General features: G+C 42.5%; 2 protein-coding genes across 2 annotated transcripts in view; one reads left to right on the plus strand and one right to left on the minus strand.

Moving 5' to 3' along the window:
- The first annotated feature begins 36,240 nt into the window (after positions 1 to 36,240).
- Positions 36,241 to 45,493, plus strand: LOC139559407 (cyclin-dependent kinase 5 activator 1-like). Its single transcript, XM_071375413.1, has 2 exons — positions 36,241 to 36,895; positions 37,557 to 45,493. Exon 2 carries the CDS (start codon positions 37,785 to 37,787, stop codon positions 38,769 to 38,771), a length of 987 nt encoding a protein of 328 aa, XP_071231514.1. The 5' UTR covers positions 36,241 to 36,895; positions 37,557 to 37,784; the 3' UTR covers positions 38,772 to 45,493.
- A 26,018-nt stretch (positions 45,494 to 71,511) lies between these two features.
- The window catches only part of LOC139559408 (unconventional myosin-Ig-like), an 88,831-nt gene continuing 88,253 nt past the window's right edge, over positions 71,512 to 72,089 (minus strand). The window contains exon 22 of the mRNA XM_071375414.1: positions 71,512 to 72,089. This exon is cut by the window's right edge and continues 116 nt beyond it. Coding sequence (XP_071231515.1) covers positions 72,043 to 72,089 — 47 coding nt within the window. The 3' untranslated portion in view covers positions 71,512 to 72,042.

Below are 72,089 nucleotides of genomic sequence, written 5' to 3' on the forward strand. Positions count from 1 at the left end.
ACAGACAGATTCAATGGGAAAAGATGTGTTACATAGTTTACGTTTTTGTGAATACTTTGCATTCAATGGGAAAAGATGAGGGTCACAGCGGTTAGGGTTAGGGGTTAGGGTTAGATATACAGTCATACATACAATTCTATGGGCAAATTATTGAAATATTTAGACAGATGGACAGACGTATACACTCAGACAGACAGACATGGATAGTTTCAAGTCTAAAATAATCTAGAATAATGTGACCGATATCCTCTTCAGAATTAATTCTAACAAGATTTTTAGTTTCTACTGCTGCAAGATCATTAGGTAAAATGGAGGTCAAAAATGCTTTTAGGCCAATTGAATTCAAATTTCATATGCCCGATTGGCTGTTCGGGCACACACATTTCTTTCTCAAGGCTAGCCGAAGTCGGTAGCCGAAGTCTATGCCTCTTCGTTTGTGATTGGTCAACAGTAGGGATTCTTCAATAAAGTCTTTGTTGTCATTTAACAAGAGACAACTTGTTTTCATGCACATTGTTTTTAATTCAGAAATGCTGCACCAAATATCTTAGTTAGACGTAAGGTTGGGTGACTAACATCTCCTCGGCAAAAACGTCAAAATGAATAACAGATTTCTTGAGTTATCTTAGATTAATTCTGACTATTTTGAGGAAGTGTATACAGGCTATGGTGTCTCAAAATGAACAAACAGGACTATTGCCACTCATTTTTCAAGTGAAGGTCTTTTAATTAGGTATGTGAGGACTCGTTCGGCACACCTAGCTGTGTTTGGCCTGGCGCCAGCCGAACTGGAGAATGCTGACGCCTTAACCTTAACCCCTAATCCTAAAACCTGTCACACTCATCTTTTCCCATTGAATGCAATGTATTGACAAAAACATCAACCATGTGACACATCATTTCCCAGTGAATGCAATGTATTACAAAAACATCACATACTATGATGTTTTCCTTTCTGCAAAAACGTGACAGAATGATGTTTTGAGGCTGATACTGGGCTGTAAATACGTTTCACATTGCAATACGTGTTCATATAAAGGAATTGCTTTTCAAAATGCAATGCTCACATTATTTTTATATAATAGTCTTCTCATTTATTAAAAAACATTTTACTATTACACTGAACAAAACATGCAAAGTGTTGGTTCCATGTTTTATGAGCTGAAATAAAAGATCCCAGAAATGTTCCATATGCACAAAAAGCTTACTTCTCTAAAACCTTGTGCACAAATGTGTTTCCATCCCTGTTCGTGAGCATATCCCCTTTGCCAAGATAATTCATCCACCTGACAAGTGTGGCATATCAAGAAGCTGATTAAACAGCATGATCATTACACGTGTGCACCTTGTGCTGAGGACAATAAAAAGCCACTAAAATGTGATATTTTGTCACACAACACAATGCCACAGATGTCTCAAATTGAGGGAGTGTGAGATTGGCATTCTGACTGCAGGAATATCCACCAGAGCTGTTGCCAGATAATTGAATGTTAATTTCTCTACCATAAGCTGCCTCCAATGTCGTTTTAGAGACTTTGGCAGTGCATCCAACCGACCTCACAACCACAGACCATGTGTATGGCATCATGTGGGTGAGCGGTTTGCTGATCAACGACAAACGTTGTGAACAGAGTGCCCCAAGGTGGTAGTGGGGTTATGGTATGGGCAGGCATAAACTACAGTCAACACAATAGCATTTTATCTATGGCAATTTGAATGCACAGAAATACCGTGAAGAGATCCTGTGGCCCATTGTGAGGCCCATTTTTTTTAAGGTATCTGTGACCAACAGATACATATCTGTGTTTCTAGTCATATGAAATCCATAGATTAGGGCCTAATGAATTTATTTAAATTGACTGATTTCATTATATGAACTGTAATTCGGTAAAATCCTTGAAATTGTTGTTTAATTGTGTTTATATTTTTGTTCAGTATACTTCATCCTACTGCTCTTAATTGATCATACTGTTTGGTAAACCTATAGATTATAAACTTCCACAGATTTTGAGCTACATAATGAAAATATATGTTTGTAATGTATAAACATATGAAATATGATATATACTGTAATGTACTATTATGTTGATGACTTTACAGTAAATGTAAATGAAATCTGATATTGACAAGATCGGAGATTTACTGTACATAACAAATGCATTCCCTATAAAGTAAACATAACCATACCATAACCCCACCACCACTATGGGGCACTCTGTTCATACTCTGTTCAGCAAACTGCTCGTCTACACGACGCCATACACAAGGTCTGCAGTTGTGAGGCCAGTTGGACATACTGCCAAATTCTCTAAAACGATGTTCGATGCAGCTTATGGTAGATAAATTAACAATGATCTGGCAACAGCTCTGGTGGACATTCCTGCAGTCAGCATGCTAAGTGCACGCTCCTTCAAAACATGAGACATCTGTGGCATTGTGTTGACACATTTTTTTTAGTGGCCTTTTAATTGTCCCCAGCACATTTTATATTTTATTTCAGCTCATGAAAGATTTGACTAACACTTTGCATGCTGCTTTTATATTTTGGTTAAGTGTATAATAAAATGTTTTGGATATAAGACTTGCTGTGTTACAAGTGTTATCAGATTGGAGTTTTGTAATGTAGTTGATAACTTAGGTTTAATCAGTAAGGCCGGTCTGAATGGACAGCTCACTTTACATCATTCAGTGAGCACAATACAATTCACATGTGTTCCTCTTCTATGGGCACATCTGATGTTTAGAGTGTTCTCATCAACATCACACAGTCATATCACTCCTCTTCCTTTACTATCAATTAGCCACGTATTTGTATTTATTAATTAAGGATCCCCATTAGCTGTTGCCAAGGCAGGAGCTACTCTTCCTGGGGTTCAGCAAAATGAAGACAGTTACATACAACTAAAACAATTACATAAAACTTTTCACAACACATTATGTGTACACTCGGGCCACTACTCTACTACCTGTCACGAACTGGCTCGATGTCCGTAACAAAAAGGGAGACAACGTGGAGATAAGGAATAACAAAAATATATTTATTAACTGAAGTAATGTAAATACAATTAACACTGGTGTGTGTAGTCAGTAGTGTTAGTGAGGGGTTACGTGCATAAATGTGATAATGAGGGGTGTTGAAAGGTGCCAAAGCAAACAAACAAAACAGCCACAACCAAAATCTACCAGTGTGTCTGCATAGAGAGAGTCTCTTCAATGAATTGGGGAAGAGGTGTATTTATCCTTGGATACACCCGGGCCCAGGTGTGTCCCATGTCGCTGACGACCCTCCCAGCTCCGCCCACCGACAACCTATTAAGGAAAACAAGAGCAAAGAGAAAGAATACGGCAAACAGAGTGGGAGGGTTGTCACATACCACATACAGTGTATCTCAGATATAGCATAGACGCTTCTTTTAGATTCTTTGGGGGGACCATCTGTTGTTCCATGTAGTGAATATGTTATTCAATGCGTTTGTATGGGCTAATAAGAGGTAGGCCAAAAATAAGCCCTGATAATAATAATAACCATTTTGTACATGGGGCAAAAGCCAGCCCTTACATCAGTTAGATGTTTTATTGAACATTAACTTCTACATTTTACAGACACTAGCACCAGGGTTGACAGCAACACAACTTTCATATAATCATGTAAAGCAGTCTGTGGTTTGAGCATGTACTTCCACATTCTTCGGACATGAGATGCTGCAATATGTTAAAATGTTTGTATGGCCAAGAGGAAAGTAATAAGTCTTGCACGCCTAGACAAGTAAGCTTCACAGAATATGATGGAAGACAAATCTATGAAAATCATGATAGTATACACTCTCCGTGAAAGTGTGTAATTTATTGATGGTACCATAACCTCTCTAGGACTGGCGGAACCCCTCACCAACAGCCAATGAAATTGCAGGGCGCCAAATACAAATCAACAGAAATCTCATAAATCAAATTTCTCAAACATACAAGTATTAGGCACCATTTTAAAGATAAAATTCTCGTTAATCAAACCACAGTGTCTGATTTCAAAAATGCTTTACAAGGAATGCTCCACAAACGATTATATTAGGTCACCACCAAGTCACAGAAAAACCCAGCCATTTTTCCAGCCAAAGAGAGGAGTCACAAAAAGCACAAATAGAGATAGAATTAATCACAAACCTTTGATGATCTTCATCAGATGACACTCATAGGACTTCATGTTACACTATACATGTATGTTTTGTTCGATAAAGTGCATATTTATGTCCAAAAATCTAATTTTACATTGGCGTGTTATGTTCAGTAGTTCCAAAACATGCAGTGATTTTGCAGAGAGCCACATCAATTCACAGAAATACTCATTATAAATGTTGATGAAAATTCAAGGGTTATGCATGGAACTTTAGATAAACTTCTCCTGTGTCAGATTTCAAAAAAACTTTACGGAAAAAGCATACCATGCAATAATCTGAGCACGGAGCTCAGAGCCCAAACCAGCCAAAATAAATATCCGCCATGTTGGAGTCAACATAAGTCAGAAATAGCATTATAAATATTCACTTACCTTTAATGATCTTCGTCAGAATGCACTCCCAGGAATCCCCGTTCCACAATAAATGTTTGATTTGTTCCATAAAGTCCATCATTTATGTCCAAATTCCTCCTTTTGTTAGGGCATTTAGTAAACAAATCGAAACTCATGAGGCGCGGCAAGTCCAACGGAAATGTCTGACGAAAATTCCCAAAAGTTATATTACTGGTCGTAGAAACAAATCAAACGATGTATAGAATCAATCTTTAGGATGTTTTATCATAAATGTTCAATAATGTCCCAACCAGAGAATTCCATTGTCTGTAGAAAAGCAATGGAACGAGAGCTACCTCTCATGTGAATGCGCGTGACTGAGACCGAGGCTGCTGGCAGACCTCAGACCCCTCTCATTCAGCCCCCCTTCACAGTAGAAGCCTGAAACAACGTTCTAAAGACTGTTGACATCTAGTGGAAGCCTTAGGAAGTGCAACATTACCCATATCCCACTGTGTATTCAATGGTGCTGAGTTTAAAAACTACAAACCTCAGATTTCCCACTTCCTGTTTGGATTTTTTCTCAGGTTTTTGCCTGCTATATGAGTTCTGTTATACTCACAGACATCATTCAAGCAGTTTTAGAAACTTCTGAGTCGTCTACCCAATACTACTAATAATATGCATATATTAGCATCTGGGACTGAGTAGGAGGCAGTTTACTCTGGGCACGCTTTTCATCCAAACGTGAAAATGCTGCACCTAACTAGAATTGATATGCTAGTCTTATTAAAGAGAACTACAACCCAGGCTCTGGTTTCCCAAAAGCATCTTAAGACTAAGTTTGTTAGAACCTTCATATTGTAGGAGCATCGTTCAATCTCCAGTTTCCCAAAACCATTGATACTAAAGCTGCACTTGAAAATGCTCATTATTCACCGACTGTCGCCCCAGCTAACAACAAAATGTTCCAAGAACTTTAGAGAACATGCCTTTATGAGTCTCATTAGGTCATAAACTAAAGTTTTCATAGGAATCTTCCTGTGATGTGTAAGGAATGTTTCCACGAGACCATTCCCTTAATGTCAAATAGAACTTACCCTAAACGTGGTTTAATCATGTTCTCAGATTTTAAGATATTAATGTTTGACTTAATTTTATTCTGAACTCTTTTAGTCCTCATTTGGAATAATCTTCCAAGAGTCCTTAAACGTTCAAATACAATTCATTATACAATCACATTTTCACATATAACACACTGTTACAAACAGACATAATAAACTGAAATACTGACCAGATAAATACTCTTAACAGTCTGAAATTATAGATTGATTCCTTCATCTACGATAGTCCTGCACAACCTTCCAATTGATTATATTTAAATGGTTCTAAAGTATTGTTTGAATTTATATATTGAAAGGTTTCTGGTTTGCTAAGAAACATTTCATTTCTTTTTTGCTCTGAATCGAAATGTTATTTAGCATATTTCTCTTTTCAGTCTGAATAACACATAGATGGTGGACAATCTATTCCTAGTCTGTCTCTTACCAACTGAATACTGTTGTGAATGGAGTTTGGCTGTTTTTAAATGGTGTACATTGTGAAATAAAATCAGCATGTTTTTTTCAATAATCTTGTTGATTGATGACCAACCAAGAGCATTGTGCAAGACTGCAACAGAATAATCATATCTCCACCTTAAACAATCTTTGTTGCTTTGTTCTGTGCAATCTGCAGCCTCCTAATTGTACTTCCTGATGCATTTCCCCAGTCCACAGAACAGTACCTGACTCCCAATAATGCTTGGGTTGTTTGCTGAAGAATTTTTCCCGGTAAATATTTAGTCATGGTAAATATAAGGTCACTCTGGCAGAGCTCCAGAGTTCCTTTGTGGAGATGGGAGAACTTTACAGAGGACAACTATCTATGCAGCACTCCACCAATCAAGCCTTTATGGTAGAATGGACAGACGGAAGCCATTCCTCAGTAAAAGGCACATGACAGCCCTCTTGGAACTGGCCAAAAGGCACCAAAAGACGCTTAGACCATGAGAAACAAGATTCTCTGGCCTAATGAAACCAAAATTGAACTCTGGCCTGAAAGCCAAACATCACTGGAGGAAACCTGGCACCATTCTTACAGTGAAGCATTGTGGTGGCAGCATCATGCAGGGGGGATGTTTTTCAGCAGCAGGGACTGGAAGACTAGTCAGGATTGAGGGAAGATGAACAGAGCAAAGTAATGAGAGATCCTTGATGAAAACCTGCTCAGGACAACGACACTAAGCACACAGCCAAGACAACACAGGAGTGGCTTTGGGACAAGTCTCTGAATGTCCTTGAGTGGCCCAGCCAGAGCTCAGACTTGAACCCAATCTAACATCTCTGGAGAGTCCTGAAAATAGCTGTGCAGCGATGCTCCCCATCCAACCTGACAGAGCTTGAGAGGATGAAACTCCCCAAATACAGGTGTGCCAAGCTTGTAGTGTCATACCCAAGAAGACTCAAGGCTGTAATCACTGCCAAAGATGCTTCAACAAAGTACTGAGTAAAGGGTCTGAATACTTATGTAAATGTAACATTTCGGTGGTGAAAGTCGGCGATGAGGTCCAAGATGTCTTTAGCAGGAACCCAGCACCTCTCCTCTGGGCCATAACCCTCCCAGTTAATCAGGTACTGGAAACCCCTGCCTCGTGGTCGAACCCTCAGCTGGCGTCTTACCGTGTACGCTGGCTGGCCATCGATGACATAGGGGGAGGGATGGGCGTAGAAACTGAAGACAAGGGGCAGTCAGACATGGTTTTGACTCTAGACACAGAAAAGGTAGGAAAAATACTGGGCAACAGAGGACGAACAGCAGAGGGGCTAATGATCTTGGAGAGGGGGGAAAGGTCTCAGCTTCCGGGGGTGCAGCCGTGGCACTATAGCGGCGTGCCAGTGCCTCAGACTTGACCTTCTTGGATACCGGTCGGTGCTGCGGAAGTGAAGTGGCCCGGGCCTTGCTGAACCACTCTGAGGTCCTGGTATTCTATGGAGCTGGCGGAGAGGTCAGGGCAATTTCCAAGCACCCAGGAAGACGTCCCTGGGCAGGCAGAGCTGACTTCAGGCAATGAGTGTGGCAGGATGGACTCCAGCCCACGATGGCATCAGTAGCCCAGTCAATGGAGTTGATTGTTTTGCTGGAGCCAAGAGAATCCCAATAACACGGGAACCAGCGGCGACTCAACCAGCAGGAATTGGATTGTCTCGCTGTGGTTCCCCGACACTCGTAGGTTGACGGGGGTGGTCTGGTGGGTGACCCGGCCTATAGAGCGCCCTTCCAGCGCTCTAACACCCATGGGAATAGAGAGGGGTTGAGTGGGGATGCCCAGCTCGGACGCCAGGCAAAGGTCCATGAGACTCACATCGGCCCCCGAGTCGATGAGTTCCTGGAGAGACTTGGACTGGTCACCCCACAGCAGGGTGACATGGAGAGGGGACGAGTAAGGGGAGAAGAACAATTATTTTAAGACCCACCAGTGTACTCACTCCAACGAATCTCTTGAAGGGACAGGTAGACACAAAATGGCTAGCAGTACCTCAATACAGACAACTGGATACAGCCTAGCCCTGCCAAGCTGCATCGGCTCAGGACGAGATGAATCAGCAGTCTCCAGAGGCTCTTGGAGGGACTTGGGTAAGCTCGGATCCTCTCGGGGACGTAGACGCCGGGGACTTCTGGAGTTCATCAGCTGCAAGGTGGGATCCCTAAGTGAGCGATTGGGACCTCCATCGGACCTCTTCTCCCTCCTACGTTCCCGTAGCCGACCATCGATCCAGATGGTTAAAGCGATGAGTAAGTCGAGATCCGTCGGTAGTTCTCGGGCTGCCAGCTCATCTTTTACCTCCTCCAATAATCTGTGCAGGAATGTGTCGAACAGCACTAGCGTGCGGAACTCCACCGCAAAGTCTGCCACACTGAGGGTGTCCTGCCGAAGCTGGAGTAACTTCTGGGCAGCCTCTCTCCCGGACACCGGAGCCTCAAACTTTCTCACCTCCGCCAAGAATACCTCCAGACTGAGGCAGACGGAGGATTCTTGCTCCCACACCGCCATTGCCTGTGCATTTATACCTGTGTTTTCTGTTTGGTAGGCTTTAACAAACAAGATGAACAGGCCCAGACAGACATAACACACAGGTATAAATACCCAGAGGATAAGTGGGGAAGATGGGCGACACCTGGAAGGGGTGGACAGGTGAAACAGATCAGGGCGTGACAGCTGCACCCCTGCTGTGGTTGTTTTCATTCACCAAAGATACCATCTTCACACATACAGTGTATTAGAAAGTATTCAGAGCCTTTGACTTTTTCCACCTTTCGTTACGTCACAGCCTCATTCTAAAATGTATTAAATAGCTTTTTCCCTCATCAATCTGCACAAAATACCCCATAATGACAAAGAAAAAACATGTTTTTTTGCAAATGTTTTAAAAATAGATAACTGAAATATCACATTTACGTAAGTATTCAGAGCCTTGACTCAGTACTTTGTTAAAGCACCTTTGGCAGTGATTACAGCCTCGATTCTTCTTGGGTATGACGCTACAAGCTTGGCACACCTGTATTTGGGGAGTTTCACCCATTCCTCTCTGCATATCCTCTCAAGCTCTGTCAGGTTGGATGGGGAGCATCCCTGCACAGCTATTTGTAGGTTTCTCCAGAAATGTTCGATCGGGTTCAAGTCCGGGCTCTGGCTGGGCCACTCAAGGACATTCAGAGACTTGTCCCGAAGCCTCTCATGCATTGTCTTGACTGTGTGCTTAGGGTCGTTGTCCTGTTGGAAGGTGAACCTTCACCCCCAATTGAGGTCCTGAGCACTCTGGAGCAGGTTTTCATCAAGGATCTCTCTGTACTTTGCTCCATTCATTTTGCCTTTATCCTGACTAGTCTTTCAGTCCCTGCCGCTGAAAAACATCCCCACAGCATGATGCTGCCATCACCATTTTTCACCATAGAGATGGTGCCAGGTTTTCTCCAGAGCTGACGCTTGGCATTCAGGCCAAATAGTTAAATCTTGGTTTCATCAGACCAGAGAATGTTGTTTGTCATGGTCTAAGAGTCTTTAGGTGCCTTTTGGCAAACTCCAAGAGGTCTGTCATGTGCCTTTAACTGAGGAGTGGCTTCCGTCTGGCCACTCTACCATAAAAGCCTGATTGGTGGAGTGCTGCAGAGATGGTTGTCCTTCTGGAAGGTTCTCCCATCTCCACAGAGGGATTCTAGAGCTCTGTCAGAGTTACCATCAGGTTCTTGGTCACCTCCCTGACCAAGGTCCTTCTCCCTCTATAGCTCAGTTTGGCCGGGCGGCCAGCTCTAGGAAGAGTCTTGGTGGTTCCAAACTTCTTCCATTTAAGAATGATGGAAGCCACTGTGTTCTTGGGGACCTTCAATGCTGCAGATATTTTTTGGTACCCTTCCCCAGATCTGTGCCTCAACACAATCCTGTCTCGGAGCTCTCCGGATAAATCCTTCGACCTCATGGCTTGGTTTTTGCTCTGACATGCACTATCAACTGTGGGACCATATATAGACATGTGTATAACTTTCCAAATGACGTCCAATCAATTGAATTTACCACAGGTGAACTCCAATCAAGTTGTAGAAACATCTCAAGGATGATCAATTGAAACAGGATGCACCTGAGCTCAATTTCGAGTCTCATAGCAAAGGGTCTTAATAGTTATTTAAATAAGCTATTTCTGTTTTTTTTGCAAACATTTCTAAAAACCTGTTTACACTTTATCATTATGGGTTATTGTGTGTAGATGTATTTAATACATTTTACAATAAGGCTGTAACATAACAAAATGTGAAAAAAGTCAAGGGGTCTGAATATTTTCCTAATACACTGTATGTGTAAAGATGGCATCTTTGGTGAATGAAAACAACCACAGCAGGGGTGCTCTGAAGGCATTGTATACCACCCTTTATTGCAGTTTTAGAAGATCCTGCTTCAAACACTATCAGATGATTGCATTAGTCCAAAAACAATCAAACTAAGTTCCATTTGCATGTATAGGTGACAAAATGATTGTGTATTACCTCTTCAGTGATTGCCTTCTTCTCCACAGGGCTTGATTAGCTTGAAATGTTTTGTGCTCTGTGTTAATTATGTTCCTCTTCTTCTATGGTATATTGGCGATCGCACAAATTAATGTGCTTCCGCCACCTACTGTGGAAACAGGTTTCCCAAAAATGGAACAAAATACCCCCCCCCCCCCCCCCCAAGGAGGGTCTTCTGGCGCCAATACCCCTTGCAAGTCTTATATATATATATATAATCTTTGAGTTAATAAAGCCACATACAAAAATTGTCTCCTTTTTGCTTTCTTGAGAAAGGCAGGTCCAATATACAGGTGATTCTGCTTAGCTCAGTGCTTTCTGTGGTGGTGGGCAGCCAGCAGAAAATACGGAGCGTAGGTGTTGGTAATGTTCTCTAGTTGTGCCATGATTAGTTCAGTGTTCTGTCACTCGTCTGGACAGTACGTCACCGCCAAGTCTAAGGGTAGACCTCGAACATTCAAGCCCCTTGGGTGCTGCCGTAGAGTTACATTAGAAGTGCCCATCCAAGAAGGCTCAAGGTCATTGGCCAAAGATAAAATTATGTCAAATCACGTTGTAACTACAGTAGCTTTGATTGTCAACATCATACTTTCAAAATCTTAGCTAGCAGTCATCATGATTCAAGTCAACAATCTAGTGGCAAACCCTTTTTAATCCTTGTCATATGAAGAGAAATAATGAAGAGAAATTATAGATAAAACGTATCGGTGCACATCGGCCATTGGACAAACATTACACAACAAGTTGGAAATTACAAATTCGACAATGAGTGGTTTGGAAGGAATCAGTGACCGTGGCTAACTGCAAGCATTGTAAAGCAATCACTTGCCTGCTATTCAGTGGAGTGGCTGTGTGGTCCCAAATCTGGGATTAAGTGTCTCTTTTCCCCAAAAAATTATGATCAACATTCAGCATTGGCCATGCTGTCAATGAAGCATGATTTGTGCCGCACTCAAAGCAACTGTTAACTCGGAACTGCGAAAACTTCACTTCAGTGAGTTCAAGATTTCTGGAAAAATCGAGCTCCAACTGGGAAATACGTTTTGAATGGTCCTCTAACTCCTAATTTTAAGTCAGGAACTCGGGCCTCTTTCTAGAGCTACGACCTGAAGATCAATGAGTTCCCAGTGGTTTTGAAAGCACATTAAATCCAGAGAATGCCAGACTTTGATGACAGAATTTGCACACGAAGAACCGCCGTGCCACCTTCCTATTCTAGTGAGCACTGCACAACAATGCCCAAAAATGTATTGTATGCTGCTGCATAAATTCTGTAATATGCCAGGGAGATATGTATACTGTAGCTAAGAAAGTAATACAAAATGTGCACATGTAGCCTATAACCTGCTTTAGAGAAATGTAATCATTGAATTTTGTAAGTGCTTTCATTGTCTGCTTATATGCCCCCTTTATTTATCCTTCAGTTCTGACTTTGTACAGGGAGAACACTAAGAACGGCCCATGTTCTGAATTCTGTCGCTGTACATTTCAAAAGTGCTAAACAAATAGTTAAATTGAATACGTCCATTCTAGCTCGCTCATTAATGTCTTAAATCGAAATTACGGATTGCCTCTTATCCGCTTGTCGTCCCCTTATGCCATAGTTTGTACATCTCAATTATCATTAGAAACCACATTTGTTTAAGCAAGTCAGTCATATCAGCTATGTTTTTTTTAAAGGCAGTAAATGAGGCTGAATGAACTGTTTCGCTATCAGGCAAGGCTCCGCTGATAGCCAGGTGTAGCAGGGGTATGATGTTGGGACTGCTGTTGGGACAGCTTTATGTAGGCCCTAACAGTTTGTGGGCACTGTTTGTCACTGTTATAGTGCAATTAATATATATTTAGTGTTGTGTAGTGGCTTTGCTGGCATGCATCCCACATTTTCTTTGCCCCACCAAGATTTACATGCTAAAATCGCCACTGTCTAGCGCATACACCTTTCCCTGACATCACATTTATACATTGTAATTTTCAATTGACCTGATATCGTCGGATGGCTAGTATTCAATGTCTGCAGTTGCGTTACCTTCTGGCCAAGATATGAATTGCATTCATAAGTGACTGTAGTGCATATAAAGCACAGACAACAGTTACCGGTGGTTCCATGATGACTGAAAAGACAATAGTGGGACAAACGAGTGACGAATCTCCAGGTGAGGGCGGTCCATTTAAAATGTATTAATTATTCCCTTGCCCTGCAAGTGTCAACTCATCATACGTCATCAGAAGTGTCCACCTAATTTGAGGGCTGAGATGAGAGGCTGTGTCTCTTACGTGTTTGGAATGCAGCCCAAAAACAAATGTGCTGTATTGAGGCATCATTCAAATTGTTGCATAGCCAGCTAGCTAGCTAATAAGTACTGTATCACTTCGTTGTTCTTGATATAGAATCTCCCCTTACCCAAGGCTGTGTATACACAGGCAGCCCAATTCTTTAGTTTTTTTCTCTAATTGGTCTTTTGACAAATAAGATCAGCTCTGAAAAAGATCTGACATGAAAAGATCTGATGTGATTGGTTGTGGAAAAAATAACAGATATATGCTGCCTGTCAACGCAGCCATAGAGAATGAACAGCCCTTAGCCTTGGTATAGGCCTATACCAGCCATATACACACCCCCTCAGTCCTTATTGATTATTTAACCAACCTCTTTGGTCAGAGCAATCTGAATAAAGCAGATTAGATGCTAGGTAGAGAGTGAATTCAATCATAAATCAATCATAAAATAATCCTACATGGTTTAGTAATCTCTGGTTCATTGATTGATATTGGCCACTAGAGAGCAGTACAACTATTCTGTTGAAGTTAGAAAGCACTGTTCACCCTCTGTACATGAAATAACCTACTATGGACAGTCTTATAATAAGGTTATTGTGCTCATTGAATAAAATAAATGTGATAAGCCTGATGAATTTTAAGATATTCAAATAAAGACATATGGCCATTAGTAGACTTGTACACCTTTTGGCTGCAATGCTTTACTATCCACAGAACATATGATTACTAGAACCACCCTTTTAAACATCCACTACCACAAGCATCCCAGGCAAACTGGGGCACATTTTAAGTTGCCAAAAAATATAATTCTCGCAAAGTGAGTACAACCATTCTTATCTTTGTTGTGCTGTCCCTTGGCAAAACGGGGACTCATTTTACTGTAATGACTGTAGGTTGGCATAGACTGACTGACAGTAATAGTAAAAATCTTGTACATGGGGAAAAAGCCAGCCCTTATGTCAGTTAGATATTTTATTGAACATTAACTCTTACAGACAGCAGCACCAAGGTTGACAGCAATATGACTTTAATATAATCATGTAAAGTCTTTTTTGGGTTGAGCATCTACAGTATTTCAACACTCTTCAGCCATGTGATTCTGCATTATGTTGAAAGGTATGGCCAAGAGGAACTAGGGTGAAGTTTTCTGTTTGTGCGTGCCTTTGGAACACGCAATCTTTTAATAAATTAACTTTCAAATATCTCTTCTTTCAACATTCAAATGCATGGAGCGTATGTTGAGCCTATGGAGAAATACATTTTCGCATCTCAGGCATATAGATAGGCATCCCACTAGCTTGACACAAGCTGAAGTGCACCAGTCCCTCCTGCAACAGAGCACCCCCAGAACATGATTCTACCACCCCCGTGCTTCACGGTTGGGATGTTGTTCTTCGGCTTGCAAGCCTCCCCCTTTTTCCTCCAGACATAACAATGGTCATTATGGCCAAACAGTTCTATATTTGTTTCATCAGACCAGAGGACATTTATCCAAAAATAACAATATTTGTCCCCATGTGCAGTTTCAAACCGTAGTCTGACATTTTTATGGCGGTTTTGGAGCAGCGGCTTCTTCCTTGCTGAGCCGCCTTTCAGGTTATGTAGATATAGGACTTGCTTTACTGCGGATATAGATACTTTTGTACCTGTTTCCTCCAGCATATTCTCAAGGTCCTTTGCTGTTGTTCTGGGATTGATTTGCACTTTTCACACCAAAGTACGTTCATCTCTAGGGGACAGAATGTGTCTCCTTCCTGAACGGTATGACGGCTGCGTGGTCCCATGGTGTTTATACTTGCGTAATATTGTTTGTACAGATGAACGTGGTACCTTCAGGCGTTTGGAAATTGCTCCCAAGGATGTACCAGACTAAGGTCTTGGCTGATTTCTTTTGATTTTCCCATGATGTCAAGCAAAGAGGCACTGAGTTTGAAGGTAGGCCTTGAAATACATCCACAGGTACCTCCAATTGACTCAAATGATGTCAATTAGACTATCAGAAGCTTCTAAAGCCATGACATCATTTTCTGGTATTTTCCAAGCTTTTTAAAGGCACGGTCAACTTAGTGTATGTAAACGTCTGACCCACTGGAATTGTGATACAGTGAAATAATCTGTCTGTTAAAAACTTCTTATGGCTGCAATCCCGTTAACAGGATGATATGACAACAGCCAGTGAAAGTGCAGGGCGCCAAATGCAAACAACAGAAATCTCATAATTAAAATTCCTCAAACATACATGTATTTTATACCATTTTAAAGATAATCTTGTTGTTAATCCCACCAAAGTGTCCAATTTCAAATAGGCTTTACAGCGAACAACCACAAGCGATTATGTTAGGTCACCACCAACTCACAGAAAAACACAGTCATTTTTCCAGCCAAAGACAGGAGTCACAAAAAGCAGAAATAGAGATAAAATGAATCACTAACCTTTGATGATCTTCATCAGATGACACTCATAGGACTTCCTGTTACACAATACATATATGTTTTGTTCGATTAAGTTCATATTTATATCGAAAAACCTCAGTTTACATTGGCGCCATGTTCAGAAATGCCTCCAAAATATCCGGAGAAATTGCAGAGAGCCACGTCAAATAACATAAATACTCATCATAGACTTTGATGAAAGATACATGTTTAACATAGAATTAAAGATACACTTGTTCTTAATGCAACCGCTGTGTCAGATTTCAAAAAGCTTTACGGCAAAAGCACAATATTCAATAATCTGAGAACAGCGTTCAGCCACAAAAGTAAGCCATACATTTACCCGCCAAATTGTGCAGTCAACAAAACTCATAAAAAGCATTATAAATCTTCACTTACCTTTGCTGATCTTTGTCGGAATGCACTCCCAGGACTCCCACTTCCACAAGAAATGTATGTTTTGTTCGGTAATGTCATTCATTTATGTCGAAGTAGCTACTTTTGTTAGCGCGTTTAGTACACATATCCAATCGCTCGTGCAGGTCCAGGCGAACGTCGGACGAAAACTTCAAAAAGTTATATTACAGGTCGAATAAACTTGTCAAACTAAGTATAGAATCAATCTTTAGGATGTTGTTATCATAAATATTCAATAACGTTCCAACTGGAGAATTCCTTTGTGTCTATAGAAGTAATGGAACGCAAGTCGATATCATTTGGAATGCGCATGACCAGGACCTGGCTCTCTGCCAGACCACTGACTCAAACAGTTTCCATTCGGCTCAACATCACAGTAGAAGCTTCATTCAACGTTCTACAGACTGTTGACATCTAGTGGAAGCCGTAGGAAGTGCAAACAGATCCAAATACTACAGTGTTTTCAATAGGCGATGAGTTGAAAATCGACCAACCTTAGATTTCTCACTTCCTGGTTGGATTTCTTCTCAGGTTTTTGCCTGCCATATGAGTTCTGTTATACTCACAGACATAATTCAAACAGTTTTAGAAACTACAGAGTGTTTTCTATCCAATACTAATAATAATATGCATATATTAGCAACTATGACTGAGGAGCAGGCCATTTACTCTGGGAACCTCTGTGCACCTTTCATCCAAGCTACTCAATACTGCCCCTGCAGCCATAAGAAGTTAACAATAAGTGTAGCTTTAAAATGGTGTAAAATACTTGTAGGTTTGAGGAATTTTAATTATGGGATTTCTGTTGTTTTGAATTTGGCGCCCTGCAGTTTCACTGGCTGTTGACGAGGTGGGACGCTACCGTCCCACATACCCTAGTGAGGTTAAAGAAGTCATGTAGGTGTGTATGCCAAGGCGACTTTCATTCACAACAAACAAACAGGCTCATTCCACCCAGAGTAGGACACTGTGTCATCTTGTAACTTGTAACTGATCATAAACAGACCCTTTGACTTTTTCCATATTTTGGTTACGTTACAGCCTTGTTCTAAAATGGATTAAATGACAAAGCAAAATCAGGTTTTTAAAATTATAATAAATAAATATGACATTTACATAAGCGATCCGACCCTTTACTCAGTACTTTGTTCAAGCACCTTTGGCAGCGATTACACCCTTAAGTCTTCTTGGGTATGACGCTACCAGCTTGGCACACCTGTATTTGAAGAGTTTCTCCCGTTGTTCTCTGCAGATCCTCTCAAGCTCTGTCAGGTTGGATGGGGAGCGTTGCTGCACATCTATTTTCAGGTCTCTCCAGAGATGTTCGATCGGGTTCAAGTCCGGGCTCTGGCTAGGCCACTCAAGGACATTCAGAGACTTGTCCCGAAGCCACTTCTGCATTGTCTTGGCTGTGTGCTTAGGGTTGTCCTGTTGGAAGATGATCCTTCGCCCTAGTCTGAGAGCTGCCCAGTGACACGAGCCTACCAGACGAGCTAAATAACTTCTATGCTCGCTTCGAGGCAAGTAACACTGAAACATGCATGAGAGCATCAGCTGTTCCAGATCACGCTCTCCGCAGCCGATATAAGACCTTTACACAGGTCAACATTCACAAGGCCACAGGGCCAGACGGACTACCAGGACGTGTTCTCCGAGCATGCGCTGACCAATTGACAAGTGTCCTTACTGAAATGTTCAACCTCTCCCAGTCTGTAATACCAACATGTTTCAAGCAAACCACCACAGTCTCTGTGTCCAAGAACACTAAGGTAACCTGCCTAAATGACTACCGACCCGTAGCACTGTGCTTTGAAAGGCTGGTCATGCCTCACATCAACACCATTATCCCAGAAACCCAAGACCGACTTAATTTGCATACTGCCCCAACAGATCCACAGATGATGCAATTATATTGCACTCCACACTGCCCTTTCACACCTGGACAAAATGAATGTGAGAATGCTATTCATTGACTACAGCTCAGCGTTCAACACCATAGTGCCCTCAAAGCTCATCAATAAGCTAAGGACCCTTGGACTAAACACCTCCCTATGCAACTGGATCCTGGACTTCCTGACGGGCCACACCCAGGTGGTAAGGGTAGGTAACAACATATCTGCCACGCTGATCCTCAACACAGAGGCCCCTCAGGGGTACGTGCCCAGTCCCCTCCTGTACTCCCTGTCGCACTCATGACTGCACCTCCAGGCATGACTCCAACACCATCATTAACTTAGCAGATGACACAATAGTGGTAGGCCTGATATACGACAATGACGAGACAGCCTGTAGGGAGGAGGGCAGAGACCTGGCCGTGTGGTACAAGGACAACAACTTCTCCCTAAACGTGATCAAGACAAAGGAGTTTATTGTGACTACAGGAAAAGGAGGACCGAGCACGCCCCCATTCTCATCAATGGGGCTATAGTGGAGCAGGTTGTGAGCTTCAAGTTCCTTGGCGTTCACATCACCAACAAACTAACATGGTCCAAGCACACCAGGACAGTCGTGAAGAGGGTACGACAAAACCTATTCCCCCTCAGGAGACTGAAAAGATTTGGCATGGGTCCTCAGATCCTCAAAAGGTTCTTCAGCTGCACCATCAAGAGCCTCCTGACTGGTTGCTTCACTGCCTGGTATGGCAACTGCTCGGCCTCTGACCGCAAGGCACTACAGAGGGTAGTGCGTACGGCCCAGTACATCACTGGGGCAAAGCTTCCTGCCATCCAGGACCTCCATACCACACGGTGTCAGAGGAAGACCCTAAAAATTGTCAAAGACTCCAGCCGACCTAGTCATAGAGTGTTCTCTCTGCTACCCCATGGCAAGAGGTACCGGAGCTCCAAGTCTAGGTCCAAGAGGCTTCTAAACAGCTTCTACCCCGAAGCCATAATACTCCTGAACAGCTAATCAAATCGCTACCCAGACTATTTGCATTGCCTCCCCACTCTTCTACGCTGCTGCTACTTTCTGTTTATTATCTATGCATAGTCACTTTATTAACTCTACCTACATGTGCATTTTACCTGAATTACCTTGACTAACCGGTGCCCCCACACATTGACTCTGTACCGGTACCCCCTGTATATAGCCTCGCCATTGTTATTTTACAGCTGCTCTTGAATTATTTGTTACTTTATTTCTTACTTTTTGGGGTATTTCTTAAAACTGCATTGTTAGTCTACACCTGTTGTATTCGGCGCATGTGACAAATAACATTTGATTTGATTTTCTAAAAAGTGATACAAATGTAAAAAGAATGTCAAACATTCTTCCTCCCGTTGAAGTTTCTATATGAGAATTGCCAGAACAATCTGAGATATCGAAAATATTTTAAGTCCACACTCACATGGAATCGCCCTATCAAAAGTACCCTGGTCAAAAGTAGTGCACTATTTAGGGAATAGGGTGCCATTTGGGATGTAGCCGCTGTTTTCTCCCTCCAATCTGTGTAGTGGTGTTGGCCGCCGAGCCGGGTCCAACAGGGCCCCTTTCATAGCTGCTAGTAGCCAGTCTCGGTCAGCTGTTCTGGGGAGGGCAGGCAGCCCTGCAGCTGTTCCTCCAGGGTGGAGGAAGGAGGGGTGGAGGAGGGAAGGGGGAGGGGGTAGTGAATGAGGAGATCTCCCCAGCTAGGTCCCAAATGACCCCCTATTCCCTGTATAATGCACTACTTAAATGTAGTGCATTATACTGTATAGGGAATAGGGTGCCATTTGGAACACATCCTCCTATACAGCTGCACGGCCAATCAGCAAGCTCACTGTGATCAACTAGACTAGGGGCATAAAACAACAAAGATTGGTCTATGCCAATAGGAGACTTTTCCCTTGGCTTGTGATGCTTTGATGTTTTCCTGCATCCGTACTGTAGGTTGATGCTAGAAAGTGGCTGGTCATATAGTCTACAGTGTATTTGTGGATGCTGAACTAACTGCAGGAGCATGGTTGTGTTCTGCGCTGTGTGATCTCTTTCACACAGACTTATTGATGACACAACAGGGGAAACAGAGTAGGGAAACTGTCAATAATGGATGTTTGAGGCAGGTCATAAATGGTTGAAAATCTTAGGCATCAGAATCCTGCCAAACATAGAGGCTTTGAATCAAATTAGGAACTTTTTTTGTTACATTTGTTATATTATGTATCTGCTTTGGATGGTCCCATGTGGATCAGTTGGCAGAGCATGTTGCTTGCAATGCATTGGTTGTGGATTTGATTCCTACAGGGGACCACTGAGAAAGTACAACAATGTATTCACTCACTACTGTATGTTGCTCTGGATAAGAGCGTCTGCTCAAATGTAAAATGTAGACCAACTTTAATCTGGACTGACATACTTCCCTTACTCATACATCGATTCAGTCTCTCGAAACACATTTTTAGCATAGCAACCTAGATAATAGGGAGACTTTTTCCTGTTTCTACAGCATAATAACCCATAAGCAGGGCTTCATGACTTGAACTGTTTTATTAGATTGTTGTTGTAACGTGTGATTAGTATATAACCTTCGTTGGGAAGTATAAGGTGCCTGTCATTACTTTCTCTCTGGCTTTTATCTGTCTGTCTGTCTGTCTGTCTGTCTGTCTGTCTGTCTGTCTGTCTGTCTGTCTGTCTGTCTGTCTGTCTGTCTGTCTGTCTGTCTGTCTGTCTGTCTGTCTGTCTGTCTGTCTGTCTGTCTGTCTGTCTGTCTGTCTGTCTGTCTGTCTGTCTGTCTGTCTGTCTGTCTGTCTGTGTCTGTCTGTCTGTACTCATCACAACAAAACACAACACAACAGAATAGTGTGACAGCAGGTCGGTCCTCATAACAACAACAACAACAACAGGAAGTGAGTGACACAACACTCTTCAATCATTCAGTCAGTCATCACCACAGAGAAAGTCATGACAATCCATGTCTCATCTCAGCCTCAAATGCCCACAATGGCCAGCAGCCATCTAATAACCCATGGAGGGGGCTTACATGAATGGACTCACAGAGGTATATGGCTGTGCTGCTTCCATTTTAACCAATAGGGTCTATTCAGTTAACACTCTTAAGGCCGGTTTCCATGACACATATTCAGTTTAGTAGGTAGTCCTGGACTAAAAAGCATTCTAAATGGAGAATCTCTATTGAAAGTATTTTTTAGTCCAGGACTAGGCTTAATCCATGTCTGGGAAACTACCCTTTAGAGAGTTAAATTAAATTTATGTTGATGGCCTTCCCACTGGGCACAAACTTCTTGAATCAACATTGTTTCAGTATAATTTGTCAACGTATTGTGGCGTGGATTCTACATGGAAAATACACTGGATTTGAAAAAGGTAATCAACTGTTGTTTTGAGGTGGAAATTTCAACCACATGACTATGTCATCATAACCCAAATTTGAACATAGACAAACCTTGTACAAAAAAGCTGAACTTTTAGGCTGGGCAGCACCTCATACTGGAGAATAGGATGCCACCTTTCCAACAAGTCAGTATGTCAACTTTCTGCCCTGCTAGAGCTGCCCCGGTCAACTGTAAGTGCTGTTCTTGTGAAGTGGAAACGTCTAAGAGCAACAACGGCTCAGCCATGAACTGGTGGGCCACACAAGCTCACAGAACGGGACCGCCGAGTGCTGAAGCGCGTAGCGCATAAAAGTCATCTGTCCTCGTTTGCAACACTCACTACCGAGTTCCAAACTGCCTATGGAAGCAACGTCAGCACAACAACTGTTCGTCGGGAGCTTCATGAAATGGGTTTCCATGGCTGAGCAGCCATACACAAGCCTAAAATCACCATGCGCAATGCCAAGCGTCAGCTGGAGTGGTGTAAAGCTCGCTGCCATTGGACTCTAGAGCAGTGGAAACACGTCCTCTGGAGTGATGAATCACGCTTTACCATCTGGCAGTCCGACAGACAAATCTGGGTTTGGAGGATGCCAGGAGAACACTACCTGCCTGAATGCATAGTGCCAACTGTAAAGTTGGGCGGAGGAGGAATAATGGCCTGGGGCTGTTTTTCATGTTTTGGGCTAGGCCCCTTAGTTCCAGTGTAGGGAAATCTTAACGCTATAGCATGTAATGACATTCTAGATTATTCTGTGCTTCCAACTTTGTGGTAACAGTTTGGGAAAGGCCCTTTCCAGTTTCAGCATGACAGTGTCCCCTTGCACAAAGTGAGGTCCATACAGAAATGGTTTATTGTGTTCAGTGTGGAAGAACTTGACTGGCCTGCACAGAGCCCTGACCTCAACCCCATCGAACACCTTTGGCATGGAACGCTGACTACGAGCCAGGCCTAATCGCCCAACATCAGTGCCCAACCTCACTAATGCTCTTGTGGCTGAATCGAAGCAAGTCCCCGCAGCAAAGTTTCAACATCTAGTGGAAAGACTTCCCAGAAGAGTGGAGTCTGTGATAGCAGCAAAGGGGGGACCATCTCCATATTAATGCCCATGATTTTGGAATGAGATGTTCGACGAGCAGGTGTCCAAATCCTTTTGGTCATGTAGTGTATTTGTCACTGACTATTACCAATGTGCTATCGTGAGAATTATTGTTGAGAGGTATCCACTTAACAGTTAAATAGATTCACTGTTGCTATTGAAGCCATTCCAAAGGCTAGGTTTAACAGAGCAAATTAAATGTGACCATACATTATCCTCACATATCATCAATGATGCTATTTAGGCCTACATAGCATTTGCAAAGTCACCAACAGCTATTGTTTCAATTTAACCCAGAATTCAACAAAACAAATGACAATACAATCAAATCAAATAAAATTGTATTTGTCACATGTGCCAAATACAACAGCATTTCACCTTAAAGTGAAACGCTTACTTACAAGATCTTAACCAACAATGCAGTTTTAAGAAAAATAACTGTATAAAATTCAAATGACAAATCATTAAAGAGCAGCATAAAAATAACAGTAGCGAGGCTATAGACAGGGGGTACCTGTACAGAGTCAATGTGCTGGGGCACAGGTTAGTCGAGATGATAATTGAGGTAAAATGCACATGTAGGTAGAGTTAAAGTGACTATGCATAGATAATAAACAGAGTAGCAGCAGCGTAAAGGAGGTGGGTGCAACGCAAAAAGTCTGGGTAGCTGTTCAGGAGTCTTATGGCTTCGGGGTAGAAGCTGTTTAGAAGCTTCTTGGACCTAGACTTGGAGCTCCTGTACCGCTTACCGTATGGAAGCAGAGAGAACTGTCCATGGCTAGGGAGTCTTTGACCATTTTTAGGGCCTTACTCTTATACTACCTGGTATAGAGGTCCTGGATGGCAGGAAGCTTGACCTCAGTGATGTACTGGGCCGTACACACTACCCTCTGTAGTGCCTTGCGGTCAGAGGCTGAGCAGTTGCCATACCAGGCAGTGAAGCAACCAGTCAGGAGGCTCTCGATGGTGCAGCTGTAGAACTTTTTGAGGATCTGAGGACCGATGCCAAATCTTTTCAGTCTCCTGAGGGGGAATAGGCTTTGTCGTGCCCTCTTCACAACTGTCTTGGTGTGTTTTGACCATGATACAGTAGTTTGTTGGTGATGTGGACACCAAGAAACTTGAAGCTTTCAACCTGCTCCACCACAGCCCCGTCGATGAGAATGGGGGCGTGCTCGGTCCTCCTTTTCCTGTAGTCCACAATCATCTCCTTTGTCTTTATCACATTGAGGGAGAGGTTGTTATCCTGGCACCACATGGCCAGGTCACTGACCTCCTCCCTATAGGCTGTCTCATCATTGTCGGTGATCAGGCCTACCACTATGGTGTCGTCTGCTAACTTAATGATGGTGTTGGAGTCATGCCTGGCCATGCAGTCATGAGTGAACAAGGAGTACAGGAGGGGACAGAGCACGCACCCCTGAGGGGCCCCCGTGTTGAGGATCAGCGTGGCAAATGTGCTGTTACCTGCCCTTACCACCTGGGGGCGGCCCATCAGAAAGTATAAGATCCAGTCGCAGAGGGAGGTGTTTAGTCCAAGGATCCTTAGCTTATTGATGCGCTTTGAGGGCACTATGGTGTTGAACGCTGAACTGTAGTCAATGAATAGCATTCTCACATAGGTGTTCTTATTGTCCAGGTGTGAAAGGGCAGTGTGGAGTGCAATATAATTGCATAATTTGTGGATCTGTTGGGGCGGAATGCAAATTGGAGTGGATCTATGGTTTCTGGGATAATGGTGTTGATGTCTGCCATGACCAGCCTTTCAAAGCACTGCATGGCTACAGACGTGAGTGCTACGGGTCAGTAGTCATTTAGGCAGGTTAACTTAGTGTTCTTGGGCACAGGGACTATGGTGGTCTGCTTGAAACATGTTGGTATTACAGACTCAGTAAGGGACAGGTTGAAAATGTCAATGAAGACATTTGCCAGTTGGTCAGCGCATGCTCGCAGTACACGTCCTGGTAATCTGTCTGGTAATGCAATAGGCCTAGGCTTTAGTGATATTGAATTGTGTTTGGTTGTCAATGCAATCAAATATCAACATTTGAAGGACATTTGTATTCTGCTTGAATAGTTCCATCTGTGCCACTGGCTTTAATTTCCGTTTGTCTACAAATCATTGATATGTTGGATTGACGTCTCCATCTCAACCAAAAACCAAGGTTAAAGAAAAGTACTAAATTAAATTAAAATGTTATTTAAAGTGCATTTAAAGTTTGATTTGATTTAGTCCTATTCTTTAACTTAGATTTTTAGTTGAGATGGAGACATTCAATTATTAATTTGTAGACAAACTGGAATTAAAGCCAGACTACATCAGTGGCACAGATGGAACTATCCAAGCAGAAGATAAATCTCCTTTAAATGTTGATGTTTGGTTGCGTTGTTAATACAATAAATAGCCTATAAACTTGTCGGACGGATTAAGCCAGAGGTTGAGATGGAACTACCGAAGCAGTACATTTGAGTCATTTAGCAGACAGTCTTATCCAGAACAACGTACAGTAGTGAATGCATATATTTTTCACACTGGTCCCGCATGGGAATCAAATTCACAACCCTGGCAAAGCAAGTGCCATGCTCTACCAACTAATCTACACGGGACAGTAGAGACACAGGACAGTAGATACATCTCCTTGAAATGTTGATATTTGGTTGCGTTGTCAAACAAACACAATTCAATATTACTTTGTAATACAGTAAATAGGCCAAAGCTAAGGCTATTTTACAAACTAATGTAACATTCAACCTTAATAAAATGAGTAACACATCCATGACCATTTGAACTTTGCTGTGCTTTTAAATGGTTGAGAGCACAGGGATAGACATTTGGGTGACAACTAAACAAAAAATCTGACATTTGTTTTTATATTGGAATTTGGTTGTGCTTTTAGATGGTTGAAAGCATAGTGATAACACATTGGAAATTCAACTAACTTTTGGCTGTCTTTTTGTGTGGGTGAATACAGGTTATAATCTCATTGATCATTTTCTCAACCAAATATTTCCCAATTATCCACGTTGAAATTACGTGGTGTGCCCACTGAGTTGTTGGTGTGTATCTATTTCTGGCTTCTCTTCTGGTGTACTCTTCATACTCGAATTCCAGAGCCTGGGGAGCTGTGTTATATACTACCTACAGCAGGGATCATCAACTAGATTCAGCCGTGGGCCAATGTCTTTCTTCAGCGGATGGTCGGGGGTCCAGAAAATAATTCAAAATAATTTGTAGACTGCACATTGACGGCAAGAAGGCCAAACATTTAAAACCTTGCTTACATTTGTATACACCCACGTGTCTCTATTATGTGCGGGAATTCAAATAACTTGGAGCGGATTTCCTGGTGTTTTTACAGTCTTATGTCCGACCATGAAAAAAATCCACGTTTTTTTTTCATGGTCAGAAAAATTGAGGAGCCAAATAAAACCTCCCGCAGGCCAAATAAATTCCACAGTGCCAGTTTGTGAACCCTGACCTACAGTATATGATGAAGAAAGCACCTTATCAAGATGGTTGCATAACAAGCCAGTCCACCGTATGAGGGAACCTCATTCATGCATATGTATATTAGCATTGCTCTATTTACAAATCCTGAAGCTATTGTTCCTCCATCTCTCCAGTGGCTTAAAAACTTCTTACGGCTGAGATCCCGTTAACGGGATCGACTTGACAACATCCAGTGAAAGTGCAGGGCGCCAAATTCAAACAACAGAAATCTCATAATTAAAATTCCTCAAACATACAAGCATTTACACCATTTTAAAGATAAACTTGTTGTTAATCCCACCACGGTGTCCGAACAGCCATTTTTCCAGTCAAAGAGAGGAGTCACAAAAAGCAGAAATAGAAAAAATTAGGGGTTCCAAAAGGGTTCTTCGACTGTCCCCATAACAGAACCCTTTTTGGTTCCAGGTAGAACTCTCTGTGTAAAGGGTTCTACATGGAACCCAAAAGGGTTCTACCTGGAACCAAAAGGGTTCTACCTGGAACCAAAAAGGTTTATTAAAGGGTTCTCCTAAGGGAACAGCTTTCAGCTTTTATTTCTTTCATCACATTCCCAGTGGGTCAGAAGTTTACATACACTCAATTAGTATTTGGCCTCATTGCCATTAAAATTGTTTAACTTGGGTCAAACTTTTCGGGTAGCCTTCCACAAGCTTCCCACAATAAGTTGGGTGAATTTTGGCCCATTCCTCCGGACAGAGCTGGTGTAACTGAGTCAGGTTTGTAGGCCTCCTTGCTCGCACACGCTTTTTCAGTTGACTTTGTTGTCCTTAAGCCATTTTGCCACAACTTTGGAAGTATGCTTGGGGTCATTGTCCATTTGGAAGATCCATTTGCGACCAAGCTTCAACTTCGTGACTGATGTCTTGATGTTGCTTCTATATATCCACATAATTTTCCATCCTCATGATGCCATCTATTTTGGGAAGTGCACCAGTCCCTCCTGCAGCAGAGCACCCGCACAACAAGATGCTGCTACCCCTGTGCTTCACGGTTGGTGTTCTTCGGCTTGCAAGCTTCCCCCTTTTTCCTCCAAACATAACGATAGTCATTATGGCCAAACAGTTCTATTTTTGTTTCATCAGAACAGAGGACATTTCTCCAAAAAGTACGATCTTTGTCCCCATGTGCAGTTGCAAACCGTAGTCTGTTTTTTTTATAGCAGTTTTGGAGCAGTGGCTTCTTCCTTGTTGAGCAGCCATTCAGGTTATGACAATATAGGACTCATTTTACTGTGGATATTGTCACGTTTCTGACCTTATTTCCTTTGTTTAGTCTTTATTTAGTTGGTCAGGACGTGAGTTGGGTGGGTATTATCTATGTTGTCTGTTTCTATGTGGGGTTTTCTCGTTTGGCCTGATATGGTTCTCAATCAGAGGCAGCTGTCATTCATTGTCTCTGATTGGGAACCATATTTAGGTAGCCTGTTTTGTATTGGTGGTTGTGGGTGATTGTCTATGTGTAGTGTTTAGTGTCAGCACTATTTGTTATTTAGCTTCACGGTTGTCGTTAATTTGTTTTTGTATTAGTTTCATTAAGTGTTCTCTTACTATTAAAATCAAGATGAACACTAGCTACGCTGCGCTTTGGTCCTCTCCTTCTTCCACCGACGACAACCGTGACAGATATAGATACTTTTGTACCTGTTTCCGCCAGCATCTTCACAAGGTCCTTTGCTGTTGTTCTGGGATTGATTTGCACTTTTCGCACCAAAGTACGTTCAACTCTAGGAGACAAAACGTGTCTCCTTCCTGAGCGGTATGACGGCTGTGTGGTCCCATGGTGTTTATACTTGCGTAATATTGTTTGTACAGATGAACGTGGTACCTTCAGGCATTTGGAAATTGCTCCGAAGGTTGAACCAGATTTGTGGAGGTCTACAATTTTTTTCTGAGGTCTTGGCTGATTTCTTTTGATTTTCCCATGATGTCAAGCAAAGAGGCACTGAGTTTGAAGGTAGGCCTTGAAATACCTCCACAGGTACACCTCCAATTGACTCAAATGATGTCAATTAGCCTATCAGAAGCTTCTAAAGCCATGACATCATTTTCTGGTATTTTCCAAGCTGTTTAAAGGCACAGTCAACTTAGTGTATGTAAAGAAGAAGAGACTTGCTTGGGCCAAGAAACAGGAGCAATGTACATTAGACCGGTGAAAATCTGTCCTTTGGTCTGATGAGTCCCAATTTGAGATTTTTGGTTCGAACCGCTAGCAATTGCTCAGCATATGTGGGAACTCCTTCAAAACTGTTGGAAAAGCATTCCAGGTGAAGCTGGTTGAGAAAATGCCAAGAGTGTGCAAAGCTGTCATCAAGGCAAAGGGTGGCTACTTTTTTTTCAGATTTTAGATTCTTGCTACTTTGAAGAATCTAAAATCTGAAATATATTTTGATTTGTGTTATAATTTTTGGGGTTACTATTTGATTCAATGTGTGTCATTTCATAGTTTTGATGTCCTCACTATTATTTTACAATGTAGATTGTAGTAAAAATAAAGAAAAACTCTTGAATGAGTAGGTGTGTCCAAACTTTTGATTGGTACTGTATGTACAGTATGTGTATGTGTGTATACGCATTCGAAAAGTATTCAGACATCTTCTCTTTCTCCACATTCTGTTACATTACAGACTTATTCTAAAATGTATGGAATCATTTTTCCCTTCATCAATCTACACACAATACCCCATAATGACAAAGCAAAAAAATTTATGTAAATTTTCTTTGCAAATGTATAAAAAATAAAAAACAGAAATACCTTATTTACATAAGTATTCTGACCCTTTGCTATGAGACTCAAGATGTTGCTCAGGTGCATCCTGTTTCCACTGATCATCGTTGAGATGTTTCTACAACTTCATTGGAGTCCACCTGTGGTAAATTCAATTGACTGGACATGATTTTGAAAGGCACACACCTGTCTGCATAAGGTCCCACAGTTGACAGTGCATGTCTGAGCAAAAACCAAGCTATGAGGTTGAAGGAATTGTCCATAGAGCTCCGAGACAGGATTGTGTCGAGGCACAGATCTGGGGAAGGGTACAAAAAAATGTCTGAAGCATTGATGGTCCCCAAGAACACAGTGGCCTCCATCATCCTTAAATGGAAGGAGTTTGGAACCACCAAGACTCTTCCTAGAGCCAGCCAAACTGAGCAATCGGGGGAGAAGGGCCTTGGTCAGGGAGGTTACCAAGAACCCTATGGTCACTCTGACAGAGCTCCAGAGTTCCTCTGTGGGGATGGGAGAACCTTCCAGAAGGACAACCATCTCTGCAGCACTCCACCAATCAGGCCTTTATGGTAGAGTGGCCAGACAGAAGCCACTCCTCAGTAAAAGGAACATGGGAATCTCCAAGCGGGCTTTCAAAAGGCACCTAAAGACTCTCAGACCACGAAAAACAAGATTCTCTGGTCTGATGATACCAATATTGAACTCTTTGGCCTGAATTCCAAGTGTCACGTCTGGAGGAAACCTGGCACCTCCCTTCGGTGAAGTATGGTGGTGGCAGCATCATGCTGCGGCAATGTTTTTCAGCGGCAGGGACTGAAAGACTAGTCAGGATCGAGGGAAAGATGAATGGAGCAAAGTACAGAGAGATACTTGATGAAAATCTGCTCCAGAGCTCTCAGGACCTCAGACTGTCTGAGTCTCTGAATGTCCTTGAGTGGCCCAGCCAGAGCCCGAACTTGAACCCAATCGAACATCTCTGGAGAGACCTGAAAATAGCTGTGCAGCAACACTCCCCAACCAACCTGACAGAGCTTGAGAGGATCTGCAGAAACGAATGGGAGAAACTCCCCAAATAAAGGTGTGCCAAGCTTGTAGCATCATACCCAAGAAGACTCAAGGCTAAAATCGCTGCCAAAGGTGCTTCAACAAAGTACCGAGTAAAGAGTCTGAATACTTATGTAAATGTGATATGTCAGTTGTTTTTTTTATACATTTGCACACATTTCTAAAAAGCAGTTTCTGCTTTATAATTGTTGGGGTATTTTGTGTAGACTGATGAGGCCAAAAAAAAACATTTGAATCCATTTTAGAATAAGGCTGTAACATAACAAAATGTGGAGAAAGTCAAGGGGTCTGAATACTTTCCGAATGCACTGTAATTGTGTCTTTCTGAGGGGTGGGGTTAAAAGCAGAAGTCAAATTTAGGTTGGACCTTGTGTGCAATGCACCAGTACAGTAATCGTAATCTTATTGTATAGGTCAGGGATCAGTCCCAAATGGCACTCTATTCCCTATGCAGTGCAGTACTTTTGACCATAGCGCAATACTTTTGACTACCATGGACCCTGGTCAAAAAAAGTGAGAAATGAGAATAGGGTGCCATTCGAAACACATCCTAGGATAAGGGTGAGATGAGAAGATATGTATAAGCTATTACTCACTCATTATGCTCTGTGGCCCTATTTGCAGGCTATATCATTTTATTGTCTTGGCTTGAAAGAGGCTTGGTTATTCAGGTGGGTCACAAAGCCATTGTTGACACAGTTATGTTAGAGTTATGCTACAGCTATGCTAGAGCAGGGATCATCAACTAAACTGAGTAAAAATATAAAGGCAACATGTAAAGTGTTTTATGAGCTAATATAAAATATCCCAGAAATGTTCCATACACAGAAAAAGCTTAATTCTCTCAAATGTTTGTTTACATCCCTGTTAGTGAGCATTTCTCCTTTGCCAAGACAATCGATCCAACTGACAGGTGTGATCATTGTGCTGTTGAGGGGACAATAAAAGGTCACTCTAAAATGTGCAGTTTTGAGTTTTGAGGGAGCGTGTGATTGGCATGCTAACTGCAGGAATGTCCATCATAGCTGTTGCCAAAGAATGTAATGTTAATTTCTCTACCATAAGCCTCCAACGTCTTTTTCAAGAATTTGACAGTACGTGCAACCGGCCTCACAACCGCAGACCAAGTGTAACCTCGCTAGCCCAGGACCTCCACATCCGGCTTCTTTTACTTGTGGGATTGTCTGATACCAGCCACCCGGACAGCTGAGGAAACTGTGGATTTGCAAAACCAAAGAATTTCTGCACTCTGTCAGAAACTGTCTCAGGGAAGCTCATCTGCGTGCTCGTCATCCTCACCCGGGTCTTGACCTGACTGCAGTTCGATATTGTAACCGACTTCAGTGGGCAAATGCTCACCTTCGATGGCCACTGGTACACTGGAAAAGTGTGCTCTTCACGGATGAACCACGGTTTCAACTGTACCGGGCAGATGTTTGACAGCGTGTATAGCATCGTTTGGGCGAGCGGTTTGCTGAAAGACATAGGGGCTTTGGGGTTATGGTATGGGCAGGCATATGCTCCGGACAACGAACACAATTGCATTTTATCAATGGCAATTTGAATGCACAGAGATACCAAGGTCCCCTAACCAATTGTGCTATTGTGTGTGTTTTTCTGCGTTATTTGTAACCTATTTTGTGCATAATGTTTCTGCCACCATCTCTTATGACAGAAAGGAGCTTCTAGATATCAGGAAAGCTGTCACGCCCTGACCATAGTAAGCTGTTTATTCTCTGTGTTAGTTGGGGCGTGATAGTGACTTGGGTGGGTCATCTAGGTGAATTTGTATGTCTATGGTGGCCTGATATGGTCCCAATCAGAGGCAGCTGTTTATCATCCCCGTCATTCGCAGGTCGAAAGAAACAGAGATATCGGGGACGTAGGTCTGGGTGCCTTGTAAGGATCCAATGGCGAGTGGGTAATCTGCCTTTACCATAGGTCGTGTTAGCCAATGTACAATCATTGGATAATAAAATAGATGAACTATGAGCACGTATATCCTACCAACACAACATTAAAAACTGCAATATCTTATGTTTCACAGAGTCGTAGCTGAACCACAACATTAGTAACATACAGCTGGCGGGATTTACACTTTTCCGGCAGGATAGAACAGCCGCCTCTGGTAGGACAAGGGGTGCTGGTCTATGTATATTTGTAAACAACAGCTGGCATACGAAATCTAAGGGAGTCTTGAGGTTTTGCTCACCTGAGGTAGAGTATATCATGATAAGCTGTCGACGACACTATTTACCAAGAGAGTTTTCATCTATATTCTTCGTAGCTGTCTATTTACCACCACAAACCAATGCTGGCACAAGGACAGCACTCAATGAGATGTATATGGACATAAGCAAACAGGAAGACACTCATCCCGAGGCGGCGCTCCTAGAGGCCGGGGAATTTAATGCAGGGAAAATTACATCTGTTTTACCTAATTTCTACCAGCATGTTAAATGTGCAACCAGAGGGGGAAAAACTCTAGACCACCTTTACTCCAAACACACAGAAGAGTACAAAGCTCTCCCTCACCCTCCATTCGGCAAATCTGACCATAATTATATCCTCCTGATTCCTGATTACAAACAAGAACTAAAGTAGGAAGCACCAGTTACTCGGACAATAAAAAAGTGGTCAGCTGAAGTAGATGCTAAGCTACAGGACTGTTTTGCTAGCACAGACTGGAATATGTTCCGGGATTCTTCTGATGGCATTGAGGAGTACAGCACATAGGTCACTGGTTTCATCAATAACTGTATCGATGAAGTCGTCCCCACAGTGACTGTACGTACATTTCCCCAACCAGAAGCCATGGATTACAGGCAACATCTGCACTGAGCTAAAGGTTAGAGCTGCCGCTTACAAGGAGTGGCACTCTACCCCGGAAGCCTATAAGAAATCCCGCTATGCCCTCCAACGAACCATCAAACAGGTAAAGCATGAATACAGGACTAAGGCTGAATCGTACTACACCGGATCCGACGCGAGCTGCCCAGTGACACGAGCCTACCAGACGAGCTAAATTACTTCTATGCTCGCTTCGAGCCAAGTAACACTGAAACATGTATGAGAGCATCAGCTGTTCTGGACGACTGTATGATCACGCTCTCTGTAGTTGATGTGAGTAAGACCTTTAAACAGGTCAACATTCACAAGGCCGCAGGGCCAGACGGATTACCAGGACGTGTGCTCTGAGCATGCGCTGACCAACTGGCAAGTGTATTCAATGACAAATTCAACCTCTCCCTGTCTGAGTCTGTAATACCAACATGTTTCAAGCAGACCACCATAGTGGTCCAAGAACACGATGGTAACCTGCCTAAATGACTACCGACCCTTGGCACTCACATCTGTAGCCATGAAGTGCTTTGAAAGGCTGGTCATGTCTCACATCAACACCAAGAAACCCTAGACACACTCCAATTTGCATACCGCCCAAACAGATCCACAGATGATGCAATCTCTATTGCACTCCACACTAACCTTTCCCACCTGGACAAAAGGAACACCTATGTGAGAATGCTATTCATTGACTACAGCGCAGCGTTCAACACCATAGTCCACTCAAAGCTCACCACTAAGCTAAGGACCCTGGGACGAAACACCTCCCTCTAGAACTGGATCCTGAACTTCCTGATGGGCCGCCCCCAGGTGGTAAGGGTAGGTAACAACACATCCGCCACGCTGACCTTCAACACGGGGGCCCCTCAGAGGTACGTGCTCAGCCCCCTCCTGTACCCCCTGTTCACTCATGACTGCATCTGCCAGGCATGACTCCAACACCATCATTAAGTTTGCCGATGACACGGCAGTGATCACAAAACAACTATGAGACAGCCTATAGGGAGGAGGTCAGTGACCTGGCCGTGTGATGCCAGGACAACAACTTCACCCTCAACGTGATCAAGACAAAGTGATGATTGTAGACTACAGGAAAAGGAGGACCGAGCACGCCCCAATTCTCATTGACGGGGCTGTAGTGGAACAGATTGAGCTTCAAGTTCCTTGGTGTATACATCACCAACAAACTAACATGGTCCAAACACACCAAGACAGTCGTGAAGAGGGCACAACAAAACCTATTCCCCCTTAGGAGACTGAAAATGTTCGCCATGGGTCCTCAGATCCTCAAAAGGTTCTACAGATGCACCATCAAGGGCATCCTGACTGGTGCATCACTGCCTGGTATGGCAACTGCTCGGCCTCCGACCGCAAAGCACTACAGAGGGTAGTGCGTACCGGCCAGTACATCACTGGGGCAAAGCTTCCTGCCATCCAGGACCTCAATACCAGGCGGTGTCAGAGGAAGACCCTAAAAATTGTCAAAGATTTCAGCCACCCAAGTAATAGACTGTTTTCTCTACTACTGCACGGCAAGCTGTACCAGAGTGCCAAGTCTAGGTCCAAAAGACTTCTTAACAGCTTCTACCCCGAACCCATAAGAGTCCTGAACAGCTAATCAAATGGCTACCCAGACTATTTGCATTGCCCCCCTTTTACGCTGCTTCTACTCTCTGTTTATTATCTACGCATAGTCACTTTAACTGTACCTACATGTACAGTTGAAGTCAGAAGTTTACATACACTTAGGTTGGAGTCATTAAAACTCTTTTTTCAAGCACTCCACAAATTTCAAAACTATAGTTTTGGCAAGTTGGTTAGGACATCTACTTTGTGCATGACACAAGTAATTCTTCCAACAATTGTTTACAGACAGATTATTTCAATTATAATTCACTATCACAATTCCAGTGGGTCAAAAGTGTACATTCACTAAGTTGATTGTGCCTTTAAACAGCTTGGAAAATACCAGAAAATTATATCATGGCTTTAGAAGCTTCTGATAGGCTAATTGACATAATTTGAGTCAATTGGAGGTGTACCTGTGGATGTATTTCAAGGCCGACCATACCAACCGTGAAATACGGGGGTGGCAGCATCATGTTGTGGAGGTGCTTTGCTACAGGAGGGACTGGTGCGCTTCCCAAAATAGATGGCATCATGCGTGAGGAAAATTATGTGGATATATTGAAGCAACATGTCAAGACATCAGTCAGGAAGTTGAAGCTTGGTCGCAAAGGGGTCTTCCAAATGGACAATGACCCCAAGCATACTTCCAAAGTTGTGGCAAAATGGCTTTAAGGACAACAAAGTCAAGGTATTGGAGTGGCCATCACAAAGCCCTGACCTCAACCCCATATAAAATGTGTGGGCAGAACTGAAAAACAGAGTGCAAGCAAGGAGGCCTACAAACATTACTCAGTTACACCAGCTCTGTCAGGATGAATGGGCCAAAATTCACCCAACTTATTGTGGGAAGCTTGTGGAAGGTTACCCGAAACTTTTGACCCAAGTTAAACAATTTTAAAGGCGATGCTACCAAATACTAATGGAGTGTATGTAAACTTCCTGACTGATGTCTTGAGACTAGGAATGTGATGAAAGAAATAAAAGCTGAAATATATCATTCTCTCAACTATTATTCTGACATTTCACATTCTTAAAATAAAGTGGTGATCCTAACTGACCTAAGACAAGGAATTTTTACTAGGATTAAATGTCAAGAATTGTGAAAACTGAGTTTAAATGTATTTGGCTAAGGTTTATGTAAACTTCCGACTTCAAATGTTCATATTACCTCAAATACCTCGACTAACCGGTGCCCCGCACATTGACTCTGTAGAGGTACCTCCTGTATATAGCCTCGCTATTGTTAATTTGTTGAACTTTTTTATTTTATTTTTTTACTTATCTATTTTTTTCTTAACACTTAATTCTTCTTAAAACTGCATTTTTGGTTAAGGACTTATAAATATAATTTCACTAAGGTGTAAGGTCAGCGCATGTGACAAATAACATTTGATTTGATTTGATCCATAAGAAATAACACATTTCAAACGTGTATTCCCAGTCATGTTAAATCCACAGATTAGGGCCTAATGGATTTATTTCAATTGACTGATTTCCTTATATTAACTGTAACTCAGTAAAATCTTTGAAATTGTTTCATGTTGCCTTTATATTTTTGTTCAGTGTAGATTCAGCCGCGGGCCAAATTATTTTTTTTACCAGATGGTCAGGGAACATAACTACAAATAATTTGTAGGCTGCAAATTGACCTAAAGAAATAAGCCCAAACAGATATAATATTTGACGAATATTTGTTTAACCATGCTTACATTTGTAGGGTAAATTATCACACATACAGTATCTCTCTATTTTGCGTGAGAATAATTTGGAACAGATTTCCTGAATTAAAATCACTTGGAGCTGATTTGCTGGTGTTTTTAAATTATTTTATGTACAATAATAAAAATACAAGTTTTTGTTAGAGTTTTTTTTCATAGAAACTTGAGGGGGCAAATATAATCACCTGTGGGCCACCAGTTAGGAACCCTGTGCTAGAGTTTCACCATACTGTAACTATATGTTATATACCACGGTCACCTACTGGGTATGTGGCATGTAATATCTATTGTAGACCATGCCTGCAGGTAGGCCTACCATAGCTTGAAGGCTATGAGAGACACACTGAAGCCACTTACCCGTTATCCCACTCCAAACACACACAAACACATTATAAAACAAGCAAAATATCGTAATCTACAGCCACAGTTTCTAACAATTTACCATATCACTCGAATGCGATAAGGATAGTCTTGTGATCTAGCAATGTAGTGTCGAACAACACATTGCCATCAGTGAGTGAGTGTGTTTGTGCGCGCGTCAGGCAGCTGAGCAGTACACGCACCCCTGCTAGGAGGAGTCAGTAAATTATTTGATTAGCCGCCTCGCGCCACTCGGTGCGCTCAGTGGTTTACGGAGACCGATTTGAAGGGTTGACAAGGAGAATCGCTTCCCTGGTATCCTGTCCCTCTTCACCGGGTAGCCTAGAAGCATAGTATGCTATCCCTGTCCCTCCGCTCGTTCCACGTTGAACAGAATAGCCAGAGACGCATAGAGAACTGTCTGGATTTTGAAGGTGAAGGACTTTGTATTTACATAAAGTTCTGTAGGCTATAAATACTGGGTATTTGATCGCGAGGATGGCTGCGAAGATGGAATTAATCGAAAGGACAGTAAGGTCCGATATCAGAGTGAAAGTTTGCACAGCACTCCCTCTGAGATGGAGACGCGAATGACATAATAATTTATTCACTTTTTCTCATAACGGAGCGGCCTTTTGGATTTATTGTCTGCAGCTATTACGCGGCGCCGGACACCTGCACCCGACTTGGCCGAGACTGATTCTACGCGGCTCTCCGCTCAATAACAAATTGCTCAGAAGCGCTTCTTGAACTGAATCGATCATTTCTACTCTTAACTGAACTGTTGTCAATGGTAGACTACTTCCACACAGGCAGTTCATTTGTTGCGCTTTGTTGTGCAGTTCTGTAAATCACTGAATGCGACGGATAGGCGACAGTGGGCATCCGATAATAAATTGGTGAGCACCTCTATTCTCTTCATATTGATTATTTTACAACCTCTTTGGAGTTACATGCAGGTATTTTATGAATGTTATATTATCCTGATAATTATTTTCTGTGTTTGTGGGGATTCATTCATTGTGTGATGTTATTGTCTGAGGTTGGGGTTTGCGGCTTTCTTGTTATAGTGCGCACTGTGACATGTTGTTGTAACCTGTCCCAGAATATCATTGTGCTTTGTGAGAAAAAAAATAGTTATTGATGTAGCCCACTGCGGTAGCATAGGTTATAATGTGTTGCATTGATTCGACAATTATAGCCGCATGTTTAGGCTGTCTGAGTCAGTCTAGTGACTTAAGGGACAGGCGCATGAGGAACAGTCCTCACACTAGGCTAGAGAATTGTCTGTACTAGCTCTGGTCCAGGGCGTTAGTTCGCGTTCGTAGATATTAGTAGAAGAACACGCACTAACGTCCTGGACCAGAGCTTTGTCTTGACATGCATGTGGGAATAATGTAGCGTCGCTGCTTGACGGGAAAATTAAGAGGTTTTGCGATAAAAAAACAACAACCAAATATTACATTATTACACGTTATTACAAATGTATTATTTTAAATGTTAAAGTATTACCTTGTTTATTCTCGAAATCATACGTTTGCCTGTTCTTATGTGTTGCAGATACTGGATGTGTCTTCATGGGCATTTGAATAGTGTCAGCATCAACTGAAAAGTCACAAAGCTCAACTAAGCTTATAAATGTCTTCCTCAGTCATCTCTTCATATCGCTTCTCCGTCCAATATTCACTGCCTGGATTGTAACAGCTAAAACAGGAGAGAACTGTGCCTCCACCTCGCCCCTGTCAAAATCCAAAGCCAGTATAATATTCTTTACAGCACTGACTCACAATGGGCACAGTACTATCCCTTTCCCCTGCATTCAGGAAGAACAGCTACTATGACACGCGGCCTGGCTCACTCAACCACTACCCGAGCCTGAGCAGCCGTTCGCTCAACACTCAGAAAGACCGCACCAGTGGCCTGAAACGGGGACAGTCAATCTTTCTCCCAGCCCTCACCTGGAAACGCCTGGTCGCCTCCACCAAGAAACGAGGGGGCTCTAAGAAATGTCCTGGGGGTCCGGGGTCACTTGGAGACCCCCTCAACAACAACAACATCTACCAGAAGGATCCGGTGTTGCACCTCAACCGCGAGAATGTCAAGAAGTCTCTGTCGTGTGCCAACCTCTCAAGCTACGACGGGCCAACGGGACTGGGTCTGGGGATAGGCTTCGGCCAGGGGCACTACAGCTATGGCATGGGCATGAAGCCCCAGCAGTTGTCCTCTGTCAAGAAGGTGCCCCACCAAGGAACGGCCACCTCATCCCCCAAGCGCATCATCGTCCAGGCGTCCACCAGTGAACTTCTCCGGTGCCTGGGTGAGTTCCTGTGTGGCCGCTGCTACCGGCTGAAGCACCTCTCCCCTGCGGACCCGGTGCTGTGGCTGCGGGCGGTGGACCGCTCTCTGCTCCTCCAGGGCTGGCAGGATCAGGCCTTCGTGACTCCGGCCAACGTGGTGTTTGTCTACATGCTGTGTCGTGATGTGGTGGATGGAGACCTGGTGGCGTCAGAGCACGAGCTTCAGGCCACACTACTCACCTGTCTCTACCTGTCCTATTCCTACATGGGCAATGAGATATCCTACCCACTGAAACCTTTCCTGGTGGAGGCTGGCAAGGAGGCCTTCTGGGACCGCTGCCTAGCCATCATCGACGCCACCAGCGCCAAGATGTTGCGCATCAACGCCGACCCGCAATTCTTCACCCAGGTGTTCGCTGAGCTGAAGAGTGAAGGGGGCTGCAGCCCACAGGACTACAGCCGCGTGCTGGACCGGTGAGAGGAGGGGTAGTGGGATACAACCCCCCAATCCCCATCCCCCTGTCCTTTCCCCCCACCTCTCTGCCAAACATTTTCCACCCGCTCCAGCCACCTACCTCCAAGAATGTAACACAGGGATAAGGGACTGCCCCCCCCTGTCTAATGGTACATCCCGAGACCCTGCCATTAACCACCAATGAGCCATCCACATTAAGACAATGGGGAAACTTGTCCCCCTTAAGACTAGATCAGAAATTAGCATGTGTCATCAATAGGGTTGAGTGCTTATGTTGTTAGCACAAGCCCTTTTGTGTTATGTAATACTCATCTGATGTTACTTGAATGGTGGAACCATTTGGTCCACCTGTCCTTCGTGACCCCACTCTCACCTCTTGTGTCTCAGTGAGCTGGGGGAACAGAAACAGAAACAGTCATCTCAGCTGTTCCCCCTCCAGTCTCTCCCCACTCTCCTCTCTTCCCTCTCCCCCCTCTCCACTCTCTCTCCCCTCTCTTCCTTCCCCTCTCTTCCCTCCCCTCTCTTCCCTCCCCTTTCCTCTATCTCCTCTCTCTCTCCTCTCCTCTCTCCTCTTTCCCCTCTCCTCTCTCCCATCTCTCCCCTCCCTCCTCCCCTCTCTCTCCTTTCTCCCCTCTCCCCGACACCCTCCCCTCTCTCCTCTCCTATCCCCTCTCCTCTCTATCCTCTCCCCCTCTCTCCTTTCTCCTCTCTCCTTTCTCCTCTCTCCTTTGCCCTCTCCCCTATCCTCTCTCCCCTCTCCTCACTCTCCTCTCTCTCGCATCCCTCCCCTCTCTCCTCTCCCCTCTCCTCGCTTTCCTCTCTCCACTCTCTCTCTCCTCCCCTCTCCCACTTCTACCACAGCCAAGACTCCCTGTCTGAATGTGATAGCAACATCCGTTTGCCATGTCATCTAGGTCCCATGTCATCTAGGTCCCATGTCATCTAGGTCCCATGTCATCTAGGTCCCATGTCATCTAGGCCCCATGTCATCTAGGTCCCATGTCATCTAGGTCCCATGTCATCTAGGTCCCATGTCATCTAGGTCCCATGTCATCTAGGTCCACTTGATTCTGTCTGTCGTGTGCTTGGTCATCAGTAAAACAAAACAAACAGTGTTTTGCAGGATTCTTTTGACAACAGAGGGTCATCTGCCTGAGGGAAAAGCTAGAACAGCTACCAACCCATTAAGACCATTCACTCAGTTTACGTCCCAAATGGCACCCTATTTCCTAAATAATGCACTACTTTAGACCAGAGTCCTTTGGACCCTGGTCAAAAGTATTGCACTATATAAGGACTATGGTGCCATTTAGGACGGAGCGTAAAAAACATCTGTAGGGTGCAGGGCCGTTTATGTCTCTCTCTCCAGCTATCATTTAATCTAAGGGTCTCCTGGTGGAAGCAAAATACGCCCTTATTTTGCATGTGTGTGTGTGCTTTCGTGTATGTGGGTATGTTATTGGCAGATAGCGAGGTTCATCAGCTGTTTACCCCGTCAGTCCTTTGTTCCCTGGCTGTGCCTGTCATCAGGGCACCCGGCCGCTGCTGCTGTGGCATTCATGAGACTACCCCCCCACCTCCTCCTCCACCTCTCCTCCATTCTTACTCTGGCCCCATACCATCCATCCACCTCTGTCCCCCTCTAGGCTACTCTACAGGCCTAGAGGTTCAGTCACTGGCTAATCCAGGCTGGCCTGGAATTTAAACACACACACACATACATACATACATACATACATACATACATACATACATACATACACTTAAATACCTAGTCTCCTGAGTCCCCTGAAAAAATGTATGAGAGGGAGAGAGGAGGGGTGTAGATATGAGTCACACGTGTCCTGTAAAAGGGTGGAGGTAGATGAAGGTGGTCCTTAGTCCCAGTGCAGGGCTGGCCTGGAATGGCAAGATGTGTGTAGTTGTGGTTAAATGCTGCTGTTATTGTTGTTAGCCTCGCTGTCTCATTTTGGGATTACATCTGTGTCCCAAATGGCTCCTTATTCCGTTTTATTGTGCACTACTTTTGGCCAGGACCCATAGGCCTTGTTGTTCTCCTCTTTAAAAAATGTTTTTAATGAAACCTTGGAATTTCTGGTTCACACGTTTTGATCTAAGTCACATGTGCTCTAATGTGTGTTTGTGTCTGTCAGGAATAGACCACAGATGTACCTCAGGGCCAGAGGGTGGGATTTTTTATGTGTGCAAGCTGTGCTCATAAAAATATATTTATCATGGTTGCCAAGGCATAAAAAAAATCTGATTTGAAATATGAACAGAGAGCGAGAGAGGCTTTGGATCCCTTCATTCCCTTCTGGCCATGGCAGACTGTTAGCCTGCTAATGAGCAAAACTACAATAGGTACAATATGAAAATGAGGTGTGTAGAATGTAGAAACACACCTAAGGTGAGTCAAGGGAATTGTCCCAAATGGCCCATAGCGCTCATAAGACCCATAGGTTTCTGGTCAAAATTTGTGCACTATGTAGGGAATAGGGTGCCATTTTGGGATGCAGCCATACAGTAGGATCACAAAGATAGTTACTCCCGTTATGAGAACGTGAGGTAGTTCTTCTATCGCCTTCTATGCAGACAGGTCTTGCTGCCAAACCAATTGTAGTTCTGTTGATGCTAAAGCAACATAACAGCCTCTCAGTCTCTCTTCACTCTGATTCTGGATGAGAGTGCTATAGGTTGCAATGGGTTGCTATGGGTTTGTTGAACCAAGGCAACTGGTCTACTGTCCTAGACCTAGAAAACATGTTTCAGGGTCTGGGACTTCGGCGCTCGATGCTCCACTTCCGCCCAGACGGGTGCTGGGTGGCCCATTCAGGAACAGTATGTGGCAGTGCTGTGCTGTGCCATCCTAACCGTCCCCTCCCCCATGCCAGGCAAAATGCATTTACACACTTATGTTATGTGGGCTGAGCATACTGTACTGGAATACCCCCCCCCCCCCACACACACACCTATCTATGGATTTACACTGCACTCTCTGACTGACAAACACTCACACTAGATCCGCGCCTTGACACGAGCATACAGTACGTACACACACACTCAAGCAGACACACACACCGTGGTAATCCACGATTAATCCTCCCATCCAATCAAATAGAGCAAGGGGGAATAAGTAAATGCCAAAAGGTTCAAAATCTGATGAGATTTGGTCTTGTACTTCCATCCTTCCCCCTGCGTTGGCCCTCCGCTCAGCCTTCCAATTCATGACACACTCCTCATAACAACTTGGAGGTCCCCCAAGACCAATGCACAAACCTCATGTTCACTCCTTCAGCTCAGACCGAGGCTTATTGGTGTTGGAGGCAGTCCAGTCCAGTGGTTCCTGCCTGCCTGCCCAGGGGCCTTGTATTTCTATCTAAGAAGTGGAAGACTAGAGCTGGGTGAGGTTGGCGAGGATGTCTCATTGCTGGGGATCACCGTCTCTGTTTCAGGAGCCTTGGTCGACGGCCATCTTGGAAGACGGCCGGCCACTCCTATTGTTGTGGACGTTGTTGTGCATTCAGTACGACACTGGCCACTGGCCAGCACTCAAGGCCTCTAGTGTGTTGACAGCAATGAACCCTATCCCCCTCCTCTCACCCGCTCCTCCTTTCTCCTCCCTTATCCCCGTCTCGCTTTCCACACACACTCGCCTGTTGTTCCCCTGCCTGTTGCCATTTGATTGGATGTTCAACCCCATTGTGGAGAGAGGAGCAGATAGAATGGTGGTGTTTGTTGGCCAACAGTCAGTCACAGACACAGCCTTAGTAATGGGGCTCTATGGCCTCTATCTATACCGTTGTGTTGTATGCTATCCTGTCTATAGGGGTGATAGGGATTGCATGTGGGTCATAGTTTTGGGAGCATTTTGCTTACACCAGGAGTCTCCTAGTCAAGTCCTGTTCTCCTCTTATGTAATATTATTGCATCTTTCAGGGAAATCGTAAAATGTTCCATGTCTGTGTGTGTGACCTTAGAGGCATCCTCATTTTAAAACGTGTACACGCTACATGTAACTGGCAGTTTTCTTGGAAATCATCATTCCATTGATGTCAGTGGGAGATAGGCATGAACATTTCAGTTATGTGTATGGATCTCAAGTTAAGATGTGGCCCATACAGGTTACAGCTATGGGACTACGCTGTAGTCCATGTGAACAAGAAGAGTATTTCTTAATGAAAAGTACATGTAGTCCATGGAGATATAGAGAGACATAGGCCCTGCAGATGGTATATTTATTATTAGCATGTTATTGTAATGTGACATCCATCAACCTTGAGTCCACCCTCACCCTCACCTTAAGCAGATTACCCCTTTATCTCTTTACCTCCACCCACCCACACAAAACCTTGAGCTGGATCCCTGTTTATCCAATCGTATGCCTATACCAGACCTGTTTCTCTGTTTCCAACCAATCATATGCTACTCAACAGGAACTGTGACTCTACCTGTCCAATCAAACACCTCAGAGGAACCCTGGAACTCGGTTTGACTGTTGGATGAAACTACTGATTGGCCGACAGGATATTCTTTGCAACCCCATTGGTCAAGGGATTCTCCTTCACTACAAATGGACTAAATATGGAGAGTCAACCAGGAATCAAACAAAAGACTGTTGGACCCTATTCTATGAATTACATGGGTGGGACTCAAGCAAAGACTATTGCACCTCAACCATCCAGGATATTTCAAATGGATCTCAGGCCCTAGTTTGGCATAGTGGGAGACTTTGGTTTGGCGGGAATATCAGGCGAAGGCTGTTTAAGTCACCATTGCTCTGTGAGTTCTGGTGAACTTGTTTTCTCAGTGTATTTTTCTGCTGTGTTGGAGTAGAATTTCAATGGCACACCTATAACAGTCTAAGTGCAGACTTAAAGGGATAGTTAAAATTACAAAATGACATATTGGTTTGAAATATCCCTTTAAAAGAAGTAGAAAATTGTGCAGCTTAAATATGTTGCTGTGTGACAAAATAAACCGACGACAGGAAAAACAAAAAAATACGTCATATCTTGTTACTGTGGTGGTGTGCATGCCAGATAGGCTAGCATTTTTTGTTTTGTTTTACGTTTGCTTTTTTCTTTTGATTAGATTTTGTTTTAATGCCGTAAATGTGTTTTCAATGAAATGTTATTTCCTTAACTTAAAAAATGTAATCAGTTCATCCCTAGTCATGGGAGAAGATCTGATGTCAAACAGTATTAGTATGTAATTATTCAAGTCATGATGACTGTTATAATTATAACTGCACATTTTAAGTGTTATTGTCATTGTGGATGTTATGTTATTGAATGACAGAGACAGAGAATCTACAGTACCTGTATTCTCATTTTGTTTTGATGAACCTTTGTCTTTAACATCTCGAAGAATGTGAAATCATGTAAACAATGATAACATAGTTTCTCCCATTTCTCCACCGCTATGTCTTAGTGTTCAAAGATGTCAACACTGCGATTTCAGACACAGCTTTTGACACAACACTGTTTAGACATGGTAGATGTGATGGTATAATTGGCATCATTGTGATGGGCATCATTCTCCTGGGTCAGGAGGCTGTGTACGTAGGGTCGCATCCCAAATGGTACCCTATTCCCTATATAGTGCACTACTTTTAACCAGAGCCCTATAGACTATATAGGGAATAGAGTAATATTTGGGATACACCCCTAGCCTTCTGTTAGAAGGAAGTGTTTCAGTTTGTGCTTGTCTCACTTCCTCTGAGGATGTTGTGAAATGGGCGGATGATTGATTTTCACAAAAACATCAACATAATTTTGTAATGGCTGCTGTGTGTGTATAGCAAATGCATAATCAATGGAATCAATGGCGAAGCCTCATCAATGCGACAACAGATGGTGAATTGATGCACAATGGAAGACATTGTAGTGGTCAGATCACAGACAGGCGTCCCCACACAAGCACCTCCGGTCCTTACCCTCATTGTAGCTATTTCTTAACCCACAGCACTGCATATAATTGAGGCCTCTGCTTCTTTTCAAGGCTACATAGCACTCCTATTCTATGAAAGGAAAATACTTAAACAGAATACTGAACAAAACATCAATAAAGAACTGTCTGAATGATCAGTGCTTTGAGTTAGACACTTACCTGTTGCCAACCCTCTCATAAGACCTGTACCCTTCAGTCTCCTCTCACCGTTGCTGCCAACCCAACCCTTACCCCAGGTTTCCATGGTTACCTGCCCCTGGCACTGACTGACAATGTCATTGTGATAAAACTCAGTTGAAATGGAGAGACCAGAGTTACTTTTGTAAAGCCACCTCATATGTGTGTACAGATGTAGGATCTTACTCACCCTAGTGGGGGGACTTAACCGCAATGCAGGACATTTAAAACTTGTTGTGTATTTGAGGTTTAAAAAGGCTTCTGAAGTTTGTAATTTACACTGAAATTTCAGACTTAATTTCTTCCCTTTTGAAAAATGTATCAACCCTTATAAAAATGTCCATTAATTATAATCCACATAATAATCCACATTTTCTGTTGCTGCAGGATTATTTTCCTATTGTAGCAAACTGGCTCAAATTAAGATCCCACATCTGTATGCAACTCGATGTGTCTAATATTGTTGTTGGGGAACACTTGAAGATGAAAACAATGTGACTTTGTTTTTCATGTTAAAATGCAATTTTTGTTTCCTTTTTTCATTACGATGTTGATGATTATTACTATTATTATTCAATAAAGTATTGAGGTGAAATTCCTCTCCTGTGGTGTTAACGTTATTTGGGTGATGGCTTAAGAGCTTTATATTGTATGCTCTCTCTCTCTCTCTCTCTCTCTCTCTCTCTCTCTCTCTCTCTCTCTCTCTCTCTCTCTCTGTCTCACACTCACTCACTCACTCACTCACTCACTCACTCACTCACTCACTCACTCACTCACTCTCACACACACACACCATCTATCCATCGCACGCACACACCCTCCTCCGGTATTTGCAAGGCCCACAAGCTACCATTGTATTCTCCCAGTGCATATGGCATACTCTGCCTGTCTGGGCCCAGCAACGCAGCACCTGGCTGGCCGACAGTAAAATAGCATAATGCATGTCACCCACAATAGCCTGGCTGTGCAGATGACACTTTGGGTTTTAGTTAGCGGGCTGATCTGTGCTCTCTATTGGAGCATGTCTCTGTAGTCAATCAATTTCCCACTGGTGTGATCCACAGGAGGGACTGGTCTCTCAGCTCACAGGTGGTTGTGGGTGGCATGCTCGGTCTATGTATCTAAGAAAACCACAACCCCAGGATTCAACCAGAGGAGAGTTCTCGCACTACCACAAGCCATCATGGTAAACCCTGTAGATGTCGGCTCAAGCAGAAATGACCTTCTCTATGCCCCTTTGATTGAATCCCAGCCTTGGTCAGGAAGTGTCTGCAGCGTGCTGTGTTATGCACTAGCCTGGCTGCTTGCACTAGACTGGCTGCTTGCACTAGCCTGGCTGCTTGCACTAGCCTGGCTGCTTGCACTAGACTGGCTGCTTGCACTAGCCTGGCTGCTTGCACTAGCCTGGCTGCTTGCACTAGACTGGCTGCTTGCACTAGCCTGGCTGCTTGCACTAGCCTGGCTGCTTGCACTAGCCTGGCTGCTTGCACTAGACTGGCTGCTTGCACTAGCCTGGCTGCTTGCACTAGACTGGCTGCTTGCACTAGCCTGGCTGCTTGCACTAGCCTGGCTGCTTGCACTAGCCTGGCTGCTTGCACTAGCCTGGCTGTTGCAGCATGCTGTGTTATGTACTAACCTGGCTGTTTGCAGGATGTGTGTGTGTGTGCATGTGTGTGTTTATGAGAGGGAGATGTAGAGAGCACAACAGGTTGCATGTGTAGTTTGAGTACTAGCTAGCAAGCACTGGACAGTGGGTCTGCCTCAGGCCACCTCTGGCTGGCTGTCAATGTATATTATGGTGACACAGAGTACCCCTGTAGAGGGACTGAACACACACACTGATGTGCCCTTGTTGTCTTCTTGCGGGTTACCTTAAGTCTATGCATAAACAATTAAATTCCCTGCAACAAAGCAAACTCATAGATATGCTTTAAAACAACACAGTAAAGCACATTATCCATGACACGGACACACACTCTCTCTCTTCTGCAGAGTGACAGGAACAGCGTACTGAGCAATGCTGAGTAAAAGCAAAACACAAAAATGAAACTAGTAAAACACAAAAAGAGGATTTAGGGTGTTTCATTTTGAATAGACATTACATCCTCCTATAACCCGCATACAACTAAATGAAAATAACTTTTTGGCAGTGAAGGCAGCTTACTTATTTTGATAGATTATTGTATTTGACAATTCGTTTTAAACGGCCATTCATGATCTGGGCACAATGCTTAGAGCAGGGTGAAGCCATATGGTATTAGGGATGGGGCCGGGTTAGTGACCGTGTCCAGGGACCCTGCTCTTGGTCACTGGGGGCACAGAGGTTACCGAAGCCAGGCCAGGACACAAGGATGGAGGGATGGAGGGAGGGATAGAACAAGATGGAGAAGAGAGGGGGATCAAAAGGAGTGGATGCAGATGGCTGATCTGGACTCTGTTGGTCCGGCCCTCTCCCTCATCTGTCGAAGACACAAATCACCCTGCTCACTCACTTCCTCCCATCTCTCCCTCTTTCCTTCCATCACTCCTCCCCCCCCTCCCCCCTCCCTCTCTCCCATCTCTCTCTCCCTATTTCCCTCCCTCCCAGTGTTGTGGTCCTTTGTGCCTCTGTGAGAGCCTCTACTGCTGTTCTCAGTCTTCTATCAGTCCTCTGCTATCAGTTCCCTATGGGGACAGCCGAAGACCCCTTTTGGAACCGTTTTTTTCTAAGAGTGTAGCAGCATTTCATAGAAATGTGTGTCCCAAATACTACCCTATTGCCTTTATATTGAACTACTTTGACCAGGGCCCTTACGGTTCTGATCACAAGTAGTGCACTTTTAAGGGAATAGGGTGCCATTTGAGACTCAACCACAGGCTGTGCTCTGCCTCTCCAGAAGTGATTACCATTGGTAATTTATATTTTTGACTGGTATACAATAATCCACATAGGTTACACAGCACTTTAAAGAGTAGCTTTGTCAATTTAGAATGATTAAAGCCAACCTAAATTGCTCTCATCTCAATACATAATAATGCATAATAGGATATACCATACGTCTAAATAGCTTGAATTAATATCATATTATTTACTCTAGGAAGATCATGTCCAAGTCTAACTCAAACTATATAGTCAGAATTAAGGAAATAGTGTAATTATACTATGGGGAGTCTCTAACTAAAAACATAAATAAATAAATATTGGGTCAGTTTCTACAGTGCATTGGTTTGTAGATCACAGTACAGTTCATACTTAAAGCATCAATATGGGGTCAGTTTCTTTCTACAGAACATTGGTTTAAATAGATCATGGTACAGTTGGGACCTTGAAAAGAGGCAGCCTGCTGGCCTGGCAGCCTCCAACTGGGAGAACAGATGGTTGGTGAGGTAGTAGCTGTACCAAGTTCCAGAGCCATGTTGCACCCAAAAGGCATCGAGCCTAGGTCAGTGCCAGGGGCAACACCAGTCCAGAAGAGCCCAAGGGAACACCAGAAGACATGTTGACTCCGTCCCAAATGGCACCCTATTTCCTATTCAGTGCACTAACTAGTGCACTATTCAGTGCACTAGTAGTGCACTAACTAGGGAATAGGGTGCCATTTAGGACGCATTCAATGAACACAAAGTACAGCAGAACTGAGATTTGTTGTCTTTTCATAAAACAACTGGTTGCAGTAAAGAGCCAACCTGGATACTAAGGAGACCCTGAGGGAAATCGACGAGTACCAACAGCTTTACTCTATGGAGGAACAACATAGTTCATCATGGAAAGATCCGACTACCTCACAAAATAACTTTAAACTGACAAAAAAAAGAAAAACAGATTAATCTACAGACACGAACGATTTACTTGCCATTGAAGTAGAGGCTAGTGCTCTGGCTGGAATCCATGCAACACTGGAAAGGTTGTGTGAGGAGGTAGCAGGGCTGAGGGGGAGTTTGGAGTTTAGCCAGAGTGAAATTCTCACACTCCAAGGAGAGAACAAGGCACTCATAGCCAAGGTAAAAATCCACGATTCCAACATGGATTGTCTACTCAGGGAAAACAGGGTGATGAAGGAGTCGCTACTAGACATACAAAGTCATAGCATGCGTGAAAATCTATTTTTCTGGGATTCCTGAGGACTCATCCAATAATCCAGAGGGCGCGATCAGAGAATTCATGCAATCCGCCTTGAAACGTCCTATAGAGACTATGAACAAGCTGGCTTTCCACCGAGTACACAGACTTGGAGCTCGGAGCGACAAGACCAAGGGTCCCTGACCAATCATCGCAAAATTTGAACACTACCAACAAAAGGAGCTGATCAAAAGCAGGGGAAGGGAGCTTAAAGGGACCAAATTCGGCCTCAATGACCAATTTCCAAAGGAGATAAACTAACGTCGCAAGAGACTGTATCCGGTACAGAGGCAACAGAGGGAGAAGGGTAAGCGTGCCTTTCTCATTGTGGACAAACTCTTTATAGATGGACAGCTATTCCAAGACAGCTCCATAACACAATTGCTGTACTTAATTCTACAGGGACTTCAGGTTCCGAAAAAAATTAAGTATGGGAACTGTAAAAATATCTGAACACTATGAAGTGGATATAAACACACACATACTCAATTACATGCTCGCTTACACATACGGACTTATACATACGCACACACATCTGATCTCGCTCTCTTCTCTCACTCTCTCCTTCTCTCTTTTCTTTTCTCTTCTCTCACTCTCTCTCTATTGTAGAGAACTGTTTTAGAATTTAAAATTTCTTGTTTGTCTATCTTTATTATGTATTTGTCTACAAGTTTATATATGTTTACAACAAGCAAGGTTTACAAGAAGCAACAATATCAGAATAGGGGCATTGGGGAATAATAACCTATTGTACGGAATACATTTGTACTGTAGTGAAGCCGTCTCTAGAGTAATGCAAGGTCTCTTTCATGATCATGTGAAACGTCAATTGCTGTGGAAAGGCTGGGATGTGTTTTTCAATTACTTTAAAGGTAATTATGATGCAACTATGATGGTGATATGATATGGATTACAATTATCATCATGAATATTAAGGCTATACGCACTACATGTTACACACATAGACACTCAACCATGTAAATTGGCGGAGTTATTATTTATTTGTACAGCATACATTATATTCTTACTCTTATTCAGACATCGTACACACTCTCACTAAATCACATCCAATATCATACACATCAACCTACTCAGATTTACTACACACATAATATCTTGTATACATTTTTCTAACATCTGTGGCATTGGCTCACAGGCAAACAGGCAAGGGAATAAAACAAATATTTCTAGAACCTATTTCTTGAATTCTAAATATCAGACATTTGAAAGCTCTAATTGTGACCGTCATAATATCTCCGATGGCAGCAAGGGGTGAAATAAGTATAGCCAGTTATAATTGTAACGGTTTAGCGGATTATAAAAGAAGATCAGTCTTTACGTGGCTGAAAGAAAAGGAATATAACATATACTGTTTACAGGAAACTCACTCTACGTCCTTAGATGAATTTGCGTGGAAAAGGGAATGGGGTGGTGAAATAATTTTCTGTCATGGACAAAGGAACTCAAAAGATGTGATGATATTAATTAACAGAAATGTCAATCTGAATGTGCAAATAGTCAGGAATGATTCGCAAGGAAGGTGGATCTTTTTGAATATGAAAGTGGACGAAAAAGAGATTTGGCTCATTAATCTATATGGTCCAAATCAGCATGATCCATACTTCCTCAAACATTTATACCAATTTATTGACAAATGATCATATCATTATGTTAGGAGACTATAACACAGTGTTAAGTACCTCAGTGGACCGTAAAGGTAATCATTCTACAAACTATCATCACCGTGCCCTTAAGGAAATCACAAATATTATGGACACATTAGAAATAGTGGATATTTGGAGACTAAAAAACCCCGACCTAGTGAGATATACATGGAGGAGACTTAATCAAGCTAGTCATCTTGACTACTTTCTTGTCTCTTTCTCTCTTGCGTCAAAGGTTAAAAAAGTTTTAATAGGAGACAGAATGAGATCGGATCATCATCTAATTGGCATTCACATAACTCTTATAGATTTTCCACGTGGACGGGCATATTGGAAATTTAATCAAAGTTTACTGGAGGACAACTTATTTTTAACTAAGACAAAATAATTTATAACTGGATTTTTTCAGTATAATATAGGTTCAGCAAATCCCCTTATTGTTTTGGATACCTTTAAATGTACCTTCAGAGGTCATTCAATTCAATATTCATCAATAATTAAAAAAAAAACAGTTTCTGGCTAAAGAGACAAGACTAACAAGGGAAATACATGAACTAATAGTAGATAGCAATAAAATCGATACTACAGAGATACAAAATAAGTTAGAGGAGAAACAATAAGAACTGGAGGAACTTATTCAAGAACAATCTGATGTAATTTATTACAAAGATAAAGCAAACTGGATGGAATATGGAGAAAAATGCACAAAATTCTTCCTGAATCTCCAATACAGGAACGCTAACAAAAATAATTTGCAGAATCTCGTTACTGAAAATGGAGTCATCTATGATTCTCTGAATGATATTTTAAAAGGGGAAGCTAATTATTGTAGGCATATGTTCTCTTTTCTGTCCCATCCTCTCCCACTGAAAGAAGATTACGGTAAGGAATTCTTTCCAAATAATATAAAAAATTGAAAATTAACAAATGTACAGAAAGATCAGTGCAAATGCCAAATTACAGAGGAATAACTTTTTGAGGTTATTAAATCCTTTCAGTCTTGATGGCATACCGGTGGAGGGCTTGATGGCAATTACAGAAAGAATAACTTTTTGAGGTTATTAAATCCTTTCAGTCGTGATGGCATACTGGTAGAGGGCTTGATGGCATACAAAAAATATAAAAATTCAAGTTGAAGTCAGAGTTGTACATACACCTTAGCCAAATACATGTAAACTCAGTCTTTCACAATTCCTGACATTTAATCCTAGTAAAAATCTTAGATCAGTTAGGATCACCACTTTATTTTAAGAATGTGAAATGTCAGAAGAGAGAATAGTAGAGAAAATGTTTTATTTCAGCTTTTATTTCTTTCATCACATTCCCAGTGGGTCAGAAGTTTACATACACTCAATTAGTATTTGGTAGCGTTGCCTTTAAATTGTTTAACTTGGGTCCAACGCTTCGGGTAGCCTTCCACAAGCTTCCCACAATAAGTTGGATGAATTTTGGCCCATTCCTCCTGACAGAGCTTGTGTAACTGAGTCAGGTTTTAGGCCTCCTTGCTCGCACACGCTTTTTCAGTTCTGCCCACAAATTTTCTATGGGATTGAGCTCAGAGCTTTGTGGTGGCCACTCCAATACCTTGACTTTGTTGTCCTTAAGCCATTTTGCCACAACTTTGGAAGTATGCTTGGGGTCATTGTCCATTTGGAAGACCCATTTGCGACCAAGCTTCAACTTTCTGACTGATGTCTTGAGATGTTGCTTCAATATATCCACATCATTTTCCTCTCTCATGATGCCATCTATTTTGTGAAGTGCACCAGTCCCTCCTGCAGCAAAGAACCCACACAACAAGATGCTGCCACCCCCGTGCTTCACGGTTGGGATGGTGTTATTTGCCTTGCAAGCCTCCCCCTCTTTCCTCCAAACATAACGATAGTCATTATGGCCAAACAGTTCTGTTTTTGTTTCATCAGACCAGAGGACATTTCTCCAAAAAGTACGATCTTTGTCCCCATGTGCAGTTGCAAACCTTAGTCTGGCTTTTCTATGGTGGTTTTGGAGCAGTGGTTTCTGCCTTGCTGAGCGGGCTTTCAGGTTATGTCGATATAGGACTCGTTTTACTGTGGATATAGATACTTTTGAACATGTGTCCTTTGTTGTTGTTACTGGGATTGTTTTGCACTTTTCACAACAAAGAACTTTCATCTCTAGGAGACAGAACGCGTCTCCTTCCTGAGCGGTATGACGGCAGCGTGTTCCCATGGTGCTTCTACACCTGCATTGCTTGCTGTTTGGGGTTTTAGGCTGGGTTTCTGTACAGCACTTCGAGATATTAGCTGATGTACGAAGGGCTATATAAAATAAACATGATTTGATTTGATTTGATTTATACTTGCGTACTATTGTTTGTACAGATGAACGTGGTACCTTCAGGTGTTTGGAAATTGCTCCCAAGGATGAACCAGACTTGTGGAGGTCTACCATTTTTTTTCTGAGGTCTTGGCTGATTTATTTTGATTTTCCCATGATGTCAAGCAAAGGAGCACTGAGTTTGAAGGTAGGCCTTGAAATACATCCACAGGTACACCTCCAATTGACTCAAAGGATGTCAATTAGCATATCAGAAGCTTCTAAAGCCATGACATAATTTTCTGGAATTTTCCAAGCTGTTTAAAGGCACAGTCAACTTAGTGTATGTAAACTTCTGTCCCACTGGAATTGTGATACAGTGAAAAATGACTTGTGTCATGCACACAGTAGATGTCCTAATCGACTTGCAAAAATTATAGTTTGTTATCAAAAAATTTGTGAGTGGTTGAAAAATGAGTTTTAATGACTCCAACCTAAGTGTATGTAAACTTCTGACTTCAACTGTATATCAAGCCTTTTTTGATATACTAAAAGCTCCATTGTTAGATTGTTTTAACTACTCCTATAGAAATGGTAGTCTGTCAGAAACTCAGCATGAAGGTTTGATTTCTCTATTATTAAAACAAGACCCAGATGGCAAATATAAAGATCCAGTCTATCTAAAAAACTGGAGGCCCCTTACACTTCAATGCTGTCATGCAAAAATACTAGCGAAATACATAGCACTCAGAATTAAAAAGGTTTAACCAGGTATTGTTCATCCTGATCAGACAGGTTTTTTACATGGACGATACATTGGAGATAATATACGACAACTACTAGAAATAATAGAACATCATGAAACATCTCAGAAGCCAGGCACGGTATTTATAGCGGATTTTGAAAAGGCATTTGATAATGTAAGACTGGATTTGATTTATAAATGCCTGGATTTAAAAAAATTGGTGATTCTCTTATAAAATTGATAAAAATAATGTATAGCAACCCCAGGTGTAAAATAGTAAATAACGGCTACTTCTCAGAGAGTTTTGAAGAGGAGTTAAACAAGGTTGTCCGCTGTCACCATATCTATTCGTTATGGCCATCGAAACGCTAGCTAAATCAGATCCAATAACAAGATTAGAGGATTAGAAATCCAAGGCTTAAAAACAAAGGTGTCCATGTATGCCGATGACTCAAGTTTTATCTTAAGTCTGCAAGCTAGATCCCTGCAATGTCTCATTGAAGATCTAGATAACTTTTCTGTACACTCTGGACTAAAACCTAATTTTGAAAATACAACTTTTACATTACCCTGCGTTTTACCTATAAAATGGGCTGATGGTAAAGTCGACATTATTGGTATTCATATCACAAAATATATAAATAAGCTCTCCATATTGAATTTCAATAGAAAAAATAGACAAGTTCCTGCAACCATGGAGAGGTAAATACCTGTCTATTTATGGAAAAAAAAATGCCCTGATTAACTCCTTAGTCATATCTCAGTTTACTCACTTACTTATGGCACTGCCTACTCCTGATGATTAGTTTTTCAAATCACATCAGCAAAATATATTTCGCTTTATCTGGGATGCTAAACCAGACAAAATAAAGCATTCCTATCTATATAATGAACATGAATTGTGTGGGTTGAGATGATTAAATATAAAAGCACTAAACCTCTCTCTAAATGCTTCACTTATTCAAAAGTTTTACTTGAACCCTAAATGGTTCTCAAGTAGATTACTAAGAAAAACTCATCCATTGTATAAAAATTGCCTTTTGCCTTTGTGCAGATTGCCATGTCTCATGTTTGATTAATTGAAAATTATACTTTTTTCAAAGTATCTTTCTTTTTCAAACAAGCATTGCAGAGCTGGCTACAATTTCAATTTCATCCCCCTGAAAAGATAGAACAAATATTCAAACAAATATTATGGTGAACTCAAATGTGCTGGTTGATAAAATGCCTGTATTTATGGGAAATATATTTGAAAAGGGTATTTTGTTCTTAAATGATATTGTAAATTGGAATGGTCGAGTGATGACCTTCATTGAGTTATCAAAATTGTATGGGAAGGTCTTTTCAATCCAAGAGTACAACTAATTGATTATAGCATTACCCCAAAAATGGAGGAGGCAGGTGGCAGCGGTAGGAGGCAGGGAACTAGTCTGTCTGCCCAATATAAAGGATCAAACCTGGCGGAGGAATAAAAATTGCATAAATAGGAAAGTATACCAGTTTCATTTGAGGACCAGGATGTTGACAACTGTGCCATACAGATTTTAAAATAGTTGGGAAGAGATTTTTGATGTACCGATTCCATGGTATATCAACCCATGGTATGAGTTGATATATAAAACAACGCAAGATTCAAGACTTTGTGCTTTTCAGCTAAAATGATTATATAGAATTCTTGTCACTGACAAAATGTTGAATGTTTGGGGCATAAAATCATCGAAGCTCTGCATATTTTGTTGTGAGGATACAGAATCAATAGACTATTTATTTTGGTATTGCCCTCAGGTAGCCTGTTTCTGGTCTCAGGTTCAGGAATGGCTGAAAATGGATAGCATTGATCTAAAATTGACCCTAGAATTTGTACTGTTAGGAGATCTGGAGAGACTGGGTCAGTCAATTACTAATATACTAATACTCTTAGTAAAAGTATTTATCTTCAACTCGCAATTTGTGGATTCTATTCGATTAGATAGATTGAAATTGTACGTTAAACATCACAGCATAGTTGAAAGATATATGTTGCGTATAAATCCGAAGAGGGTGGCCAGCAGAGATAGGTGGGATGGGCTGAGGCAAGCTGAGGGTTGGGATGTGGAATTGGAGATGTAACGGTCACCGTTGCATGAAAAAGTGGACCAAAGCGCAGCGTGGTAAGTGTTCATGATTTATTAATAAAACTGAACACTGAATAACAAAAAAACAACAAAGAGAACGAATGAAACCGAAACAGTTCTGTCTGGTGCAGACACAAAAAAACAGAAAACAACTACCCACAAAACACAGGTGGGAACAGGCTACCTAAGTATGATTCTCAATCAGAGACAACGATAGACAGCTGCCTCTGATTGAGAACCACACCCGGCCAAACACACAGAAATAGAAAACATAGAACACAAAACATAGAATGCCCACCCCAACTTACGCCACGACCAAACCAAAATATAGACATAAAAAGGATCTCTAAGGTCAGGGCGTGACAGGAGACAAGTGGGAGTGGAGTTGCTATGCAGGAGATAGAATGATGGTCAAAGATAAAAGTAAAAAAATAAAGTAAAAATAAAACATAATTAAAAGAAGGTTTGAATGACAGTGAGGGGCAGTGTTTTTACAGCTAATGCCGGTTTTCCTGAGGCTGATGTCGTGCAGGTGTTTGTACACATGCGTATACACACACTCTCATTCCAATAAACGCATACAAGAACACACATATACATGAAATATTTTATTTATTTATTTCACCTTTATTTAACTAGGTAGGCAAGTTGAGAACAAGTTCTCATTTACAATTGCGACCTGGCCAAGATAAAGCAAAGCAGTTCGACACATACAACCTCACAGAGTTACACATGGAGTAAAACAAACATACAGTCAATAATACAGAAGAAAAATAAGTCTATATACAATGTGAGCAAGTGAGGTGAGATAAGGGAGGTAAAGGCAAAAAAAAAGCCATGGTGGCGAAGTAAATACAATATAGCAAGTAAAACACTGGAATGGTTGATTTGCAGTGGAAGAATGCGCAAAGTAGAGATAGAAATAATGGGGTGCAAAGGAGCAAAATAAATAAATAAATAAATACAGTAGGGAAAGAGGTAGTTGTTTGGGCTAAATTATAGATGGGCTATGTACAGGTGCAGTAATCTGTGAGCTGCTCTGACAGGTGGTGCTTCTAACCAGACACCTAGGTATTTGTAGTTGTCCACATATTCTAAGTCAGAGCCGTTCAGAGTAGTGATGTTGGACAGGCGGCCAGGTGCAGGCAGTGATCGGTTGAAGAGCATGCATTTAGTTTTACTTGTATTTCAGAGCAATTGGAGGCCACGGATGGAGAGTTGTATGGCATTGAAGCTCGCCTGGAGGTTTGTTAACACAGTGTCCAAAGAAGGGCCAGAAGTATACAGAATGGTGTCGTCTGCGTAGAGGTGGATCAGAGACTCACCAGCAGCAAGAGCGACATCATTGATGTATACAGAGAAGAGAGTCCGTCCAAGAATTGAACCCTGTGGCACCCCCATAGAGACTGCCAGAGGCCCGGACAACAGACCCTCCGATTTGACACACTGAACTCTATCAGAGAAGTAGTTGGTGAACCAGGCGAGGCAATCATTTGAGAAGCCAAGGCTATCGAGTCTGCCGATGAGGATGTGGTGATTGACAGAGTCGAAAGCCTTGGCCAGGTCAATGAATACGGATACACAGTATTGTTTCTTATCGATGGCAGTTAAGATATCGTTTAGGACCTTGAGCGTGGCTGAGGTGCACCCATGACCAGCTCTGAAACCAGATTGCATAGCGGAGAAGGTATGGTGGGATTCGAAATGGTCGGTAATCTTTGTTGACGTGGCTTTCGAAGACCTTAGAAAGGCAGGGTAGGATAGATATAGGTCTGTAGCAGTTTGGGTCAAGAGTGTCCCCCCCTTTGAAGAGGGGGATGACCGCAACTGCTTTCCAATCTTTGGGAATCTCAGACGACACGAAAGAGAGGTTGAACAGGCTAGTAATAGGGGTGGCAACAATTTCAGCAGATAATTTTAGAAAGAAAGGGTCCAGATTATCTAGCCCAGCTGATTTGTAGGGGGTCCAGATTTTGCAGCTCTTTCAGAACATCAGCTGAAGGAGAAATGGGGAAGGCTTGGGCGAGTAGCTGTGGGGGGTGCAGTGCTGTTGACCGGGGTAGGGGTAGCCAGGTGGAAAGCATGGCCAGCCGTAGAACAATGCTTATTGAAATTCTCAATTATAGTGGAATTATCAGTGGTGACAGTGTTTCCTATCTTCAGTGCAGTGGGCAGCTGGGAGGAGGTGTTCTTATTCTCCATGGACTTTACAGTGTCCCAGAACTTTTTTGAGTTTGTGTTGCAGGAAGCAAATTTCTGCTTGAAAAAGCTAGCCTTGGCTTTTCTAATTGCCTGTGTATATTGGTTTCTAGCTTCCCTGAAAAGTTGCATATCACGGGGGATGTTCGATGCTAATGCAGAACGCCATAGGATGTTTTTGTGTTTGTTAAGGGCAGTCAGGTCTGGAGAGAACCAAGGGCTATATCTGTTCCTGGTTCTAAAGTTCTTGAATGGGGCATGCTTATTTAAGATGGTGAGGAAGGCATTTTAAAAAAAAAACCAGGCATCCTCTACTGACGGGATGAGATCAATATCCTTCCAGGATACCCTGGCCAGGTCGATTAGAGAAGCCTGCTCGCTGAAGTGTTTCAGGGAGCGTTTGACAGTGATGAGTGGAGGTCGTTTGACCGCTGATCCATTACGGATGCAGGCAATGAGGCAGTGATCGCTGAGATCTTGGTTGAAAACAGCAGAGGTGTATTTAGAGGGCAAGTTGGTTAGGATGATATCTATGAGGGTGCCCATGTTTACGGCTTTGGGGTGGTACCTGGTAGGTTCATTGATAATTTGTGTGAGATTGAGGGCATCAAGCTTAGATTGTAGAATGGCTGGGGTGTTAAGCATGTTCCAGTTTAGGTCGCCTAGCAGCACGAGCTCTGAAGATAGATGGGGGGCAATCAGTTCACATATGGTGTCCAGAGCACAGCTGGGGGCAGAGGGTGGTCTATAGCAGGCAATAACGGTGAGAGACTTGTTTTTAGAGAGGTGGATTTTTAAAAGTAGAAGTTCAAATTGTTTGGGTACAGACCTGGATAGTAGGACAGAACTCTGCAGGCTATCTTTGCAGTAGATTGCAACACCGCCCCCTTTGGCCGTTCTATCTTGTCTGAAAATGTTGTAGTTAGGGATGAGAATGTCAGAACTTTTGGTGGTCTTCCTAAGCCAGGATTCAGACACGGCTAGAACATCCGGGTTGGCAGAGTGTGCTAAAGCAGGGAATAAAACAAACTTAGGGAGGAGGCTTCTAATGTTAACATGCATGAAACCAAGGCTATTACGGTTACAGAAGACATCAAAAGAGAGCGCCTGGGGAATAGGAGTGGAGCTAGGCACTGCAGGGCCTGGATTCACCTCTACATCACCAGAGGAACAGAGGAGGAGTAGGATAAGGGTATGGCTAAAAGCTATGAGAATTGGTCGTCTAGAACGTCTGGAACAGAGAGTAAAAGGAAGTTTCTGGGGGCGATAAAATAGCTTCAAGGTATAATGTACAGACAAAGGTATGGTAGGATGTGAATACAGTGGAGGTAAACCTAGGTATTGAGTGATGATGAGAGAGATATTGTCTCTAGAAACATCATTGAAACCAGGTGATGTCATCGCATGTGTGGGTGGTAGAACTGAAAGGTTGGATAAGGTATAGTGAGCAGGGCTACAGGCTCTACAGTGAAATAAGCCAATAAACACTAACCAGAACAGCAATGGACAAGGCATATTGACATTAAGGAGAGGCATGCTTAGCCGAGTGATCATAAGGGTCCAGTGAGTAGAGGTTGGTTGGTGTCACGGCGATTCAGACAGCTAGCCGGGCCATCGGTAGCAAGCTAGCATAGGATGGAGGTCTGTTTTTAGCCACCTCGTGCGTTTCCGTCGGTAGATTAGTGGGGTTCCGTGTGGTAGAGGGGATCAATCCAATTGGCAAAATAGATATGGGAGAAGAAAAATTGTCCGATAGACTTATTCAGATAGCAGCCGATAAGACAGCTAACGATTAGTGGGCCGCAGATGGGCGTTCAGGTAACGTCGCGACGGAGGGGCCAGTTGGATAACTCTCTCGGGAGTAGTGCCAGACATGCACACAAACATATACCGTTGGCATTGCTGTTATGATTTTAGTTGTCCTTGATGTCCTTTGTTTTTGATTTTTTTGCATTGTTGTTTGCTGTTTTCTTATGTTTTTTACTTTTTTCTCTTTAGTTCATTCTCTTGGTTGATGGTGCATTCGGGGGTTCTTGGGGGTGGAATTATGGAATTAATTGTATTATTTATTTATTTTATTCTTCTTGGGGGTCTCGAATGGTTGAGGGACAGCTATTGGGGAACTGTGGGGGGGATCTTGGAGGGTTCGGTTCACGTTTTTTGGCCTGGTGGGAGATCTGTCAATGTGCCCTTGAGCAGGGCGTTGACCCTGGATGCTTCTGTGTGTCGCTCTGAATGGGAGTCTGTTGGATGACTGGTGTGATGTAGTTGTTGAGCGGCTTCACTGCAAGTATATTGTATGTTTCGGATATTCAATAAATATATATATATATATATATATTTTTTAAAGAACAGCAGATCTCCAAGAAGTCACATGGGTCCTGAACCTACTGCACATACTGGTAAGTGTCTGAGAATATCACCCTCTCTCATACAGACTGGACTCTCTCATAGAATCACATGCCTTGCGATTGACTAGCGTCCTGTCCAGCAAGCTGCCTTGAGCTACAGAAACAGGAGATAGGGCAGGAGCCTATGGGCCTTTCTGGCTTGGACTTACATACAATCACATAGTACAAATATTCATTATCATTATCATTATCATTATACAACATTAAAAAAGTATCAGAGTTCTCAGTGTAGGTGACAGGTTTGGTCTGTCAAACGTTTCCTGATTAGTTGTTATTACCACTGATGGCATGTTGATTCAGCTAAACCAAGCAGAAAGCAATCTCCCCCTCACATTAAAGTAATCTTTCCCATGTGACCTTCCTCTGCTCAGCCTAAAGGGGAGACATACAAGATATGTCCCAAATGGCACCCTATTCCCTATATAGTGGCATAGGGCTCTGGTCAAAAGTAGTGCACTATGTAGGGGAATAGGGTGCCATTTGGAACTCAGGATTAGAAAACCTGCAGTGCTTACCAAATCGGTGGTGGAGGCCTAGCCTGAGAGGATTTAGGAGAATAAAAACCTGCATGGTAGACTACAGTAGCTGCTCCTGGACCATGTAATATAATCCCAAATGGGACCCTATTTCCTATGTAGTGCACTACTTTTGACCAATGGGGGGCTCTGGTCAAAAGTAGTGCACTACATAGGGAATAGTATGTCATTTGGGACATAGGGGTATTATATTCCCATTGACAAATCCTCCCCAACTGATTAACAAACTGTGGTGGGTTCTAATCTCTAAGTAGAGATAGAACCTGGTGCCAGATCCGTCCCGAATGGCACCCTATCACCTATTTAGTGCACTACTTTTGATCAAGGACCACATGGTTCTGGTCAAAATTTGTGCACTATATATAGGGAATAGGGTGCCATGTGGGACGGATCCTTTTCAGTAATGGAATTGAATTGAACACCCCCTCTAGAGATAATGCATTAACAATGACCAATCCCAATAGATTAGTTTAGAATAAGACTTTGGATCCAATTAGTTGATAATACACTGAAGTACAATAGCCTAACTGTAACATCAACCAATGGGCCGGATTGCATCATCATCATCACAAAACAAACAGAACAGGATTTAGAAAATGCCTAAAACTAGAACGAGACATGTTTTGAATCACCCATTGACAACAAATTATGAAATGTATACATTTGTGAGTGGGATAAAAAACACTTAAGGATATTATACGTACGCTACCATTCAAAAGTTTGGGGTCAATTAGAAAATGTCCTTGTTTTTGAAAGAAAAGCACATTTTTGGTCCATTTAAATAACATCAAATTGATCAGAAATACAGTGTAGACATTGTTAACCCTCCTGCTGTGTTCCGGTCGAATTGAACCGATTTACAAGTTTTCTCTCTGAAAAATGTAGTTCATTTAATCGGGTTGCCTTAAGGTTCCATGACTTTGTCCACACAGGGCATCTGAACACACAAAAAACATTTTGATGATGTTCATTACATTTTGGGTGTTTTATTTAACTTTTGTACACCTGTGGTGTTCCTGGTGACAAATGACAGGTCATTAGAAAGGAATGGGTGAGACTACAATTACTGTATAAAATTGAGTTCAGGCACATGCCCATTCTTCAGATGAACACACTTCCTCTCCCGGACGCCCACATGCATGTGTGTTTGAGCACACACACACACCTCACTCCCCTTCTTGGCTTCAAAGGCAAAACCCAACGTAACCTTACCCCAATAGATTTTTTCCCCCCACGGGAACCACACCTGTTGGCATTCTCACAAACAATTGCACCATTGTTTCAATAATATATAGAACTTTTCTCACAGCTCTGGTATATACAGCTTTTTTGATGCCTTGCACACAATTAATTCTGTGGCAGCACAATGTCCAAACAATATACTGTATGTGAGGATCTTGATCATATCTTTGATCATGACATTGGTGAGGAGGAGAGAGTCCTTGTTAAACTTTGACACAAAGTAGTCTGTGATAGATAGCACAATATGTTGTATGAGCTCAGGTCAATGAGGCCTACAGGCCATAAATAGCAAATAGAAGTTCAAAACTTGTATTGTTCACAAGAACTTTAGGTGATAAAAGATGTCATTTTGGACCGGGAACACAGAATGAATTAACATGAAACAAACACAACAGGAGGGTTAATGTCGTAAATGACTATTGTAGCTGGAAACGGCTGATTTTTTATGGAATATCTACATAGGTGTACAGAGGCCCATTACCAGCAACCATCACTCCTGTATATATCTGTATGCCTAAAAGGCCAGCATCCTGGAGTTGCCTCTTCACTGTTGACGTTGAGACTGGTGTTTTGACGGTACTATTTAATGAAGCTGCCAGTTGAGGACTTGTGAGGAGTCTGGTTCTCAAACTAGACACTCTAATGTACTTGTCCTCTTGCTCAGTTGTGCACCGGGGCCTCCCACTCCTATTTCTATTCTAGTTAGAGACAGTTTTCGCTGTTCTGTGAAGGGAGTAGAACACAGCGTTGTACGAGATCTTCAGTTTCTTGGCAATTTCTCGCATGGAATAGCCTTCAGTTCTCAGAACAAGAATAGACTGACGAGTTTCAGAACAAAGTTGTTTGTTTCTGGCCATTTTGAGCCTGTAATCGAACCTACAAATGCTGATGCTCCAGATACTCAACTAGTCTGAAGAAGGCCAGTTTTCAGCTGTGCTAACATACTGGCAAAAGGGTTTTCTAATGATCAATTAACGTTTTAAAATTATAAACTTGGATTAGCTAACAAAGGAGTAATGGTTGCTGATAATGGGCCTCTGAGTTTATATCTTAGACACTTTAACGGTTTCCCAGACCAAGTCAACAGTTAGGTTAAACAAAATGTACAATTACGTTTGTTTGTTGAGACACTCAATTTGCTGTTGAATTAGGGCGAGGGAGAGGGTAGACGGTTATTTCTGCTCGGTATTGATTCGCACTATATCATCATTAATGAGATCTGGAAAAAAAGGCCCTTGGCTGCCGAGGCTTCTAACCTGTAGCCTGGTTGACGTGACTTACAACGCAGGGAGAGCTGTAACCACTCTGGTCTAGAAAGGAGGCCGTTTGTTATTGCACTATTCGCTCAGAAATTGTGCAAGGGTGTGATCGGTTCTCTTAAATATATTTTTTGCTCCTCTGGGGTTGAAAATCCAACCATTGTATTGGAAGGGGGCGGCGCTCGGGGGCTGTGTGTGGTGTGGCTGTTTGAGTGAGAAAGACACAGATGTAGTAGAGTTAGAATGGTTATTCCATCAAACTTCAAATTATTAGAATAGTACACAATGCAGAACAGAACAACTAGGTTGAAGGTCAGTGGCCAAAGCCCGCAAACAGGATTATTCCAAGTTTAGACAGAGTCAGATCGCTATGATCGCCAGGAATATGATCGCCTTTACTTTTGGTGTCTATTTTTAATTGTTGCGCTACTGGTGCTGCCTGTTGATGTTAGGTAGGCAGCTACAGTAGCTGAATGATGTTAACATCTTCGGGTTTTGTTTCATTAAATTTATTTTATTTCATCTGGGTGCTTGCGTCACCTACTAACACCCTGGTACTACCCGTAGCTCCCGTCCTCCTCTGTCTGAGAAAACACTGAGAGAAAGGTATATGTTGCAGATTACTCCTTTGTAGAAGTCCATAACGTGAAATAAATAAAACATCCCAAGGTTCATGCTGTAGATATTGTTATAAGGGAGTGTGAGACTATTGAAACATGTAACTTTCAGAGTTTTATTGTTGTCATTAATATAGTTTACAGAGTGTTAAAAGTGCTGCTGTTGCTAGCTAGCATGCCTTTCTGTGATGCAGACGGTTAGCTGAGCTGCCGACTGGTGCTGGCGTTGCATTATGGGAGATGTAGTTTTGGCCCTCTAAGGTCTGAATGGGATAGAGGCAATTTCACGTTGTAACTTGTTTGTGTTGCGGTGTTTTTGTACATGAGTTGTTGTATTTTGGTACCGTCAACACTGAAAGCAGCTAGCAATGTATTGGGGATGTGAGACAGGATATGTGTTTCACCTTTCTTCATGCTCCTGTGTAGAACAACTTGTCAGATGGTGCATTGGAGACTGATGTGTTCCTGTCCTGTCTTTTCACAATACTATTGCAGATCAACATAAAAGCCAAAAAGACAGCCGCGGGGTCGCTCTTTATTTCTTGGTTCTCCTGTGGTACATACCAAACCCGCTACACAGAGAAGAGCCAAACAGTAAAAGCACAGCCCCCTTCATTATACACACATTGTGCCAACAACATAAAAGAGCCATTTCAGACTCCTAGGTATTAAGTGTTATCCAGACTAGCTGATTTGGGTTAGCAGGTTAAATAACACTCTGAGGAGAGAGGTGTCATGAGAGATATTAGGCACTGTGTCTGTGTTGCAGCCTTGATGCAGGCATATCATCTTTTAATGTCACGGAAAGTGGAGAGAGTACTTGACATCTCAAGAGGCTCAGCTTGAAAGAGCAGAAGAAAGTGAAGGTTGAGGGAGAGAGGGGAAAGATAGAGAGGAATGCTTTTCCGGTTGTCCGGTAAGATGAGAGACACAAAGAAATACATGCAACCACACAAGAGGAAGTTGACACTAACCACGTTTCTATCCAACCATTCCATGAGGAGGAATTATCTGACGCATGAAAAAAGTCACAACCAAGTTATTATGGAAACATGAAAACTGGTACAATTTTAGAAATGCTGACAGACAAGACAATTTGTTTGTTCAACCTGGTGTGATGTTTTTGTTTCTGTAAAATTAATTATGCGAGAAATGGCGGTGGAAATACAGTGCCTTGCGAAAGTATTCACCCCCCTTGGCATTTTTCCTATTTTGTTGCCTTACAACCTGGAATTAAAATAGATTTTGGGGGGGTTTGTATCATCTGATTTACACAACATGCCTACCACTTTGAAGATGCAAAATATGTTTTTTTGTGACGCAAACAAGAAATAGGACAAAAAAACTGAAAACTTGAGCGTGCATAACTATTCACCCACCCAAAGTCAATACTTTGTAGAGCCACCTTTTGCAACAATTACAGCTGCAAGTCTCTTGGGATATGTCTCTATAAGCTTGTCACATCTAGGCACTGGGATTTTTGCCCATTCTTCAAGGCAAAACTGCTCCAGCTCTTTCAAGTTGGATGGGTTCCTGCTGGGGTACAGCAATCTTTAAGTCATACCACAGATTCTCAATTGAATTGAGGTCTGGGCTTTGACTAGGCCATTCCAAAACATTTAAATGTTTCCCCTTAAACCACTCAAGTGTTGCTTTAGCAGTATGCTTAGGGTCATTCTCCTGCTGGAAGGTGAACCTCCGTCCCAGTCTCAAATCTCTCAAGAATTTCCCTGTATTTAGCACAATCCATCATTCCTTCAATTCTGACCAGTTTCCCAGTCCCTGCCAATGAAAAACATCCCCACAGCATGATGATGCCACCATCATGCTTCACTCTGGGGATAGTGTTTTCGTGGTGATGGGAGGTGTTGGGTTTGTGTCTGACATAGTGTTTTCCTTGATGGCCAAAAACCTAAATTTTAGTCTCATCTGACCAGAGTACCTTCTTCCATATGTTTGGGGAGTCTCCCACATGCCTTTTGGCGAACACCAAATGTGTTTGCTTATTTTTTTCTTTAAGAAATTGCTTTTTTTCTGGCCACTCTTCCGTAAAGCCCAGCTCTGTGGAGTGTACTGCTTAAAGTGGTACTATGGACAGATACTCCAATCTCCGCTGTAGAGCTTTGCAGCTCCTTCAGGGTTATCTTTAGTCTCTTTTTTGCCTCTCTGATTAATGCCCTCGTTGCCTGGTCTGTGAATTTTGGTGGGCGGCCCTCTCTTGGCAGGTTTGTTGTGGTGCCATATTCTTTCCATTTTTTAATAATGGATTTAATGGTACTCTGTGGGATGTTCAAAGTTTCGGATATTTTTTTATAACCCAACCCTGATGTGTACTTCTCCACAACTTTGTCCATAACCTGTTTGGAGAGCTCCTTGGTCTTCATGGTGCCACTTGCTTGGTGGTGCTCCTTGCTTAGTGGTGTTGCAGACTCTGGGGCCTTTCAGAGCAGGTGTATATATACTGAAATCATGTGACAGATCATGTGACACTTAGATTGCACACAGGTGGACTATATTTAATTAATTATGTGACTTATGAAGGTAATTGGTTGCACCAGATCTTATTTAGGGGCTTCATAGCAAAGGGGGTGAATACATACAGTATGCACGCACCACTTTTCTGTTTTTAATTTTAGTTAGTTTTTTGAAACAAAATTTTTTTTTCATTTAACTTCACCAATTTGGACTATTTTGTTTATGTCGATTACATGAAATCCAAATAAAAATCAATTTAAATTGTGGTGAAAGTGCAAGGCGATGAGAGCTTGATGCTCCTTTCCAATAAATATTGAGGGTCTTTCTGGTGACATGATGATCGATGCTTGGCTGCCATTTGACAAATACAAATAATATCACTCTTATCCGTAATTATCTCATAATGTAGGTAGCCTAGCCACACTGTATCTGCGAGCTGTTGGCTAGAGTGCTTGTGCCGAAACCAGAGTGGGCTACAGGTGTTTTATACAACAGCCTTCTGTGTTCTCTTTTCGACTCTCTCCGCATTTGACATTCATCTCTCTGCTTCCACCGGGCATTCCACTGATGTCAAAACTCTGTCAAGTTCTTCCATGACAACAATACTGTTGCTCACCATTTCTTCCCCATTGCTGTCATCAGAAGACTCTACAATGTCTGGTTCAATGAAAATGTTTTTACCTAAGTCAGGGATTTCCTCACCGTCTGATTCATTTTCAAAGTCAGATAGAGTCAGCATGGTCCATCACAACTTTTTCCCACTGATCTTTGTCAATAGTGCCTGTTAACTTCAGGGCAGAAATGTTGAGAGAAGTAGCATCACTTTTTCAGTTCTTCATGACATCTTTAAAAAAAAGCTGCGGTAGAAAGGATTATCTACACATACTGAGCAGCTCATGTTATAGACAGAAGCATGCTACATGGCAGACCAATCCGAACTCATCTCTCAGTATGTCCAGTCCATCCAATCATGGCTAGCAGGAAGGTTTCTGTATTTTTCCGTGACTAAACCAACTAGGATCGTAATTTAACAATTGTATTTGTATTTACAGATGGCATACAAGTTTTTTATTAAGGCACATGAAAGTTCACGTTTCAAAAGGCATTTCTGCCAAAAACGCATTTAGAAAAAATATATATATAATCAAATGCCTGTCCTGTGAAGTAGTGACGCGTGACATTTTTTGAAACAGGTCTTGTGACAAAATCATCAGTAGAGTTGAAAATGCGATGGAAACTCATTTAACAATATAGGCAAAAGTGATTTTTATGTGCACTATGTCATCACGGCAAAAAGTATGCTTGATGGAAACACATCTCTGCTGGGAAAATGCTCATATTATTTATCGCAAATTGGATGGAAACCTAGCTACAGTGGGGCAAAAACGTATTTAGTCAGCCATCAATTGTGCAAGTTCTCCCACTTAAAAAGTGGAGGCCTGTAATTTTCATCATAGGTACACTTCAACTATGACAGACAAAATGAGAAAAAAAAATCCTGAAAATCACATTGTAGGATTTTTAATTTATTTATTTGCAAATTATGGTGGAAAATAAGTATTTGGTCAATAACAAAGGTTTATCTCAATACTTTGTTATATACCCTTTGTTGGCAATGACAGCGGAAAAACGTTTTCTGTAAGGTTTTCACACACTGTTGCTGGTATTTTGTCCCATTCCTCCATGCAGATCTCCTCTAGAGCAGTGATGTTTTGGGGCTGTTGCTGGGCAAGACGGACTTTCAACTCCCTTCAAAGATTTTCTATGGGGTTGAGATCTGGAGACTGGCTAGGCCACTCCAGGACCTTGAAATTCTTCTTACGAAGCCACTCCTTCGTTGCCCGGGAGGTGTGTTTGGGATCATTGTCATGCTGAAAGACCCAGCCACGTTTCATCTTCAATGCCCTTGCTGATGGAAGGAGGTTTTCACTCAAAATCTCACGATACATGGCCCCATTCATTCTTTCCTTTACACGGATCAGTCGTCCTGGTCCCTTTGCAGAAATACAGCCCCAAAGCATGATGTTTCCACCCCCATGCTTCACAGTAGGTATGGTGTTCTTTGGGTGCAACTCAGCATTCTTTGTCCTCCAAACACGACGAGTTGAGTTTTTACCAAAAAGTTCTATTTTGGTTTCATCTGACCATATGACATTCTCCCAATCTTCTTCTGGATCATCCAAATGCTCTCTAGCAAACTTCAGACGGGCCTGGACATGTACTGGCTTAAGCAGGGGGACACGTCTGGCACTGCAGGATTTGAGTCCCTGGCGGCGTAGTGTGTTACTGATGGTAGGCTTTGTTACTTTGGTCCCAGCTCTCTGCAGGTCATTCACTAGGTCCCCCCGTGTGGTTCTGGGATTTTTGCTCACCGTTCTTGTGATCACTTTGACCCCACGGGGTGAGATCTTGCGTGGAGCCCCAGATCGAGGGAGATTATCAGTGGTCTTGTATGTCTTCCATTACCTAATAATTGCTCCCACAGTTGATTTCTTCAAACCAAGCTGCTTACCTATTGCAGATTCAGTCTTCCCAGCCTGGTGCAGGTCTACAATTTTGTTTCTGGTGTCCTTTGACAGCTCTTTGGTCTTGGCCATAGTGGAGTTTGGAGTGTGACTGTTTGAGGTTGTGGACAGGTGTCTTTTATACTGATAACAAGTTCAAACAGGTGCCATTAATACAGGTAACGAGTGGAGGACAGAGGAGCCTCTTAAAGAAGAAGTTACAGGTCTGTGAGAGCCAGAAATCTTGCTTGTTTGTAGGTGACCAAATACTTATTTTCCACCATAATTTGCAAATAAATTCATAAAAAATCCTACAATGTGATTTTCTGGATTTTTTTTCTCATTTTGTCTGTCATAGTTGAAGTGTACCTATGATGAAAATTACAGGCCTCTCTCATCCTTTTAAGTGGGAGAACTTGCACAATTGGTGGCTGACTAAATACTTTTTTGCCCCACTGTATAGACACACACACACAAATTGACACACTGAAAAGGCAGATACATGCACACATAGTGGTGTGAAGTACTTAAGTAAAAATACTTTAAAGTACTACTTAAGTCGTTTTTTGGGGTATCTGTACTTTACTATTTATATTTTTGACAACTTTTACTTTTACTCCACTACATTCCTAAAGAAAATAATGTACTTATTACTCCATACATTTTCCTTGACACCTAAAAGTACTTGTTACATTTAGAATGCTCAAGCAGGACAGAATTATGGCACCTATCAATATAGCACTTTGTCATCCCTACTGCCTCTGATCTGGCAGAATCACAAAACACTATGTTTGTAAATGATGTGTTGGAGTGTGTTCCTGTCTGTCCGTAATTAAAAATAATAAGAAAATCATGCCGTCTAGTTTGCTTACTATAAGGTATATGATGTATAGCATTTAGTTTTACTTTGTACTTTTACTCAAGTATGACGATTGAGTACCTTTTCGACCATTGTACTTAAGTACATTTAAAACCAGATACTTTTAGACTTTTACTCAAGTAGTATTTTACTGGATAACTTTCACTTTACATGAGTCGTTTTCTGTTAAGGTATCTTTACTTTTACTACAGTATGACATTTCAGTACTTTTTCTACCAATGTACACACACACACACACACACACACACACACACACACACACACACACACACACACACACACACACACACACACACACACACACACACACACACACACACACACACACACACACACACACACACACACACATAGTTGTCAGATTGGATTAGAGAGAGACTGGGGGACTCACAACATGAGGGATGTCAGGGGAGGGGATGATGGAGAGGGAGGATGTCAGGAGAGGGGAGGAGAGGAGGATGGAGATAGAGGATGTCAGGGGAGGGGAGGATGGAGATAGAGGATGTCAGGGGAGGAGGATGGAGATAGAGGATGACAGGAGAGGAGGATGGAGATAGAGGATGTCAGGAGAGGAGGATGGAGATAGAGGATGTCAGGAGAGGAGGATGGAGATAGAGGATGTCAGGAGAGGAGGATGGAGATAGAGGATGTCAGGGGAGGGGGATGGAGATAGAGGATGTCAGGAGAGGAGGATGGAGATAGCGGATGTCAGGAGAGGAGGATGGAGATAGCGGATGTCAGGAGAGGAGGATGGAGATAGCGGATGTCAGGAGAGGAGGATGGAGATAGAGGATGTCAGGGGAGGGGAGGATGGAGATAGAGGATGTCAGGAGAGGAGGATGGAGATAGAGGATGTCAGGAGAGGGGGATGGAGATAGAGGATGTCAGGAGAGGAGGATGGAGATAGAGGATGTCAGGAGAGGAGGATGGAGATAGAGGATGTCAGGAGAGGAGGATGGAGATAGAGGATGTCAGGGGAGGGGAGGATGGAGATAGAGGATGTCAGTGGAGGGGAGGATGGAGATAGAGGATGTCAGGAGAGGAGGATGGAGAGGGAGGATGTCAGGAGAGGGGAGGAGAGGGAGGATGTCAGGAGAGGAGGATGAGATAGAGGATGTCAGGAGAGGAGGATGGAGATAGAGGATGTCAGGAGAGGAGGATGGAGATAGAGGATGACAGGGCATGGAGAAGAAAGCAGAGTCACACTGAGGCCAGGCCATCACTAAGTAGTACCATCAGGACAAAGTGGAGAGAGACACAGAAAGAGAGTGAGAAAGAGAGAGAGGGGGGGGGGCAGAGAGAGGAAGAGATATGGAGGAAGAAAGGGAGAGAGGAAGACAGAGAAAGACTGATATGCTCTCAGTTACATTACAGTGTATAGGGTTGGTATCTCTAACCCAGAATAAGACTGTTCAATGGACTTAATCTGGGTCCAGAAAATTGGCCCATAATATAAAAATATAATAATATGAATAATATATCAAATGAAAATAAATAGTATGAATAATATAATATAAACATATTATATATACTTTTTTGGTAGGGTAAAAACATCTACACATACTGCGATAAAATACATTTTAATAAATTATTTATTTGCTTTTTCATTGTTGCTATTAATCTCATGGTCTGCCCTTACAAGGCAGCATGTTGAGATGTTGCACTTTAAAGGAGTATTCCCATTTCTCAAAGGCAGTAAAATAGCTGTCTTCTCTGCTGAATATACAGTATAAAAACACTGTAGCTAAGCTAAGTTAGTCTGAAAGAATGTATGTAAAATATTGCTATTCTTGTTTGCATTTCAGTCTCTTGCCTATATATCTGTTAATTCCCTGAAAAGTGCAAAAACATGAAATCTTATAAAAAATATGTTTTTTAAAGTTAAATGTTATACCTGTGAGCATCTATACCATACATAATATGACAAAAACATCCCATGGCCAGTGTGAGTCCCTGCCATAATGAGTAGTTCCAACTCCAACCATCAGTGCATTGGTTTTACATTTTCAACCAATAAGATTGAAGCTCCTTTTCCAAGAACATGAAAATCAGCAGGCTTTGAGGTCCAGATTAGAATGTGCCTGGGGTAGCTGGTGGTGACTGTCTCAGTTGGAGGGGATCAGGAGGGTGAAACCGTCGCGGTTCTTACGGA

The sequence above is a fragment of the Salvelinus alpinus genome, chromosome 29 (genome assembly GCF_045679555.1).
Source record: "Salvelinus alpinus chromosome 29, SLU_Salpinus.1, whole genome shotgun sequence".
NCBI lineage: Eukaryota > Metazoa > Chordata > Actinopteri > Salmoniformes > Salmonidae > Salvelinus > Salvelinus alpinus.

Bases quoted from the DNA above. Each gene is read 5' to 3' on its own strand.
- LOC139559407 (XM_071375413.1), top strand. From the start codon at position 37,785: ATGGGCACAGTACTATCCCTTTCCCCTGCATTCAGGAAGAACAGCTAC.